Source organism: Nomia melanderi, chromosome 8 (assembly GCF_051020985.1).
Source record: "Nomia melanderi isolate GNS246 chromosome 8, iyNomMela1, whole genome shotgun sequence".
Classification (NCBI taxonomy): Eukaryota; Metazoa; Arthropoda; class Insecta; order Hymenoptera; family Halictidae; genus Nomia; species Nomia melanderi.
The window spans coordinates 14,764,874-14,836,962 of NC_135006.1; the positions used below are offsets into that span (position 1 = coordinate 14,764,874).

The following is a 72,089-nucleotide window of genomic DNA, read 5'->3' on the forward strand; positions in this document are numbered from 1 at the left end:
CGCCGGAATCTCCGACTGATCGCTGAGTTCAAGGCAGGGGCGAGGGGAAAGGGGAGAGGAGGATTTTTAACCCTTCGCCAAGGCTCTTCGGAATATACGAAAGCTTCGATGGATACAGCTGAATTATACATCGAATGCTTAATTAATGCTGTGGAATGACGATTGAGACTGATGAAGATTTCTAGAGTTTAACCCTTTGCACTCGAGGTGACCCTCAGTCAATTTGATTTGGAAAATTATAGTCTTTGATGTTAAGCTTTGTATGGTGCAGCGATATGTGGAATATTGAGAAATACCTTCCTAATTTATGCATGTTTTATTATTAATTAATTCCGAAGGAAAGGATATTGAATGTCTAATGAAAAACTTTCGTCTGCAAAGGGTTAACCCTTTGAACTGTTGGTTCCAATATTGCACCAGGAATAATATTAAATGTTTCAATGAATCTTAAAGAAACTACCCTAAAATTATTCGATTTTTCACACATCCAAAAATTTGCACTAAGGAAAATAAAAGATCTAAGAAATGTTTTAGCATTTTTCATTTTCGGTAGGGATAAAAATTAGTTGCAGTTGCTGATAGATTACAAAACAACCTGGAGTGCAAAGGGTTGATTCTTTTGAACGGGAACTGTCAGAGTATATCGTAATACATGATACACAGTAACACTATTGTTAGACTGAATATTCGTGTGTTCACAGTGTGCATTCTTCGTGAACAGTGTTTTCATAAAAGCTTAGCTTTAGACTAACTACGAGGAGTTTCTTGAAATTTCTTCGTACCTATCCTGGGGTGAACTAGGACATTCTGACACACATTTTTCTTGAACGATGTTTTCATAAAAGCTTAGCCTTGGAATAACTGCAAGGGGTCTCTTGAAATTTCTTCATACCTAACCTGGGGTGAACTAGGACACTCTGACGTAATTCTTTGTGAACAATATTTACATAGAAGTTTAGCCTTGGAATAACTGCAAGGGGTTTCTTGAAATTTCGTCATACCTAACTTGGGGTGAACTAGGACATTCTGACATAATTCTTCATGGTCACTGTTATAAAAGTTTACATTTGGAATAACTGCAAGGGGTTTCTTGAAATTTGTTCATATGCAACGTGGAGTGAACTAGGACAATGAGATCAGAGTTCATTGGAAACAAGGAGTATAATTATAGTAGGGATTAAAAGGGATTACACTTGAGTTATATGTGTCGCAGATTGATCAGCTCAATATTCTTGTATCTCAATAGAAATTCCTATGAACACAGTAAAAACGTCTGAGAGGCACACGCCATGGTACAGTGGTTTTGCGTTTAGCCTCTTCCTCCGCATCTATGATACCGAGATATCTCACTACCATAATTGCTTTCCAGCAACCGTTCAACACGTCGAATGCTATTCAATTTTACAAAGCAAAATACACGAAATAGAGAAAATCAAATATCGAATTATTTGATTGAATCACATTATTCTCATCACACCTTCATCTAGCCGAATCGCCCATCAACCATCATCACTCCCAAAACACAAAAATCTCCAAACAATCATTGAACTCAGCGAACCCACAGCAATTCGCTATATTCCAAGGTCAGCGGTCACCCAATTCACCGTCTCAAATTCACCCTTAGACCCTACGTTTCCCAGAAGCCTCGAAACTTCTCAAAGCAAGAATCACCGAAATCTCAATCATTTCATCGAATGACATTATTCTCATCACACCTTCATCTAGCCGAATCCTCCATCAACTACCATCACTCCCAAAACACAAAAATGTCCAAACAATCATTGAACCCAATGAACCACAGCAAATCTCTACATTCCAAGGTCACCGATGACCCTGTTCACCGTCTCGAATCCACCGTTGCCCGTTTCCCAGAAGCCACGAAACTTCCAAAGGAAAAATCACCGAGAAACAAACGAGGCCCACACTCCCACGGTTGAAAAGCAAAGCAAACATTTGCCAGCGCGTACAAAATGCAACACGCAAATGTAAACGCAGCGTTAATCTCGTTACACAGGGTCCTACCGTACACATTTCCCTCGATTACGAGCGCACACGTGCGCGCGCGCGCGAGCCCACGTGCGTGTGCACACTCGAGCAGGACGCGTGTGTACGAATTCAAGTGCGCGCGTGCAGCGGCGGCGGGCTAGGCAGCTCGAGGAGGGTTACAGAGAGGGAGAGTGCGCGGCGCTCGAGCAGAGGGGCGACGAAAGAAGAAAGAGAAACCCGTCTAAGCGTCGGCCGGGGAACGGGGCGGAGGAGGAAGGAAGAAGGAGGGCGTCGCGATTGGTCGGGCAGCGGCGTGTTTACGCGGTGCAGTGGGGGGGAATACTCTCCGCGGCTCACAGCTGAGCGGTGTATAGAGGCGGCCAGTCCGTGGACAGGGTGGACTAGTAGCGAGTGAGCGCTCGTCGAGCGAGCGTCGTTGCGTCGTTGCGTCGTCGAGCGATAATGACGTCTCGTGGTCGACGGTCAACCGCCGGATCTTTGAGTATCGTGTGTACAAGCGCGTGGTGAACCGACAGGACGCGGCGCGCGTCTATCGCGGCTCGGCACACAGTTCGCGTCCCGCTGGGAAAAAGTGAGTGTCGCCGCGCCGATCGTCGAGTCGTCGGACACGGTGGCAGCGTCTTGGGACCCGCAGTGGAGACCACAACGCTCGGATCCAGAGGGAGGATCGGTCAGCGTTTAGATCGGTTCGGAGGATCGTTGCTCGACGCTCGGAGCGTTCGATCGGAGTTTACCGGATCGATCGACGATAGGGGATCGGGCGTTCGAGAGTTTAGGGGATCGGCCAAGGTCGAGATCGATCGCTCAGAGGATTGATCAACAGTCACCGGAGCGTCAGCTGTTATCGCGATCGATGAGTTGTCACCACTGCCGCCCTCCTCGTCGCGTCTCGCGCTTCTGCCCGCTGTTTCCGGTCGTTCGTTCTTCAGGGGAAACTGAGGTGACCGAGGGAGGAAGAGGTTGGAGGAAGGGACAAGGAGAAGGAGCAAGGAGCGTCTCCTCGGTGTTCGCCAAGCGTCCCAGCTTCTTTGAGAGGGGGAGTCCGAGATCGAGATCGAAGCGCGCGCGCCCGTCCGCGCGAAATTCGCTCGGTACAAGGGACGTTGCTGGAAAGGACCTGGACAGGAGGATCCTCCGCTAAAGTGTGTAGTGTGAAAGTGAGGTGGCGGCGAGTTTACCTCGGGCCCAGGAGACGAAAATGGTGCCGCAACAGCAAGACAGCCCCTCCAGTTCGGGGATACCTATGTTCGGATCGTTGCTCGTGGATAAAAATTCGACGACACCCTATTCGGACGCTACGCAGGTATGTGACGCCTCGCTTGCTGATGTTAACCACTTTGCGCTCGAGGCTTCTTGCTGTATCGTCGGACCGTTTGGCTTAAGGGTGGGCTAGGTCTAGGGGAAATCAAACGTGGAAGGATCGTGTACAGTTGTAACTGTTGCGTTTCATTTTGAACATTGGATTTCAGTTATTTCAAAAATTATTTTCTAGGGGGAATTTTTTTTTAATATTAGGCTGTTGGCTCTGTTAACTGTTGCATTTGATTTTGCTGAACATTGGATTTCAGTTGTTTCAACAATTTTCTAGTGGGAATATTGTTTTTTTAAATATTAGACTGTTGGCTCTGTTAACTGTTGTAGTTAATTTGATTTTGTTGAAAATTTGATTTTAGCGACTTCAAAAAATGAATTATTTCCTAGTGGAAATGTTTTATTTTTTTCTTTGAATATTAAAGTATCGATACTGTTAACTGTTGTAGTTAATTTGATTTTGTTCAACATTGGGTTTTAGATATTCTCGAAAATAAATTATTTTCTACTGGCAATATTTTTTTTCGAATTTTAGACTGTTTTCGTTGAATGGCAGTAATACCCGAGTCAACAGAAGATATTTTATTGGAATATGTCGCGCGTGGTTAAATTATAGAAAATATGTCGAGTGTTGAGATTGCAAATCTCTCGAGTGCAAAAGGTTAACTGCGACTGTCCTCGGTTTGTCTACAAACTTGAAATATTATTGAAAAAGTAAGCGCGCGTAGCAATAATTTGTTTGGACTGTTTTCAAATTTGAAAGTATCCTTGGCGGTGTGAGAACGCGACCAGATCGCGGAAAAGTAAACGAACGGAATGGTGCCGCAAGGGAATCAGAATGCGATTGCGTCGGAGAAGTTTGCGTTTGTTCGAACTACGGTATTATAGAATTTCCGAGCCACACTTTTCATTTCTAAAACACAAAACAGAGTATTTAAAAAACTCAAATCCGAAGCAATCTCGTCAAACTTCCAGAATAACATGAATTATCTTCAAAAAATATATAACTAAAAATTCAAAAATTGTCACATTTAACTGCAATCGAATTAAATGGTAGTATTGCTCGTGACTCAGAGAGTGACGAGTATATACGTCGTACGCAGAACAACTGCACTTTGAATTTTAATGAAAAACGAAGAATAACACGTTCAATTGCCTCGCTACCTCAATTAACGCTGATTAGTTAACGTAGCTTTTCGATTCCTATACAACCCCTAACCCTATACACTCTTCCTAATTTCTTCTGATCGAGTAATCTAATTCTAATTCTAACCTCCACACCTTATGCTACAAATAAATTGCTCGTTTCCACTTGAACACTCATTAACAAAACAAAATTTCAAAATAACGTCCCAAATGCTACCCTCTAGAACCGACCTCATTCCACAATTTCATGACTAATCACCGAAAACTCGTTACCAACCCTTATTTCTCACCTATAATCGAAACTATCTCATTACCAATCCATCAAAACTAAAACCTGTATACTCCGGCAATATTTTCCAAACTACAGTAACCGATAACAAAAGAATATTCATTTCACAAGAATATTCATTAAACTCTAAAATCTTCGTCTCGCAAGGGTTAACGAGAGCAGCGAAGCTGAAACTTCGTTCGCATGTTCCATATCCCAGTGTGCGAAGATAACCTCATTTAACGCTGTCCAGTCGCAACGTTCGCGTCGCGCGAACGTATCTTCGACGTTAATCGAGGTATCGCGGCGGTAAACAAATTTCTTGCCTCCGAATGTCGTCGCCGACTAACGGCCGATCCGCGAAAAGAACCGTTTCCCCGCGGTATCTCGGTATCTCTGGGAATATCGACAGCGATCCCGCCGTTAACGATCGCGCGACGATGATCTCGATGACGATTACGGCCGCAAAACACGATTTCCTTTCGAACGGAGGAGACGAGAGCCCGGTTCCTCGTGGCCGCCGAGGAAGCGCGATAAAAGTGTGTCCAGTACCGTAGCAATACGCGCCGCGAAATCTGCGCCGGCCATGCGCGTTCGCTTACCTGTTTATTTTGGTAACGCTGGAACTTCCCCGAACGGAAGAACAGATTATTTTTGTCCTTGGTTCGTTGTTCCCTGCCGTTTCTGCGTTCGTTTACTCGTTATCTCCGGCGCGGTTGTATTGGTTTTTTTTTTCCGCGCCGGCCGCTCGAGTCGAAACCGGCGACGCGTGTTTTCCCGGAGGGAAACGTTGGCTTTGCCAATTGAAACGCGGCTGACGCGTCAGCGACGAGTGAACTCGTCGTAAGAATGTTTACCTGGTAAGACGAGATGATTGGAGTTTTGCTGTTAGACGAGAGGGATTGAGATTTTGATGGATATGTGCGTTCGTTGGGGATGTGACGAGTTAACTCGTGGATATCTGGGAATGTTTTTGGTAATTTAGTTAATGGAAGGTTAACGCGTTGAGTGTCAAGAGAATTTCGGTTCGTGAGATTTATTGCTTTGGAATTGGGGAATTGTATTGGGAATTTATTTGGTATTGTAATACTTGTACGCTATTGTATAGCTTCTTGTGTTGCTAAATACTGTGATTCAATATTGGTTTTCTTATTGTAATTTTCAAGCATTATTAATTTGGTATTACAATACTCGTACATAATTAGCTTCTCGTGCTGCTAAATACTCTGATTCAATATTAATTTTCCTGTTCTAATTTTCAAGCATTATTAATTTGGTATTACAATACTCGTACATAATTAACTTCTCGTCTTGCTAAATACTCTGATTCAGTACCAATTTTCTTACTCTAATTTTCAGATATTAATTTGGTATTGCAATACTCTCACATAATTATGTAGCTTCTCGTTCTGCTAAATACTCTGATGCAATATCAATTTTCTTATTCTAATTTTCAAGCATTATTAATTTGGTATTACAATACTCGTACATAATTAGCTTCTCGTGTTACTAAATACTCTGATTCAATATTAATTTTCAAGCATTATTAATTTGGTATTACAATACTCATACATAATTATCTTCTCGTGTTGCTAAATACTCTGATTCAATATCAATTTTCAAGCATTATTAATTTTGTATTACAATACTCGTACATAATTAGCTTCTCGTGCTGCTAAATACTCTGCAATATCAATTTTCTTGTAATTGTTCTCAACCAATTATTAATGTTTCGGTATTACAATACTCGTTTCATCATCTAGCTTCTCGTGTTGCTAAATGCTCTGATTCAATATTAACTTTGAAGCATTATTAATTTCTATTACAATACTCTTACATAATTAGCTTCTCGTGCTGCTAAATACTCTGCAATATCAATTCTCTTGTAATTGTTCTCAACCAATTATTAATGTTTTACAGTACTCGTTTCACGCTATCCTCCAGCTTCTCATGTTGCTAAGTACTCTAATTCAATATCAATTCTCGTATAATAATTATCTTCAAACAATTAAGAAGCTCCGATCACCGATGACCACCGCGGTAGTCAACGCGTTAAACACCTCGAGCAGTTTTAACCCCCGATCGCCGTTTAGTTCCGATTTCTCGCGTTGCGCAGCGCGAGGTTTCGCCTTTCGTTCGCGTTTTGAAACGTCCGATCGATTTCCAGCGATCCCAGGCGCCCTCGCGAGGTGTCGGACCGTTGGAATCGTAACGGCGAGCCGCTCTTTTGCTCGCCGAAGGTCGAGCGAAACGCGTTTTTCGCAACCGCCGCCGCCGCCGCCGCCGCGCCGTCCAATTTCAGCCGCGTTCGGGCGAGAGCACTTTCTATTCGGTGAATCGACGCGTCGCGTCGGTCCGTTGCACCTGTTGCGGGCCCGGGACGCGGGATAACGAACGCGGGAAGGTAAAACCTCGCGAGGAATTACGAAAAAAGAATTCGAGCGAGCGGCGTTACCGAGAAAGGAGTCGTTTCCCGATATTTCCAACGATCGTGAAAGGAACGACGCGTCTTCTCGCGTTCCCCGATCGAGAATTTCAATCGATCGCCAGCCGATCGGTACGCGACGAAGCTGGAGAAATGAAAAACGGGTCGAGATTCGGAGTACAGACGTTTGAATTCGAATTTCCACGTGAACTTCGACCTCTGAGAGTATCGGTTTAGTATATCTTACACTTTAATATTTCGTGTCTCGCATTGTTTCACGTATTTCGTGCAATGTAACTTCGAAGTGTTCCGAAGATGCGTGGTTTATTGTAGAATGTAACCTAGGGTCGGGTCACCGTAACCTACATCTGCCGATTTCTAGTCGAACACGTGTGTCGGGTAATCGTTCGGATCTAGAAGTCAAAGGAGAGCCGCCGGTCTGCTCGGTCACCGAAAAATAGTTTCTGGTGTCGCAACACCGCGTCGCGGTCGAGCGAGTTTCCTTCGAGGCCTCCGGTGAGAGGATCACCCCGTATAATCGAAAGCAATTGTTCGCCGACGCGGTATCACCTTTTAACGTTTCCCCGTTCGAAACCGCTGCATAGAAAACGTTTCAAGCGATAACGGTGGAATGGTACTCGCTTCGAGGAGAGAGGAAAGTAAAGGAGACGGAAGACAACGAAACGAGGCTGTGTCACTGATTCACGCGTTAAAAGCAGAGCACGGGCGCAAACAGTTTCTTTACTTTCCTTGCGGTCTATTTTTATCTTGTTATTCCGCTTCACCGTGGTTATTCATTTCGCGCTCAAGGGCTGCCGTCAATAAAGTAATCCGCTATAGTTCTGTCGCGCGTTGCTGTCTACGGCGCTCCTTTCCCACGTGTCTCGAGTAAATTATTGTCACCGTCGTGAGCGTCATTAATCCTTCGCACTCGAGAGGTGGCTCTCACTTGATTTCATACAGAACTAAAATTTGACGTTTAATACTATACATTGTGTAGCGCATTAATTTGAGAAATATTGAAACAAAGTAGCTTTGTTATTCGATGCACGTGTGTGATTTCTTCGTCATGAGCATCATTAATCCTTTGCATTTAAGAGATGACTCTCACTTGATTTCAGACAGTAAACCTAAAATTTGATATTTAATATTATACATAGTACAAAGCATCGCTTTGAGAAATATTGAAACAAAGTAGCTTTGGTTTCTTGATTTCAGAGATTTCTTGATTTCCAGCTTACTAATTAATATTGAAACAAAATAGCTTTGTTCCTCGATTTCTTCGCCATGAACATCATTAATCCTTTGCATTTAAGAGATGACTCTCACTCGATTCCATAGAGTAGAACTAAAATTTGATATTTAATGTTATACATAGAACAAAGCATCACTTTGAGAATTATTGAAATCAAATGCTTTGTTCCTGGATGCACGTGTGATTTCTTCGTGATGAGCATCATTAACCCTCTGCATTTAAGAGATAACTCTCACTAGATTCCACAGAGTAGAACTAAAATTTGATATTTAATAAAACTTTGAGAAACATTGAAACAAAGTAGCTTCGTTCCGCAATGCACGTCTGATTTCTCCTAGTTTCACAAAATGTCCCACACCAGAATGAAATATTCCTATAAACCTCGCGAGGGCAAAGGGTTGAAAGACAGATCAGAAACGGTGGTGGCCAGCAATTCGCCCAGTATGATCCGAGCGTGTGAATTCCTCTGTTTCAGACGAAGAAGAACAACCCGAACCACATAAAGAGGCCGATGAACGCGTTCATGGTGTGGTCGCAGATCGAGCGGCGGAAGATATGCGAGATCCAGCCGGACATGCACAACGCGGAGATCAGCAAGCGGCTGGGCAGGCGATGGAAAACGCTGGACGAGGCGGAGAGGCGGCCGTTCATCGAGGAGGCCGAGAGGCTGAGGCAGCTGCACATGATGGAGTACCCGGACTACAAGTACCGGCCCAGGAAGAAGACCTCGAAGCCGGCCGCCTCCGCGAGCCCGAAATCGAAGGAGGGCGGTACAAAGAAACCGAGGAAATCGTTGTCGTCCGCGTCGAGCGTGGCCCCGTCGTCGGCTCTCGGTCTATCCCCGACGAAAGGTCTGGGTCAGCCGCGCAACGACACCAACAACAATATGCAAACGAACGGTGCTGGTGGTGGTGGTGGTGGTGGTAGTGGTGGTACTGGTAGTGCTAGTGGTGGTGCTGCCGCCGCTGCCGGTGTCACCGGAGGCGGCGCGATGGTGGTCGGAGCGACGGTGAAGAGATTGCAGCCGCAATCGAACGGTGGCAAGCCAATCTCCCGGCTGAAGGTCAGATTGGCGCTGGACAAGAGACCTCCGCTCGATTACACCCCTACCCCTCCCATCGTCACCGCCAAGATACCGAGCAGTCCTTCCTGCGTCGCGCCCGACTCGCCGGAGTCGGCCAGCTTCTACGAAGACAGTTTCCTCGATTGCTCCGTGAGGCTGACCGCCGGCGCGTCCACCTCCAGCCGCGCCTCGTCCCGTTCGATCGCGAACGAGATCAGCGATATCAAGCGGGAGACCGACCTCGAGATGGAGTACGAGACGACCTTCGAGCCGAAAGACCGGCTGCTCTCGTCGGTGGGCCGGCCGATCGGGCCGGACGCCACAGCGACCGGCTCCGGCAGCATCGGCAGCAACGTCGCGTTCCCTTCCTCCGTCGAGGAGCTGATCTCGGAGAGGAGTTTTCGGGGCAGATGCCAGCTGGACCGTTGCTCGAGCTTCCTGGTCAAGGAGGAACCGGTCGAGCCCGAAGCGGACATGGACATGGGACCGGAACCGGACGATCCCGAGCAGGATTCCGAGGCTCTGACGCCGGTATCGTTGGCCGACCGGTCGAGGCCCTCGTCGAGCAACGCTTCCGGGATACCCTCGATGTCCAGGAGCTCGATGGACGACGGCTGCTCGATCGGCGCGACGACGACGGCCACCACCACCGTCGTCTCCGCCGCGTCGCTGGTGAAGCTGGAGGAGTCGCAGAACAATCCCAGTCTAGCCGATCTCTACTCGCTGACGGACCTGCTGCAGATACAGCCGTCCGACTTCAAGATCGACCTCGACATGGAGACGATCACCACCGACCTGGACACCTTCGAGACCGCCAGCTCGAGCAGCGGATCGCACTTCGAGTTCTCCTGCACGCCAGACGTAACGGACATGCTGTCGACGATCGGCGTCGGCAACGATTGGGTCACCTTCTGAGGAACGGGCGGCGAGGATCGGTTCGCGTGCGCCGGGACGCGACAGTTTTCTATACGCGTGGCGTCTCGATTAACCGGGTAACTCTACTAGATCTCGATCGTTCAGGGTCTTGGCTGGATTGGTGCTCGATCGATCGTTCGCGGTGGTTCGAGGAGGCGGTCGAGTCGGTTCGCTCCGCGGGATGCGACGCGTTCGATCGCGAATAACGGATTTTACTTGTATCGTTACGGGTGTAGCTTTAACCTACCGAACACGCGGAATCGTTGCGGTTGTTGTCGTATCGCGACGTCCGCGGAACCAATAGGATCATTCGTTATTCCCGGTCGCCTTTGACGATGGAAGTTCGAGGAATTCGGGAGCCGATCGAGCCGACGGGGATCATGTATTATAGAATCGAATTCGACGAACAGATTTTCCAGAATTATCATCTCGAGATCGACCTGGGCCAGTCGCCCGTGAACGGAGCCGGTTAATCGAGGCTCCACGATGCTCTGTTTAAAGTTTCGATCTCGATTCTGCCCTCTTTCTACTCGTTTTGTACCTAGATGAACCGTGACGAGGAGTATCGAGCTTCGGTAACGACGCGAGCCTCTTTGTACATCTACTGTAGCATATTAGGATTACTATTTTTTTCTACTCTATTAACTAGGCTTAAGGTTAACCCGATCGTGCAACGAACGATCGTCGCGAACGCGTCTCGCCTCGTTCCACGACCATTCGTTCTTCGATGTGTATATCCGTAGAAACATGTGTAGTAATATATACATTATACGTACATATATCCATGCATATACATGCTTACACACACATATACATACATACGTACACACAAACACACACGTACAGACACGTGGACGAACACATTCACGCGTATACGCACGCGTGCGTTCATAAATCGATAGAAGAGTTGGCGTTAAGCCGAGACATCAACGCAACGCCTCGTGGACCCGTGGGTTAAGGCTTGATTCACACCGACGGACAACCGTGCGGTCGGAGCAGGATCAAGGATTTCGTATTCAACGACCGAGAGTAATCTAATATTCGCGGTAAATGTTTCTTTCGGTTCTATACGATCGAGAAAGAAATGTCTTCTAATGCACTTACTCTAAACGAAACGGTTCGGTTTGGAACCGAGGATTTCATTTCAGGAAGACATCTTTCGTTCGAATGTCGTATTTTTCACTTGACTATCTCTTCATTTTCAAGGTTATCGATTCATGTGTTTCCAAGGTTACTCATTCATCTCTTTAACCGTTTCAGTGCCAAACATTTGTCGCGTTCAATCAAATGACTGAGAGTCGCCTCTCGAGTGCAAACGGTTCAACACTGTGACGAAGACGCGATCGCACTTGGCACTCGAACGGTTAAATAATCAGTCGGTCATCTGCTCGAAGTTATTCGTATCTTAACACTATGCCGTCCGCACGCGCTATGAGGATTCTTTAGTTTGCCTCCGGTAGGACTCGTTCAAATCTTTCCACCTTTTCGCGTGATAAAACGTCATGTTTCACTAATCTCAGTAGTTCTCAGTCTTGTCCCTTTTCACAGAATTTCAAACCATACAGTTTCTTGTAAAAAACACGAAACTTGATAATATGATCGTATTGCAGCCTGCAACTTGTTGCCTTGAACAGAACGTAAACAACAATGTTGCGTGATAGCTTTGCACGCGACATTAACGTGCTGCCACCGACGTTTGTCTGAAAATTTCTCATCAACGTGGTGCCACCGACATTTGTCTGAAAATTGTTCACCAACGCGAAGGCGCCACTTGTCTGAAAATTCCTCACCAACACAAAGGCACCACCGGACGGCATATCGTTAAGCCGATGATCATTCCCCCGACTCGACCGCACAGTTGACCGCCATTGTGAATCAGGCGTGAACTGTTTCGCCCCGAATTCGCGAGCATCTTTCTTCCGTGTGGGAAGCGGCACGGCGAAAGCACGAGCCACGCGACATCGGCCGCGGTTTCCGTGCCGATCGCGGCGATCTCTGTTTTTCTCACTCCTCTTTTCCCCTCCGGGACACACCGCGCGACGAACCATGGAACGAACGTCTTCGTATATATCAAACGTTTGATCTCATTTTTTTTTTTTTTATACATTTAACCTACTTACTTCGTAACGTTTAATGTAACGTTTGCCGCGCGCGAAGACGCGTTTTCGTTTCGCCTCTCACGGTTGCAACGACTTCCGGTCGTTCTCTTTCGGAAAGCCAAACACGCACGCCGGCGTCGGCGAGCCCGCGCCAGTACGCGCGAGCGTGTCGGGTCCATAGACAAGGTGAAATCCATGCGTTTGCACTGCCAGCCAGTTTTTTTTTAACGTTCCGAATGCAACTTTTCCTTTTCGGCGTGCTCACGACACGTCGCTGGGAAGTTGTCGTTAAAGAGGAACCGATGAACCCTTTGAAGTCTCGTCATATTAATCAGAAATTGCGAAATATTTCATTACGAGAATAATTACGGTATATGATTTCCTTCGTATCTCGAGTGCTCAATTTAACCCTTCGCGGACGAAGACTCCGAAATGTTAACCTTCAGAATTATGTATCAGCTTAATTGATGGAAAGACAGCTACGCGATCTCTTCGAGTAATCGAATTATTTCGAGACTTGGTCTTCCAAATGTGAACGTTTCATCCTGTCGAAACGTCGAGAATTCGCTCGTAAAGGGTTAACGTTTCATGGATAACACGTCCAACGCGTCTCGGAGTCCAAAGGGTTCATCGTCGCAAATGAAAAACAAACCGTTCTTACCAATGTGCTGTCCCAAGCACCGACTGTCAACGCGTAGCGAGCGAAGTGCACGCGCGTCCGCGTGCACAACTGCCAAGCACCGCGGCGTACCACTCTTCGGTCCACATGGAAACTCGTCACCGTGTCGTGATGCAACGTGACTTATCGTCCCTCCATTTCCGCGTAACTTTTCGCCTTAGTTTCCCCCCGTTTCCCTTGATCCGATCCATTTCGACTCGTCTCGCGTACGGCCGTCGTCTGGACACAGCTGGACGCTGAAATCAACGAAGACTTTGAATTAATATGTTTCTATACGCGTGTTGATGCTAGAACTACCGAGGATTTCACAGGATTAACCCTTTGCACTCGAGAGGTGAGAGGACATGATTCGATACAACAAAACTGAAATATTAAATGTTTAATATTTCAAATAGCAGTTTGCATTGCCACGTGAAGTATTCAAATGAAACACCTCTGTTGCTTAATTTGTCTATGAATTATTAAATTAGTTTCAGTGACCTATATCTCGTCAGGAAACTTGAATATTTCCATTGAAAATCTTTCGAGTGCAAAGGGTTAACATGTCTCTATAAAAATTGTAACAATCGATTGTTTCCAGTTCAGACATAGTATTCAAATGAGACTGTTTTCAAGATCATCTCAAAATAATTGCGAAACAAATCCTGAACCAGTCATTCTGACTGGCACGTAGTTGCAGTGCTAATCACTCTAAGATGAAAATCACCAACTCCTTTCTAATGTCCCGAGATTTTAGCGTCCGCGGCGACCGTACGCGATGCTAACGCTGCGTGTCCACTGGTAAGTAGCTTTTTCACGAGAGTCTACAGTTTTCGAATAGATAACCGTAAGTCTACCTAGTGGGCATGCAGCTTCACCGTCAACACGTTCCGTGCCACGTGTACCATGTATGGTAGCGACTTTTGTAAGAAAATATCTTTAACCCCTTGCCCTGGGATTTATCTCTCGACTATAATCGATACGACTGCTTCGTCTTTCATAATTCATCACGAAAAAGAACAGAATTATAGGGATATTCTACGTCAATCTTTGCTCTAAGCTATAACAATCGATAACAGAACATTTCATTCGAATTCAAAGACAGAGCAACGTTCACTCGATTCTCTGTAAAATCTGAAAGAAAACCGGAAACGAACAGTATCGAAATACACAGAAACTACCAAAAAGAATACGACTTCACTCTTATCGAACACTATCTTTCTATACACGATTCTCACTAGGTAATTCATTTCAGTAAACACACGAAAATTCCAGTGTTAATTACTCCGTTGCTGATGCTTCGCTGACAAAGCAATTACTTCCACATTCTACAGCGAGCTTCGACAGGATCCGTCACCTCCCGCGCGACTGTCGTCACGCGAGAGGTTACTCAACCGTTAAGGGTTAATATTTTCTCGAAAAAATCAGCGTAGCTCGCGAAAGCGAATTGCAATCGAAGTTTCCGTGGCACGGGACGCGTGAACACGCGGGAGCCGAGAGCGAAAGGAAAAGCGCGTGCGCTTTTCCGGCGAGTCGATCGAGCCCGTTCGAGCGGACAAGCACCGAGAACCAAAGTAGGAAACCATCCCACCCACCCCCGCCCCATCCCCTTACGATTAATAGGCTGTGAATACATTTTGGTCGATCGACGTGTCTCGCCCGATCGATCGTAATTTATCGACTTTTCGGAGACCGTTCGAAAGGGTTGTGCTCGAATCGCGGAGAACACGGGAAACGGGCGAATCACGTGGCCGACGAGGAAACGATCGCTTCGACGGTCGATTCGTCGGTGAGAGATCGATGATCGGTATCGGGCGCGCGAAGTCCTCGCCGGTACGAAGGAAACAGTCGGAATTTCTTGGATGCTCTGTGTTAATTGACGTTAACGCTTCGTCGTTGATATTAATTGGTACGAGTGTTAATTTAGAATTGGCTAATTTAGAATTAACCCTTTGCGAAGGAAGGTTCTTTGAAATGTACAGAATATTCAAGAGACGAAGCTGAATTATACATCAGTTGCTTAATTAATAGGAAAAGAGGAATCTACGTACTGATCTCTTACTATCTAAATAATTCAATGATTTATTCGCGACCTATCGATCCCTGCAGACAAAGATTCCCTGAGATATACGAAACCTTCAACGCATGAAGTTCAATTATACATCGATTACTAGAAAAATAGGAAACTACGTGCTCCCTTGCTGTTCGAGTAATTAAATCATTTGTTTGACTTGGTCTTCCAAATATGAAAATTTCATCTCGAAACGACATTCGTCCGCGAAGGGTTCCAGTATAGAGAACCTGCAGATTCTGCAAAATTGCATATCGAGTGATTCAATAATAGAGAATAAGGGAACTATGTACTGATTTCTTGCTGTCCGAGTAGTAGAATCATTTGTCACTTAGTATTCCAAAAAAAGTTCGATGTCAAAATGTCGTCGGCAAAGAGTGAATATTTCCCTGGAACAGAAATTTCTCCTATAGAAGCTTCGATTCTTCAGAATCGGTGAGAACTTCCGCACACCCGGTATATCGAGAAGATTCGGCGTTAAGTGTCCTATGACCGAAACGGAGACACGTTTGTCCTTAACCGTTCGAGTCCCAAGCGGCGCGATGGCGGCTCGTAGAACCAGGCGAAGCTCATATCTTTCTAATCATTCATTTCTACTATAATCATTACTCGCTCAGAACTGGAACGTAACGATTATTTAACCCTTTGCACTCGAGAGGTGACTCACCACTTGATTTCATACAATAAAACTATAAAATTTGATATTCAATATTACATTTCCCATAATGCATCATTTCGAGAAATATTCAAATAAAATACCTTCGTTCCTCAACGTACGCTTGATTTCTCGTCGACTTAGTTTCACGAAATATCGTTCTTACCTCGTCAGAAAATGTTCAAATATTTCCAGCGAGAAACTTCCGAGTGCAAAGGGTTAAGATTTCTTTCCGCAAAGACAGAAGAGCGATTCGGTTTCCGAATTGGAACGAAGAACTGCCGCTCGGCAGTTCGCAGATCGAGCTTTCGCAAATCCGCGGGACTGAAACGGTTAAGTTCGATCGAACTCGGCTCGGTGTCCGGTTCACCTCGAATCGGCCGGAAGGAAAAGTCGCGGATCAGTGGAACCGCCGTACATTCGCAGCTTCTTTTATAGATAGAAATAAAAACGAACACACCAAAGTGCAATACTTACACGGGTTACGCGTGTATCTGTGAATGCCAATCGCCGAGAAGGATATACGGCAGACTGGTCTCTGCCGAGAGCCGGCACGTCTGAAGTACCAAGGGACGCAGAACGAACGACAGTGGCTGCCTACACTGCCGGTCAAAAGTTCGGCACCGCTGCCTCGGTTGACCCTTTCGGGGCCAGAGTTTCGCCAAGTTTCTTTCAACCCTTTGCACTCGGAAGTTTCTCACTGGAAATATTCGGGATTGATGACATTGCTCGATAGTAATTTGACGATAATTCACAGATAAATTAAGCATGTTTTATTTAAATATTTCCTATAGCAATAGGATGTTCAATTTGAAATATTAAATATTCAACTTCACAACTCATTTGACGATAATTCACAGATAAATTAAGCATATTTTATTTAAATATTTTCTATCGTAATACGAAGTTCAATTTGAAATATTAAATATTCAACTTCACAACTCATTTGACGATAATTCACAGATAAATTAAGCATATTTTATTTAAATATTTTCTATTGTAATACGAAGTTCAATTTGAAATATTAAATATTCAACTTCATAGTTTCGCTGTGTCAAGTCAAGTGGTGAGAGTCACCCCGAGTGCAAAGGTTAGGCAAAGTGAACACATTGCGTGCGGGCCGTTTTGTTCGTTTCAACTTATACCAGTTGCATTCAGTTCATTTATTTATTAAACATACCTTCGAGAGTTGCAAATAGGGATAATTCCATACACAAGAAGCATTGACTACTTTTGTTTTTCGTACTAAGTCTGCGATGGAGTCTCTCGAGTGCAAAGGGTTGATAAATCATCATTGTTAATAACTTGAATCATACGATTGATTAATAATAAGAATCCGGTGAATGGTTAGATTGATTAACCCCTTGGCGTACTATTTACTTACTAAGCTCGTCTAATATTTTACCATCGACAATTTGTAAGAAATACAAAACCTTCCATTCTACTTCAGGTGGAAACTTCACTTGAAGATAATACATTGATAATAGCAAAATAGTTTCCCTTGATCCGTGGTGATGAACAACGTTGATTTTTAAATTACTCGTCATTGTACGGCAAGGGGTTGACAACGGGGAACGATGGAACGTTCAACTGAAATCTTTCACCGGCAGTGTACGCCCCCGCCGTGAAATAAATATTTTTTCAACAGCATTTTGGTATGTCTGAAGAGGGACCGATGTAGAGAACGTTAGATCATCCCACGAGTAACTTCATCCCCTCTTACGCTAGCTTCAAATTGAAACTCAATCGAGATTCACAAGGTGAGATGAGAAACGAGGTTACGCATGGGATGACCTAACGCCAATGAAGATCGAGTGAAATATTTTTCCACGAACATAGCTATACCGCGATGCCTTCGGACGATCGTTGATCAACATTCGAGATCTTCCAATTTCCTCCTCCTCTCCCCTCGTCTCTCGTATTCCCTCGAAACCTTTGCAAACTGGAACCAGTGGATCCACCGATTATAGTTAATTCAGAGTTCCTTCAAAAATCTATAAATTACATCTCTTAACCCTTTGTCTGCCCTTAATTCAATCTGAGGAAATGTCGTCCGTCTCATTTGAAAATATTGAATATTTCCGGTGAAAAACTTCTGGACTGCAAAGGGTTAATATTTTTGCGTACAGAATCGCTTCCGCGTTTTTGGTGAATATCCACAAAAGTTGTTTAGCATCGAAACGGTTGACACTTTGACTGCCACGTAAACACTCAGAACTACCATCTACTCGAAACAGTTTCTTTCAGTAACCAGAAACTGAGAAATTGAAATTCTTAATAATTGCTCCACTGTCTTATGTTTCATGTATCCAACAAAATTCGGTTTGTTCGGTACGTCATGAAAAAAATTGATGTCCACGTTTCTGTAAAAAATAATGTGACAGTCAAAGTGTTAACACTAGGTTTACGGAACGCGTCAATTTCACGCAGATTGAATTTTACAAACATTTGGTAGATGTTTCAATCGATTTCTACATCTACGATTTCCAAGATCTAAATGAACGAACATTAACACGTTGAACGATTTCATAGAGCAGAGAACATAAATTGGAAAAAAATATTAAATCATTCGACTGAATTGGATTATTATCATTGCACGTTCAAACTGAATGTCGCCGCAATGGATAGCATTATTTCTAATATAGAAATGTTTGCGAATAATCATGGTTTAATCGAGTGAATTATACTACTTCGATTTGGGGTCACCGGTGACCCCCATGGCATTCGACGTGTCAACTTCTCCAGGAACAATAGAATAAACCGCACAATAAACGCCCGTGAACCTAGTGTCAAAAGTTACCCTTTCACGGACGATAATTTGTGAAACCTTTCGCAGAGGAAACAACCCTTTACTCGAGAGGTCATTTGATTCGATCTAAAATTACAAAGCGTTATATATAATAAGTTTTGAATAATGCAATATATGAAACATTTATATAAAACAGCTTAACACTAGATTTACAACGTTTATTCTACTTTATTCCATTGTTCCTAGAAAACTGTGTTCGTTCACATAAATCGCGAAAATCGTAGCTTCAAAACTATTGCAGTGCGTATTCGCATAATTGCACGAACCAAAATCGACTTAAACTGTTACTATATGTTTAAAAAATTCAATGTCCGTCAAATTGACGGATTCCGTGAACCTAGTGTTAATTTACGTGTTTCCTCATTACTTCGTCCAAAGGGTTCGTACGAATGTCTAAACATCGAGAACTATTGACCTCTTATCTACGAAACAATTGTTCGTTCGCAACGTTACTATTCTAAATATAAAATCACCGAACATTCGTCCTGAAATGGTTGAAGTACTTTAACGTTGGTATCTCGTAATCGGTTGAATCGAAACGTCGAAGTTTCCAGGATCCCGATCGTCCAGGGTCTCGAGTTTCTCCGCGAACTCGATCTATTCTGATTCTTAGATCGCAGCTGAGAACGATCTTCGATTTATCTGTGATTAGAAACTGTAGGTTAAAAACGATTGAAAGTCGATCTACGATTAAAAAGGCACACGCCTCGAGGAGCCTCCATTTTTTTACCTGGACCGTCGAGCGACGAGCGATCTCGCGCGTTTCATCATTGTACTTCGCGCCGATTTTTCGCTCGTCGATTCTCCGCGTTCACCGACGATCGCCTGTTGTGAAAAAAGGGACGATTGTACGTTCACGAAGCACGAGCGTTCACGATTTTTTTTTTGTTCGATGGGGAACGGAGCGATCACGCGTCCGAGCTATGTATATCTCGTAGATTTAAGTTTTCTTTCTACACGATAGTGGAATTAATCGCGCTAACAACGATCACGAATCATCAACAGACTACAACAACAACAACAACAACAACAACAAACAACAAACAACAAACAAGTTTATACGCATAACGACTGTACATTTGTATTTAGCTCTTTGTTTATAATACTTATTACCTTGTTATCAAGTATTCAATTTATATAATTTTTTTATCGAACTTATTAAAAAATATTTAAAAAGTATGGAATGTGTGTTCGATTGAGACCCTCCTCCCTGGTACAATTTTATTGATGTTATTAATTTTGATGTTATTATCTAAGTCACCAAATGATTTGCCGCAGCAAAACAGTAAACTTTGATATTTAATATTAAACTTTGTATAATGCATCAATGTACGAAATATTGAAAGAGAATAGTTCCCTTCCTCGATGCATGTGAGATTTCTTAATTCAATCTGAGAAAATGTCGTCTGTATCTCATTAGAAAATATTGAATATTTCCGGTGAAAAACTTCTGGAGTGCAAAGGGTTAATGGTGGTTCGATATTCAATGTAAATTCAATATTGCAAACGGTGCTCCAATATTACAATATTATACATTAAATATAATATTTTTGTATTCCAATAGTGAAGTCTATAAACACCAAAGGGTTAAACCTAAGAAAAAAGGTATTAATGGCGGTTCGATATTCGATGTAAATTTAATATTGCAAACGGTGGTCCAATATTACAGTATTATACATTAAATATCATAATATTTTTATATCCCAATATTTCCAGTGAAAATTTGTGGAGCGCAAAGGGTTAACACAACAAAACTATGAAATTGAACATTTAGTATTTTAAATTAAAGTTTGCGTTGCTATGTGGAGTATTTAAATAAAATAGCTTCGTCCCTTAATTTCCTAATCTGCAGCTCATTAGGAAATATCGAGTATTTCCAGTGAAAATTTGTGGAGCGCAAAGGGCTAGACATCGAGTTAGCTCCCAGTGGCAACTGCTCCACGCTCGAAACCGGCCAAGACACCGAAAGCGCTGGCGGGAAAACTAATAAAGTTTAGCTGCGACCGCTAAACGCTGCTTATTTACTGCTGGATATTAATAGAGTTACTGCGCGTTATTATCGTTGCGCGAGTACCCGACCGATCTCGGTGCGTCGCAACGGGCCTCGACGGTTTTTCGGGGCTTCAACCCTTCGCGCTCGAAAGATTTTCACTGGGAGCATTTAACATTTTCCGACGAGACACGGACAACATTGTTTGAAACTAATTTCATTTAAATAAAGACACATGTCCAGTAACGATAAAAACACTGCTCATCCGCATAATTCGAGCAGTTATTCTATTTGCATTGATACCATCTCCATGCTACATTCCTAAGAGCGTCACATTACCAGTTACAGATCAGCGATCACATGAGAACGCTATTTACATTCATCATAATACGCACGCAACATCGTCCATTAATATTCAAAACCAGTTTCCCACTTCCCTTGAAAAATACTGACTACACTGAAGTCCTTTCGAATTGCCAGGTGAAGCTGAAGCTTCGTTCGAAGCGTTTAGCGAATATGCTTCATCATCGATCGCTGTTATCCACTATTAATCTTGTCTGCGAGTACGCGAAATTCGGTGACTTTAACGAATTCGTCTAGTTCATTACAGATTCTTAATAGACAACTCTCTAATCAGTACAAAATTTGGAAGAATTCTTTCGAATTGCCAGATGAAGCTGAAGCTTCGTTCGAAGCATTTAGCAAATACGCTTCATGATCGATCGCTGTTATCCGCCATTAATCTTGTCTGCGAATACGCGATGGAAATTCGATGACCATCACGAAACGAGTTCGTCTATTCAATTTCGTAGAGCAAAATACACAAAATGGAAGAAATACAATATTAAATTATTAGACTGAATTGGATTATTATCATTGCACGTTCATCAAACTGAATGTCACCGCAATGGATAGCATTATTTATAATATAGAAATGTTTGCGAATGATCATCGTTTAATCGAGTGAATTACAGTAATTCGATTTGCTTGGGGGTCACCGGTGACCCCCATGGCATTCAACGTGTTAACCCTTAGCACTCCAGATGGTTTTGTGATCTATCAGCAACTACAACTAATTTTTATAGTATTCCTATCGAAAATGAAAAATGCTATAACATTCCTTAGATCTTTTATTTTCCTTAGTGCAAAATTTTGATGTGTGAAAAATCGAATAAGTTTAGAGTAGTTTCTTTAAAATTCATTAAAATATCTAATATTATTCCTGGTGCAGGATTGGAGCCTACAGAGTTCAAAGGGTTAACCCTTAGCACTCTAGATGGTTTTGTGATCTATCAGCAACTGCAACTAATTTTTATAGTATTCCTATCGAAAATGAAAAATGCTATAACATTTCTTAGATCTATTATTTTTGTTCTTAATGCAAAATTTTGATGTGTGAAAAATCGAATAATTTTAGGGTAGCTTCTTTAAGATCCATTAAAATATCTAATATTATTCCTGGTACAATATTAAAGCCTACAGAGTTCAACGTATTAACCCTTAGCACTCGTAAGCTCTACTAGAATCATTCGACACTTCTCGATAAGGCATGGATACCAATTAAAACCAACAAGTTAAAAAAGCACACGTAATTTAAGAAACGAAGTCATTTCATACAAATATTCCACATATCGATTCCACAAAACATAATATTACAACACTTTGTAATTTCGTTATATCAAATCAAACGACTTCACCTCTCGAGTAAAGGGTTAATAAACAACTTCCCCTGCGACCAGTGTAAAATTCGGAGCTGCCAGTCCGTTCCAGCCAGGGGGACGGATGCGATCTCCGAACTTTCCACGCGAAAGCGGAGCTGCGTCCGCTCCGCGCTACAGGACAGAGCAACGGAGCCAAGTTCCGTCGTAAAATAATCGCTCAAGGTCCGCGGTGGCGTTGCACCCATCGGAGTACAGGGCTGCCAACAACCGTGCACTGTTTACATCGGCGGGCGAGCGTGTTCGCGGCCCCCGTGCCCGTTCCGCCTCCGCCACCGCCGCCGCCGCCCCCGCCCCCCCGTCGCCGCCATCCCGCCTTCCTCACGGACGACTCGAACCCGTCGCTCTCTCGCCTCCTCTTTCATTCTCCTCCGTGTCCTCGTTGTCTTAGGCCGCGGTTACGGTCGAGTCGTATTCGTATGAACCGATGTGCACGCTGCAACGCGTACGCGAGAACGAACAGTCCCGCCTGAACCCTTCGCAGTCGAAAGTCAACGCTGGCTCCCAACACATGTTCCTTAATGAGGGAAATACCTTTAGACGGATGACAACGAGCTTGTCTTTATGAATTTTTTTGTGGAGGAAAGGATTGCTTTACATTTTTGAAACTTTGGTTATCGTTTGTTATATTCTTTCTCTATTGCAACGCATTTTTTGTTTTTCAAAATATTTGAAAATGGAGTTATGTCCCTGTTTTTCGGGAAGGCTGTGGTGAGACTTATTAAATGTAAGCTCTGGCATTGGCTGCGTTGATTTGAAACAAACTAGCAAGGCATGTTTCGATAATTAGCGTTTACAGTTTGTAGGTGAATTTGAAAAAAGTGAAAAATATTGGAAATTGGAAAAATGGCACGCTTTTAAACAGAAACTTCGAATTTTAGATGAAATGTTCAATACTTTCGAATGAGATACAGACGACATTTTCTCAGATTGAATTGACACTAGGTTTACGGGCATTCGTTGTACACTTCGTTCTATTATTCCTAAAAGAATCGATGCTCGTTTATTTAGAGCATAAATTAAGATCTGAGTAAAAAAAGTTAGACATTCTGTGACACTAGCTAATGGGGAAATGTACGAAAATTGGGAAATTAAGAAGATGGAACTAAAAGAAATTAGACATTCTTTGAAACCAGCTAATTAGGAAATGTACGGAAACTAGGAAATTAAGAAGATCTGAGTAAAGCAAATTAGACATTCTTTGACACTAGTTAATTAGGAAATGTACGGAAATTGGGAAGTTCAAAAGATCTAACTAAAAGAAATTAGACATTCTTTGAAACTAGCTAACGAGGAAATCTACGGAACTTAGGAAACAAAGAATATCTAATTAAAAGTAATTATACATTCTGTGACACCAGCAAACGAGAAACTACACGGAAACCAGGGAACAAAGCTGTTTCATTTGAATATTTCCCATATCGACGAATCACAAAGCATAACGTGACACATCAGACTACAATCTTACTACATCAAATCTAGTAGTAACCGTGAGTCACCTCTCGAGCGCAAAGGGTTAACGCTATCATCGAAAAAACCAGTGCACTCTATAAGCGAGCTGCAACCGTAGTTTCCGTTGGAAAGTTAACAGGTTCTCAATACATAAACCAAACGCATTGCGATCGAATTTGCATCAACAAGAACATCGAAATGCGCATGTACACGGAATTCCAGCGTGACCGTAGCTTCAGCGGGAATCGTTCGGTGTTTTTCGCTTCGATCTGCGACGCGTTCGCGCGTCGGCTGATGCTCTTCCGTCTGCGACGCGGAGAGGAAACGCGATGCAGAAGAGGAGGACGGGGAGGGAGAAGGGCAGGTCGGTGGGAAAGGAGGAAGGTCGCGGCGGCGGCGAAATTCTAGCGTGTCAAGTTTTCGAGCAGCTGGTCACGCTTCGCGAGTTTCAGTTCGGATTAGGTTCTCGGCCATTTTCGCAGTTACAGCCTGACCCGGCTCTGATCCCGCGCCCGTTGCCGCGTGAAACGCGGACCGGGAGGATCCGCGGCAGTCAGCCGTGAAACGTTCCTGCAGTTTTCGTGGCCGTAACGATCGCGGCTCGGAATCGGCGGATCCGTTTCCGAACGAGTAAACGGCGAATCGGAGGTACCGAGAAACGGAGGAACGCGGGGCCTGAGAAACTGAGAAATGGAAGGGGGAATGGGAGTTCGAGAATCGAGGAACTAGGAAGCTGAAGAACTGAGGAATCGGGGAGTCGGGGAGGTAAGATGATGGGGAACTAGGCGAGTAGGGGAGTAGAATTAGGGGACTGAGTAGAGCTGTAGAGTTAGGGAAGCGAGCGACTAAGGGACTAGGGCGTAGGAATTAAGGAATTAAGGAATCTGGGAAGCAGGTAGTTGAATTGAAAGCGAGAAATTGAGGGACTGAGGGAGTAACTGAGACGTTGAGAGACTATGGAACTGAGGAACTGAGGGACTGAGTAAGTAAGGAAGGAAGTAAGTAGTTAAGGAACTAAGTAAGTAAGTAAGTAAGTAAGTAAGGAACTAAGTAATTAAGGAACTAAGTAAGTAAGTAAGTAAGTAAGTAAGTGAGTAAGTAAGTAAGGAACTAAGAAACTAGGTAATTAAGGAACTAAGTAACTAATTATGTAAGTAAGTAAATAAGTAAGTAACTAAGGAACTAAGTAATTAAGGAACTAACTAACTAAGTAAGTAAGTAAGCAAGTAACTAAGGAACTAAGAAACTAGGTAATTAAGGAAGTAAGTAACTAACTAAGTAAGTAAATAAGTAAGTAACTAAGGAACTAGGTAATTAAGGAACTAAGTAACTAACTAAGTAAGTAAATAAGTAAGTAACTAAGTAACTAAGTAAGTAAGTAAGTAAGTAACTAAGGAACTAAGAAACTAGGTAATTAAGGAACTAAGTAACTAACTAAGTAAGTAAATAAGTAAGTAACTAAGGAACTAAGTAAGTAAGTAAGCAAGTAAGGAACTAAGAAACTAGGCAATTAAGGAACTAAGTAACTAACTAAGTAAGTAAGTAAATAAGTAAGTAACTAAGTAACTAAAAAACTGAGTAACTGAGTAACTGAGTAACTGAGTAACCAAGACACTAAGAAACTGAGAAACTAAGAGACGGCAGATCGCAGGGCCCAAGAGCCGGCGGAACAGAGAAACCAAGAAACGGCGAGCCCGGTGAAATTAAGAAACGGAGAAACTGAGGACGAACGGCGATCGTTCGAGCGAAGAGTACGCGCAGCGTGGGTAGGGGATGCTGGTGGCTGCATACCGCGAGGTAGCGTATAGCTATCGAGGTCAATGGTTAGTCCAAGGTCCCGAGTTCGAATCTCGCGGCAGGGTTCAACGCGACTCGGCATTTCCTCTCGCGAACAACGATCCCCGTTCGTGGAACGCTCGAGGCCAAGACTCGCGCGGTCTCTGCGAACGAGAACCGCGGCTCCTCGTTTTTTCCGTGGCCGGAGCAGCCGTTGCGGTGCACGTTGCACCGTGCACGATACCGACGGACGATAGCGTACGCCGCGATAAGCGCTACCTGCCAACAGTAAAACGTGCTTCTTCGATCCGCCTTTAACAACCAACGCGAAGACTCAACTCCTAATCGTAATCGAACACTGGTTCGACGTTACATCTACGTTCGGAGCATGTTGTAAACGTACGATGTTTCATACAAGTTGGGAAAATGTTCGATCGATCGAAAATTCAAGGCTACATCAAAGTGAACCGAACGTACGAATTAAAGATCGAAGTAGAATCGAAGCTGATCTCGCTCGAACGATACTTTAACTTATATTCGTAACGTTCGCACGGTAGAGATTCCCATGTTGAAGTCGATCTTGAAGTTATAATTAAAGTTGAAATTGAAATCGAACGTACGCGGCGTTCAGATCGAGATCGTCGGTGAACAGTTTTAACAGTCGATGCCAGCGTTGCGTTTCGACGCATGCAAACATCGTAATCTCGCGATAAGGTCGCGGCTGATTTACTCGTCAATAAAAGCATATTGGAAACACGTGTATCGCGCAAGCTGCTGCCAAAACCGGTCGCCCCGGAGAGAGAGAACGATCCCGCTCGACCGGCGGTGCGCGACGAACGCTATGAATCACGCGGACGGTTTTAAGTTGGACGTCGTAAACCCGACTCGTTCCTTCGTATATACGCGTTCCCATCCTCGTTCGGTCTTTTCTTTGTTTCCGCCTGACGTCGGCTCGCACGTTGTCGCGTTGTCGCGTCGTCGCCGCCGCCACCGCCGCCGCCGCCACCACCGCCGCCGCCGCCGCCGCCGCCGCCGCCGCTGCGTTTTCTCGTTTCTACGCGCGACACGCGTTCCTTCGATGACCGATCCATAAGCTCACGGCTACATTCGACGCGTACTTCAACGTACTGATGAAGAAAATGACAAGAAAAAACACATTTCTTAGTTTCTTAGTGTCTAAGTTACTTAGTTACTCAGTTAGTTTCCTAATTACTTAGTTATTTAGTTACTCAGTTACTCGGTTATTCAGTTTCTTAGTTACTTGGTTACTCAGTTACTTAGTTACTTAGTTACTTAGTTACTTAGTTACTCAGTTTCTTAGTGTCTAAGTTACTTAGTTACTTAGTTACTCAGTTACTCAGTTACTCAGTTTCTTAATTACTTAGTTACTTAGTTACTTAGTTACTTAGTTACTTAGTTACTTAGTTACTCGGTTATTCAGTTTCTTAGTTACTTGGTTACTCAGTTACTTAGTTAAATTTGAAATTTGAACGGTACGCCATTATAATAGTCACATTCTCTAGATATCATGATTTTCGACTGTATTATACGTTTAACCCTTAGCACTTCAGATGGAAAATGGACTTAAGCCACTTTCAAAACGATTCATAAATACACTCGAAAATTCATAAATGAAGACAAAGCTGCTTTATTTAAATATCGCACATGGAAACACAAAGCTTCATTTAGAATACTAAATATTCAACTTCGTAGCTTCGCTGTATCAAATCAAGTGATGACTGAGTCATCTCTCGACTGCGAAGGCTTAATACCGTTAGATGCTTAATATTATAATAACATTAAGTCTGTTACCAGTTGTTAATATTAGTAATTGTATTAAGATTCCATTAATTCGAAAACATTTGACAGAAGCTTTTATAGACCACTGTTCAGTATCCACTGCTAACTTAGATATTTAGACGCTAGTTACACGTGACTAATAGAGCAACAGCAAAACGAGTAAACAAAATTTGCACCGTAACCTCACGCGATCCGAGATCCGTGATCTGCAATCGTTTAGATCCAGTTTATCGATCGACGTTATCGAGCAACCGATAAAACAAGTCCACCCAGTCGAATAACTAAGAGGAAACTATAAGAAACAAACAATTGCTGATAACTAAACAAGGTGATAAGATAGTAACTAATAATACAACTGAATAAGGTAAGACCAATTTTCTATAGACACAACCAAAGTGCCACCCTCTTAACCCTTTGCACTCACAGTCGCCAGGTGATTCGATACAGGAAAATTGAAAATAAATAAAAATAAAATAAAAATAAATATTGAAAGGAAATAGCTCCCTCATTTGTGTGATTTCCTGACAAATGAATTTGAAAAATTCTTGTCCACATCTAACTGGAAAGTATTGAATATTTCAACCCCTTGCAACTACTTGCACTCTCGCCCTTGCAACCCTCTTAACCCTTTGCACTCACAGTCGCCAGGTGATTTGATACAGGAAAATTAGAAACTTTATTGAAAATAAAATAAAAATAAATATTGAAAGGAAATAGCTCCCTCATTTGTGATTTCCTGACAAATGAATTTGAGAAAATCTTGTCCACATCTAACTGGAAAGTATTGAATATTTCAACGCAATTTTCATTAGTTTTATCGAGTGCAAAGGGTTAAGAGGGTCGCACTCTAGTTGTGTCTATAGAAAATTGGTCTCATCTTATTCAGTTATATTATTACTTATCACCATTGAAAATAATAATATATATACTAATTATCATTGAAATCCCAAATCGGTCAGATTTCAAATAGCTCGGCCTGCCGAAAACAAAGAGCGACGCGAGAACAATCCCCGAATTCCCGTGGTTCCCTCGAGTTTCCGGTCCGCCGTTGCATCGGATCGAATCGAATCGAAGTCTGTCGCGCGGCGTATCGACGCGGAGCGTGGGTGTGCGCGATGTCGAAACGAATAGCCTCGATAGCCGTGTCTCGATAGAGCAACTAGTCTCGCGAGGAAAAATTGCGTCCGTTAGTCAGAGCTTGCGACATTAACGCGGAGCGGCGCAGCTCGGCGTGCCGCACGAGCGACTCGAGCGCGGAGTTTGCACGCGCGACCTACTTACTCGCGATTCCGCGAAGAAAACATCGAGCGGTCGAGAGCGGTCGGCGGGAGCGGTCGAGCGGCTGGCTGCGCGCGTACCCTCGCGATTTCGCGCGAGATTTTCTGATTCGAGCGCGATCGCGAGGGTCGCCAGCGATTCTTGCGTCGATCCGGATCGATATCAATCGTAACAGTGACTCGCGCCGCTCGCTTCTTCCCTTTAACCCTTTGCGCACGAATCTCGACGTTTCGGCGAGATGAAGTCTCCACGTTTCGAAGACTAAGTCGTAAACGAATAATTTAATTACTCGAATAACAGGAGATTAGTACGTAGTTTCTGTTTTTCTTGTCATTTGTGTAATTGATGTATAATTTAGCTTCATCTGCTGAATTTTGTAGATTTCAAAGCTTCTTCCCTTTAACCCTTTGCGCACGAATCTCGACGTTTCGGCGAGATGAAGTTTCCACGTTTCGAAGATTGAGTCGTGAACGAATAATTTAATTACTCGAATAACAGGAGATCGGCACGTAGTTTCTGTTTTCCCTAGCATTTGAGTAATTCATGTATAATTTAGCTTCATCTGCTGAATTTCGTATGTTTCAAAGAATCTTCGTCCGCGAAGGGTTAAAGGCAACTGAAACGGTTAACCCTTCGCGGACGAATGTCGACGTTTCGGCGAGATGAAGTTTCCACGTTTCGAAGATTGAGTCGTGAACGAATAATTTAATTACTCGAATAACAAGAGTTGACTGCCACGAAAACCTTCGGAGCTTTGCTTATTCTTTCGTAGCAAAGATAAAGAGAAACGTATTGTTTGCTTACGTCACACTATTATCTAGTAATATTATATTAAAAATATTTCCATTCGACATTAGTTATCCGACGAATCGTAATTATTGTCAAGTAATTTAGAAGCTCCGGTCATCGGTGTGCCACGTGGCGTCCAACGTGTTAACATAGATTAAAGCAAGCACTATCGCGCTGCTTGGCTTTCCTCGAAGAATAAATGGAGCGCTATCGCTCCGCTTCGAGAAAAAGGGCAATTTTCTTGAATTTCTTCCAAGTGGCTTCTAAATGGTGTTCTCAACTATGTTCGACACAAACATCTTGTCATTAATAATCCATTGAACAAAGAGAAAAATTCTCATCCTATATTTATATTTACTATAGACTGTAGCAATCGATACCGAATGAATGTCATTTGAATGATTCAACAGAATCGAGTAACATTTCTATTTCACGCTTGACATCTTCGTCAGAATCGAATTCGGTACGCTCGAACGTTGTCGCTCCGCTGTAGTTATCGTTCGTTACACGTGTAGCTTGTAATTGACACGTGGATCGGATCGTTAACTTAAGTATCCAATGAATAGGTTCACCGCACAAGGTTCCCTTAATGCCGGTTGCAGTCGGGGCGACGGAGTCATCGAAGAAGTTCGAGTTACCGGAATCACTCTAATTACTCGGCGGTCGCAGCGCTAACCGAAGCCGACTCGCGCGACACGCCGTTATCGAGCGATCGCCGATCTCGCCGCGAGAAAGCGGCGTAAACATTACCGCGGATTTATATGCGCCCGAGCTTGCTGCTCTGCGGCGTTCAGCAGTGAGGCTGGTATAGCAGCACCGCGATCCAGCGAGTCGCTATTTTCCCATGATACAGATCGTCGGGAGGTTCGGTTCAAAGTTAAAGGGAATTACGTATTTGTCTCTTCTATCTTGTGCGAGATTTATATAGTTCGATCATCGGTGTTAACTGGTTTAGCTTCTATCGTGAGACACCATAATTAGGAATGATATTGCAGCATTGCTAATAGGATTAGCTACCTTTTTATTGGAAAGTAGTGGTATTAAACCTTTGCACTTGAGGGGTGACTACTCAGCTGATTTTATGCAGGAAAACTATTATTGTACTATTATATTATAGCTCGTATGGTTAATATTATTTGATATTATCTAATATTATATTTTTACTATTTAATATCATCTAATACTATTTAATATTATTTAATATTATCTAATATTATACTTTTACTATTTAATATTATCTAATATTATACTTTTACTATTTAATATTATCTAATACTATATTTCTACTATTTAATATTATCTAATATTATATTTTTACTATTTAATATTATCTAATACTATTTAATACTATTTAATATTATCTAATATTATCTAATACTATTTAATATTATCTAATATTATCTAATACTATTTAATACTATTTAATATTATCTAATATTATCTAATACTATTTAATATTATCTAATATTATCTAATACTATCTAATACTATTTAATATTATCTAATATTATCCAATATCATCTAATATCATATCATTCGACATTAAATATAACACCTCCTACAACCAATTCCAAAAATATCAAAATAAACCAGCTTCGTCCCGACGTACTTAGTTCCACAATCGTGATCTCATCAAACGTTAATCTCTCTCGCGAAAGACTTTCGAGCGCAGAGGGTTAACAATATTCTACATCAAGTTGAAACTGTCCCGTTCCGCGGCTACCAGTTCCTATAATCTTCGCCGCGGAGCCGGTCCGACAATCATCCAGTAACCGCGTACCCCTTATCCGAATAGGGTATCGCAGGCAGATTCGTCGCCACTACACCTCGTACGAAACTCAACAGAGAATTACGACCACACGCGTCGGGAACGGTCGAAAGCGTCCGCGAGACCGAGCGCTCTGCCTTTGAACGGAAACGCGTCGAAGGTCCCTGAGGAGGGAAGTCGAGGCCATACCACCCGGCTAGCCTCAAGGTTTTTCGCTCTCCTCTCTCCTCTCTTCGCTCTCTCTGCCCCTTCGCTCCTCGCGCGCGGTTCACCGTTCCCTTCCAACGATCTCTCTCTCTCCCTCTCTCTCCCTCTCTCGCGCTATGCTCTCCGCGTTCGTACAACTCCGGTCTCTCCATCCCTTTCTTTCTCCTGCGCGGTCCTCGTCCCCTCCACCCCCACCAGCCTCGACGGTTCCCTCTCTCAGAAGCGGTTTCCCTTTTGCATGCGAAAATACGTAACCGTACGCGCGGCCTGCCGCCTTATCTCCGGATCCCGAGATCCTCGCGCGATTCCGATCCTCTCGATCGTTACGATCGATGCTTCCAGTGTAGGTTCAATGTTTCCCTGGTGGATTGTCGGTTGATCCGTTGATTCGACTAAACGATGAGGATCCTGTTGTTTGTTTATTTATCTGTGATCGGTGGTTAGCCTTCTATGTCGCAGGACGAAATTCGAGCTGCTAACTCTTGATCCTGGGATCCTTGTGTGATTCTGGTCCCTTCGATCGTTACGATCGATGCTTCTGGTGTAGGTTCAATGTTTCCCTGGGAAATTGTTGGTTGATCCGTTGATTCAACTAAACGATGAGGATTCTGTTTGTTTATTTATCTGTGATCGGTGCACAGGAGGAAATTCGGGCTTCTAACTCTTGGTCCTGGGATCCTTGTGCGATTCCGATCCTTTCGATCGTTACGATCGATGCCTCCAGTGTAGGTTCAATGTTTCCCTGGTGGACTGTCGGTTGATCCGTTGATTCAACTAAACGATGAGGATTCTGTTTGTTTATTTATTTATCTGTGATCGGTGCACAAGAGGAAATTCAGGCTTCTAACTCTTGGACCTGGGATCCTTGTGCGATTCCGATCCTTTCGATCGTTACGATCGATGCTTCCAGTGTAGGTTCATTGTTTCCCTGGTGGATTGTCGGTTGATTCCCCGATTCAACGCGACTCAACGACGAGGATTGTGTTGTTTGTCGATTATCGCAGGAGAACGAATTTCTTCGAGCTTCCAACTCTTGGTCCCGGGTTCCCCGCGCGATTCTGGTCCTTTTGATCGTTACGATCGATCGTTCCAGTATAGATTCAACGTTTCCCCGTTGAATCATCGATTTAACATGACTCAACGATTAAGATTCTGTTGCTGGTCCATTTATCTATACACCAGCGATCGGTGGACAAGCTCCATTGGCCTACATCTCGGGACGAAGTTCGAGCGTCTAACTCTGCAATCGATGAATCCAGTGTAGGTTCAACGTTTCCCCGTTGATTCTGTTGCTCATTGATCATCTGTGTGCCAGCGATCGGTGGACAAGCTCCATTGGCCTACATCTCGGGAGAACTTCGTTCTCCGAGTTTCCACCTCGTTGGTCGCAGGATCCGTGGCATCGAACGGGCCGCGCCGAGTCGAGGACGAGGCGGTCGCGAGAGAAAGGCTGGATAGAAAGTCGATAGGGGTGTGGGTGCGAATGCGAGCGCGAGCGTAGGCGCGGGAGTGCGAGGGTGGTGCGCTGCCAGCCGGCAGCCGGCAGCCGGTAAGCGGTGGACGGCAGACGGCAGCCGATACCTTTTTTCGACGTTCGAGCTATCGTTCGGCATCGTTCGGCGTCGTTCGGTGGGTCGTCGATCGACAGCCGGTGCTCGTCGGCTCGATCTTCCTTCTCCTGTTGCTTCTTCTTCTCCCTTTCCTTCCGCGGCGACCATTGCTTTCCCTTTTGATTTTCCTTTTCCTGCTTCCTAACCTTCGTTCTTCCTTTTCCTGCTTCCCAACCTTCGGTTCTCGTATTTTCCTTTCGCCGTTCCCTTAGTTCCTGCTTCTGATTTCCCCGTTTTTCCTTAAGCTGTTGCATCGCACGGACAAGTGGAAAATTGCCTCTTACCGCTACCAGTGTTTCAATTGCGTCGACTAGAAATGAAAGCTTGAAATTTGTAATTGTTCTTTTCCTTCCGCGACGACCATTGCTTTCCCTTTTGATTTTCCTTTTCCTGCTTCCTAACCTTCGATTCTCGTATTTTCCTTTCGCCGTTCCATTAGTTCCTGCTTCTCCCGGTTTTTCCTTAACACTTTAACACTAGGTTTACCATTTATTGTACACTTCAGTCTATTCCTAAAAGAATCGACGCTCGTTTATTTAGATTGTGGAAACTGGAGATTTGATAGTAGGTAATTGAGGTACACGTCAGTGTGATCGCATCGATCAAAATCGGCGTAAACATTTACGAAATAATATTTCTAACGTCCAATATGCGTCAATATGGCGCGTTCTGTAAACCTAGTGTTAATATTTTAATAGCGTTGCACGGGATTCTACTGTATCGTCTTGGGTCAACTCTTACTGTTTAAGTATTCCAATGATCCGTTCATAACCTGGTCTTCCAAACGTGAACATCTGATCTCGCCGAAACGTCGACGTGGAATCCCAACGACATTAATATTTGAACGCATCGAACGCCGGCTAAATTTCAGCTACTAAAAACGCGAGCGTCGCTGATTATATTGATACATTTTCAACCCTTTGAACTCCGTAGGCTCCGATATTGCACCAGTTATAACATTAAATATCTTATTCAATCTCAAAGAAACCACCCTAAAATTATTCGATTTTCACATCCAAATTTTCTACTAGGAAGGAGAATAAAAGATCAAAGGAATGTTACAGCATTTCTCATTTTCGCTTTGAATACTATAAAAATTAACCGCAGTTGCTGACAGATTACAAAACAACCTGGAGTGCCAAGGGTTAAACATCGGTCGAACCAAAATTTCTAACTTGCGGAAGAGAATAACGAATTCGATTTTGTAAATTTCACTTTGGATTCGTGTTGTACGTATCTAAAGTGTTACATGAACGTAGGATTAGCGATTAACCGGCAGACTAAATATCCCGCATTATCGCGGGGCCGGCGCTCGACGTGTTCCTTCCCCTTTCCTTTCCTCTTTCCCTTAACTTGTTGCGACCGAAGCTCTCGATACGATAGAACGGAAGAAGAGGACAGCAGGAACGCGTTTCGCCTGTGATCAACCGGTGGACTCATCGGTGAGGCTCTCCAACAGGTCCCTCCATAGGCGTAATTACAGCCTGACGAAGAGCTACGGTGTATACCCCTGGTAGCACAGAATATTGTACACACATGTATCTAATATTAAACAGACATTGAACCTCCTTTTAATATTTAAACATACATCAAACATTCACTGTTCCAATGTTTATCAACTATTCATTTCATACGTATACGTATCTGATGTAAAAAAGACATTGCATCTCCTTTTAATATTTAAACATATGTCAAACCTTTATTTCAGATTTTGACAGAAATATTTTTTTTCAAACGTTTATTAACACTGTAACTACCAGACGGGGCAAAATGACCCATTCTTGATTCCTTGTTTTTGCGATTATTAAAAACAACAGATGTTTCTCTGAGAAATTATTAAAGACACTGATTTAGCAGTAACAAAGTTGGATTCTAAATTAATAAAGGTCTCAATAGATGCATTCTTTGAGTTTGTATAGAGGAATTTCAAAATGTCAAGTTACTCGATAGTTTTAGTGTTAAACATCTATCTCAGATTTTGAAAGAAATATTTTTTTTCAAATATTCATGAAACATCTATTTCATATAATAGAGAAATATATTTTCCAGGGTATAAAATAGATATCGCTTTAATATTGAATAAAATATTCTTTCTCCTAAATGATTTTTCTTTCTCGTTGCATTAAGAACAGATACTTTTGCATCGATGTGTCATATCGAGACAAAAGCTGGCCCATTCTTCTTCGAGGCACTGACCTGCCTAACATAATTAACCCCTTAACGAACGCAAAAAAATCAATTTTGATATACTGCGCTTTTGTTCCACGGGAAATATATTCTCGAATAAATAAGTGTTAGCTTACAATCCCATGTAAATGATAAATATCCATAAAACGATTTTTTTCTTCGCTTTCGCATTGTTATTTTCACAGTTCGTCCTGTTTAGCGCGCTCGAATTAACTCGAGCGTGCAAGTTAACACATTGCGCACCGGCAAATTCTCAGAAAACTGAATTGTTCGGACGGCAATTTTCACTGAGGTCAACTTACTGTTCTGCAATATATTCTAAATAGATAATCAATTCGAATTAAATTTTATATTTCTTCAATGCCGCGGTAATCAGCAAAGTTACAGCTGTCTTCATATAAAAACGAGATTTCTCGTTACCAGTACGCAACGTGTCAGTACGACTAACATCTAAGAAAAGTAGACCTTAGCCCTCCAGCAACAGTAAAAGCGTCGCAACTTTCGTGTCTTTTCCTTCGACTTCTCGCTTTCGTTTCGAAGCGTCGAAAACGTTCGATCCGCGAGCGACGTGAACAGGTCGAGCCGTGGAAGGGCAAGGTCCGAGGATCGCTCGGAAAAAGAGTCGCTCCGTCAGCATATCCAGCGCGGTGGCTCGCACCTTTGTCGAGCCGCGGTGACTCACGGGGAGAGTGATTCACGATCGCGCTGCGTGGCATCGTCTCGCGCCGCGCCGCGTCGCGGACAACCGAAACCCATATACACGACGGCCGAGAGAGATCACGACGAGAACGACGAGGAGGAAGTTGCGCGCGCACCGCGGAAGCCCCTCGAGCCCGCGAAGAATCTCGGTGACCCTGTACTCGAGATCGACGCGATCGAGAGTTCTCGGATCCTCGATCGTCGGAATCCCGCCGCGAGGTCGACGATACAATCCGCCAACGGAAACGCGCGCTCGGTCGACGCTCTTTTAGATACAACGTATGTATCGGCGCGCGTCGAGCCGATACGACCGCGCTATGGATCGGCTGCGATTGGCACCCTGTCTTGTGATTTCAGTCGCAACTGCGCTCGTTTCGATAGTTTCGTCGTAGATTATTCGATGGAGAAAGAGAAGTCGATGGTTGTTGTATGTTTGCGTTTGCTCTGATGATTGATCCCGTTGGAAGTCATTTTTAAAGGGATGCTTTGATACGAAAGCTGTTAGACAGGTGAAAATCAGCTGTTTCTAGTGTCTTCTTTTCGTAATTATTTAAAATGTAACAGATAGCACCCTGTCTTGTGATTTCAGTCGCAACTGCGCTCGTTTCGATAGTTTCGTCGTAGATTATTCGATGGAGAAAGAGAAGTCGATGGTTGTTGTATGTTTGCGTTTGCTCTGATGATTGATCCCGTTGGAAGTCATTTTTAAAGGGATGCTTTGAGACGAAAGCTGTTAGACAGGTGAGAATGAGTTGTTCCTAGTTTCTTCTTTTCCTAATTGTTGAATATTTATTTGTAGAAATAAACAACACAGTTTGAAAATCTAAGTATATATTTATTAACCCTTAGCACTCCATGTTGTTTTGTAATCTATCAGCAACTGCAACTAATTTTTATAGTATTCCTATCGAAAATGAAAAATGCTATAACATTTCTTAGATCTTTTATATTCCTTAGTACAAAATTTGGATGTGCGAAAAATCGAATAATTTTAGGGTAGTTTCTTTAAGATTCATTAAAATATTTAGTATCATAACTAGTGCAATATTGGAGCCTACAGAGTTCAAAGGGTTAAAATATGTAGTACCGTGCTTTACAAACGTTGAAAAACTGAACGCTGTTCAACGGTAGAACGTTTGCTACGAACTGTACGGAGAAAAACAGAAAAACGCTCGGCGCGTGCAACAGGAAGATGACTGCATCGATGGATACCTAGCAGTCATTAAAAATATACTTCATGCTCATTCTCAACAAATAGTTCGAATTCGGATGAATGTGAGATTGGCGAAACGCGAAAGCCACGTTTGAAGCGGAAGGAAGAGGAAGAGCAGGAAGCGAAGGGGGAAAGTAAATAAATAGTTACCGTAAAAGAACGGGGAAAAGGCTCGCAGTCGTGAAAAACGGGACGAAACGAGGCGGAAAGAGCGAGAGGTAGGAGAAAAAGGAGCGGATCGGCGGTGGGCGAGATACGGCGCGATCGTTTCATCGGGAATGACGCTCGGCCGCTGCAGCAAGGGCAAAGTACGAGGCGCAGTTACGGTGTATCCGTCTTTATCGGTCACCATGAATCACCGCGATCGTTATTGTCCCGCGAGCGAACGTTGTACGCTTTATCGGGGTTTTTAGGTCTTTCGACTCCGCTCTCGGCGTTCTTTCTTTCTCTCCTCTCACGGGGGAACCGTCGCGTTCGGCGCCACCGCGGACCAGCCGGCGCTGCGGCGCGAGCTCACCCTTCGCGCGTCGACCGCCGCGGTGGTCGCCTATCACGGAAAAATTGAATTTCAATTGCTTAACTCTTTGCGCTCCAGAGGCTCCTGGAGATGTGAAACGTTGGGCTGAGATAACTTTGTTTCTCGATTTACTTGTGATTTCCTTTCGAGTCGATTGGAACAAATATCGTCTTTGTCTAGTTAGAAAATGCGAAGTATTCGGAAATACTTCTCGGTGCAAAGGGTTAATGGCGGTTCAATATTCGATGTAAATTCAACGTTGCAAACGGTGCTCCAATATTACAATATTATACATTAAATATCATAATATTTTTATGTCCCAATAGTGGAATGCATAAACACCGAAGGGTTAAACCCAAGAAAAAAGGTATTAATGGCGGTTCAATATTCGATGTAAATTCAATATTGCAAACGGTGCTCCAATATTACAATATTATACATTAAATATCATATTATTTTTATATCTCAATAGTGAAGTCTAGAAACATCAAAGGGTTAAACATAAGAAAAGAGGTATTAACCCTTTGCACTCCAGAGGCGCCTCTAAATCGCCACTTGATTTGACACAGTAAAACTATAGAATGTGATATTTAATGTTGAACTTTCTATAATGCCTCGATACGTGAAACATTGGAATAAACCAGCTTTGTTTTTAAATGTGCTGGTGACTGCTCTTCGAGTTGGTCTCAAAGAACGTCTTCTCGTAAAGAAATGGTAAATCTTTCTAGTAAGAAATATCCGAGTGCAAAGGGTTAACATCATATATGACCTTATAATTTAACTACGTTAAATCGATCGGTGACCGAGAGTCACCTCTCGAGTGCAAAGGGTTAATATTTTCGCGTACAGAACCCAATCGCTTCCGCGTTTTCGGTGAATATTCGCAAAAGTTGTTCAGCATCGAAACGGTTAAGGAACATTTCGCTCCGTACGAAGGAATAAAACGATCGATAAGATGTTCGGGAGTCGCGCACGCCCGAGCGCGACCGATAATCTTCTCGGAACGAGTTATCTGCGGCTCGCGTGGATCGCGTTACGAACGGCCACCGATAAGAGGTGAGGGAACTCGCCGGGAACCAGCAGAAACGATCGACGCGCGAAACGCGAGTATGTAGTTTCGCGATATCGCCGGCCGAACGGCCGGACGAGCACGATCCACCGTTGAAAATCGCAACGCAGTTCGACGCCGATCGAAGAACGCCGGCAGCCTGTTGCGGAACCTCGTGCCCCTCGACCCGCTCCGGGAACGTTCGGTTTCTGTGTCAAAACCGGAGGACTCCTTCGGTGGAAACGACTTTTAGTCGATTGAATGTAGCAAAATCGAATGTTGCTATTGAATTTTGTATGTAGAATGTATGAACCCTTTGCAGACGACACTTTGGAGAGACGGAGTGCTCGTATTTGGAAGACTAAACCGCAGATTTAGATTCTTAGTGTCTTAGTTACTTAATTACTTAGTTACTTAGTTATTTAGTTACTTAGTTACTTAGTTACTCAGTTACTCAGTTATTCAGTTTCTTAGTTACTTGGTTACTCAGTTACTCAGTTACTTAGTTACTTAGTTACTTAGTTACTTAGTTACTTAGTTACTTAGTTACTTAGTTACTTAGTTACTTAGTTACTTAGTTACTTAGTTACTTAGTTACTTAGTTACTCAGTTACTTAGTTACTTAGTTGCTTAGTTACTTAGTTACTTAGTTACTTAGTTACTTAGTTACTTAAACATTTCGTCCGAAAATGAAGGTGTACACGAATAATCTGCAGCAAGGTTTACCAAAACTTCCGGCAATTTTCTATTTATCGATCATCGATGATCGACGATTGATCCGTCCGATACGGCGTCTTCAAGATAACAGCGCTTGAAAATTTCTTGTCTGATGCATTAGATACGAATCGACTGTTGTGTCTGCTTGTGGCTCACCGTTTCTACTTCTTGAGTGTGCAGCTTTATGACTTTCACGAATTTTCAACTATTTGGAGGTATCGATACTCCAAGTCGCCATTATGGTGATACTGGATAGACTCTCAGTCGCCACTCGATTCAAGGCAGAGAAATTAGGAAATTTTCAGTTCAATATATGACCAAAAACTTCACAATGTTGCTATATAAAATATCTGATTGTCGCCTTTCGAATAAATCTACTGTCGAGCAATATAAAGAACAAAGCTATTTCAATATTTCACATATTAATCACTGAAATCATGCAATATTACATATAAAACTTCACAATATTGCTATATAGAATATCTAACAGTCGTCTCTCGAATAAATCTACTGTCGAGCAATACAAAGAACAAAGCTGTTTCAATATTTCACTTATCGATCATTGAAAATTCAGTGTTACACATAAAACCTGACAATGTTGCCATAGAAGATATCTGACAATCGTCTCTCGAATGTGAAGGGTTAAGTAACGAAGACCGTGGTACTATAATATGTTCGTAGTTTTTTTTTCCAGAGCAGCAGCGAACGGAGAGCAACGCGGATACGAGCCGCGACGAAAGCAAGTCCGATCTTCCGCTACGGCACAATCAAGGCCGTACCACTGACTCAGCGCGACCAGCTGTTCGCTGCGAAGAAAGAGCGCGAGCGATATCGGGCTCTCGCAACCGCGTGTGCCTTAGATAGCGGCTTCCTGGTGACCTCGGTGCATTAGCACTGGCAATGCCGCGTGTATCGCGACGCAGTCGCCAGCTGCGATTCCCTCGTTTGTTTGCACGTTTTATCGGAAAAATACCTCGAATAACGTTGTCGGGCCGAGAGCGTGCTCGATCCGATGGTCCTCGGATCGTGAACGCTGCGAACGCTGCCGCGACCGCTGCTCACGGGTTATCGGGATACGTCGAATCGCCACGCACACGCACGTGCCGTCACGACTTCGGATTAATTACGAATAGAGTAAATTTTCATCGTTTCACCGATGAAATGTCGATGACACTTTGTAGAATTATAGAATTTAATTATGTGTATTTGTATTGGTTAGAACTGTGATAAGTTTGGTTTAATTACGAGTAGAGTAAATTTTCGTCGTTTACCGATGAAATGTCGATGACACTGTAGAATTGGTACAGAATTAAATCACGTGTATTTATATTGGTTAGAACTGTGATACATTTGGATTAATTACGAATAAAGTAAATTTTTGGCGTTTATCGATGAAATGTCGATGACACTTTGTAGAATTGGTATAGAGTGGAATCAGGTGTAGCTAGAATAAGGTACAAAATTGTTTTATTTCGTTCTTTCGTGTATTAACCCTTTGAGGACGACGATTCTAGGAAATATTCTTTTAGTTATAACTAAATCGAATCCAATTCGAATCGATTCGGATTTCTTTCTTAATTCACACACGTGTCTCATTAATTCCTCTCAATCATCGTCCACGTCTCATCATAAACCGTGCAAAATTTCTAAAAATCTTCCAAATGCAAAAAGAATGAACCACATTCTTTCCAAATCCAAAACTTCTAAAGTTAGTTACAAGTAGATCAAATCCAATTCAAAGCGATTCGGATTTCTTACTTAATTGTCATATGTGTCTCAAAATTTCTAAAAATCTTCCAAATGCAAAAATGATGAACCGCATTCTTCCCAAATCCAAAACTTCCAAACTAGTTATAATACAAGTAGATCAAATCCAACTCGAATCGATTCGCATTTCTTTCCTAATTCACATGCGTGTCTCAAAATTTCTGAAAACCTTCCAAACCCAAAAATGATGAACCGCATTCTTCCCAAATCCAAAACTTCCAAACTAGTTATAATACAAGTAGATCAAATCCAATTCGAATCGATTCGGATTCCTTTCCTAATTCACATGCGTGTCTCAAAATTTCTGAAAACCTTCCAAACCCAAAAATGATGAACCGCATTCTTCCGAAATCCAAAACTCCCAAGCTAGTTATAATACAAGTACGCTAAATCCAATCCGAGGCGATTCGAATCGGCGGCGCGATTCGTCTCGATTCGGAGGTGGGATTCAAATTGCCGGCGACCGCGAGTCCTCCTTTCTCGGGTTGCGCCGGCTGGCTCCTCGGTCGATCGGCTGCGCATTTTCCACGAAGGCCTCGAGGTGAGAAGAAGGGAGAAAACGAGACCGACGGAGCATCGACGGGAACAAATAGACGAGAAAAACTCGCCGGCGGTTTCGGGTTACTCGCACGGTGGCCCCGGAGAGCCGATTCGCTCGGGGTCCGATGGGCCGCGAGGAAATCCGACCGGGTCCGACCGCTCCGCGCGCCGTGGCGCTCACCGAAATTCCTACAGCTCCTGTTCCGACCCGTCCCGTCCCGTCCCGTCCCGTTCCCGTTCCGTTTTATCCTTTCGTTCGTCTCGCGGCGAGTTTCGCCTCGCCGCGCAACGCAGACACCGATGCAACGGTTCGTCGACCGTTCGAAATGATCGAACCGAGTTTCATGGTCGCCAGCCGACGAAGACGACGACGACGACGACGACGGACAACGGACGACGCGTGTTTGTGTGGCGGCGGGCCCACGAGCGTTTCGACACGCTTCGAATCTATGACGAAACGACCGCACCGTTCGAGTAACATTCGATTCCGTGAACTTATTGGAAGTCTCGCGAACGATCGGCGTCTTGGAAGTCTTCGACGATTCGATAGGTCTTGGGAATTCTTTGAAAGGTTACCGGTCTTGAGAGCGTTTCAGATGATTCGTGGGCCTTGCGAGTCTTCGAAAGATTAGAGACCTTTGAAGTGAGAATGATCCTATAGGTCCGTGGATCTTTGGAAATTCTTTGATAGGATATCGGAAACTGAGGGTTAATTTAACCCTTTGCACTCGAGAGGTGACTCTCAGTCGCCCATTGATTTGACACAGCAAAATTATAGAGTTTGACATTTAATATTAAACTTTGTAACATGCACCGACGTGTAACATTAAAATAAAACAGCCTCTTTCTTTATGTGCGACTTCTCGTTAAGTCAATAGTTAATAGAATGGGTCACTTTAAATGGTACAACTGTGATGCTACAAATAAATATAGAAAAAATTGTTAAAGCTGGTAGAGGTTGTAATAAAATAGAATGTCATTGTCAATAGAATGGAAGTCTCTCTAACACTAAAACTACCGAGCACTTCAATCGACTTTTGAAAATTTCGCTATAGAAACTTCAGGAGTGCATCTGTTCAGACTTTAATTGAATTACAATTCAATTTGCGTAGTGCTAAATGAATTTCTTTAATAATTTCTCACAGAAACATTTGTTACCTTTCTAATAATTGCGAAATGAAGACATCAGGCATGGGTCATTTGACCCCTCTGGTAGTTTTAGTGTTAAATGGTACAATTATGATACTACAAATAAATATCGAAAAAATTGTTAAAACAGGTAGAGGTTGCAATAAAATAGAATCTCATTGTCACTAGAATAGTAGTCATTGAAATGTTACCTTTAAATGGTACAATTATGATACTACAAATAAATATCGAAAAAATTGTTAAAACAGGTAGAGGTTGCAATAAAATAGAATGTCATTGTCAATAGAATGGGAGTCACTTTAAACGGTACAATTTTGATACTACAAATAAATACAGAAAAAATCGTTAAAGCAGGTAGAGGTTGCAATAAATCGAGTCTGACTGGACATAGGACTGGCTAGGGTTAAATCCATCATCTATACATCTACCGATCGCGTCTTCTCTTTGTCGACGCGAATTCCCATCCGATCCGGGCCCCGGCTCGGCCCGCGGTTGATTTCCATAAGGAAACAACTTTTCTCGGAATCGAACAGTCACACGATTTGTTCCGAGCCAAGGTTGAAGCGCGGTCGTTCCGTCGTCAAGGTTGGAGCGCGTATCTCGATCTCACCGGAGGTGTATCGACCGATATCTATCGCCCGCGGCGATAACATTGATCTCTTTCGTCTGGATCGCGAGCGCGCGACCGCGAACCGCGAGCATTCCGGTATTACGCAGTTGCGAACGGCTGTCGATGAATCAGCGACGAGCCTTCGCGGGCTTCGTTTTTATCTTATCGGGCTCGTCGTCGAACGCGCACGAGCAGACGCGTCGTCTGCGAACCGTTCGCCACGGTTTCACGAAAGTTCAACTGCGCCGTAGGAATTGCTTCGGTCGATCCGCGGCGAGCTCACCCTTCGAGCCCGCTGGGAACGATGTCAACCCCTCGCACACCAGAAGCTCTTCATTAGAAATACTCAACATTTTTTAAACTCTTTCCGTGCGATGACGAGTGAGACTCGTGATGAAGATTAAGCTAATTTAACAAGAATCAATGTTGTTTATTGCCCATGGATAAAAAAACAACTATTTTGCTGTTATCAATGTATTATCTTCAAATGAAATTTCCACATGAAGTGGAATGGAAAATTTTGTATTTCTTACGAATCGTCGATAGTAAAATATTACGCGAGATTAGTAATGAAAGTAATTAATCCAACCATTCACAGGATTCTTAATACTAATCAATCGTATGATTCAAGTTATTAACAGATCAGATGATTTACCTCTATCAACCCTCTGCACTCGAGAAACTCTCGCATTCTCGCAGAATCGCAGATTTAGTACGAAAAACTACGAAGTTGAATATTTAGAATTTTAGATTCAAATATTAAAATAAAACACCTTTGATTGATTTATCTATTTGCACTCGAGGGCCTTACAGTCGCCACCTGATTCGACGCAGCAAACTTATAAAATTTTCAATTCAATATTAAACCTTGTGTAACGTATCAACACATAAAACATCAAAGTAAAATAGTTCTGTCTCTTAATTTATAGAAGACAATCAATTGTGTTAGTTGCGGGAAATATCGTTAATATTCAGTCAGAAAGTAATGAGTATTTTTAATGAAAAATATTGTCGAGTGCAAAGGGTTAATTTATAAATTTTTCTGATAATCCGCAATGATTGTTAGATGTTGGATGCTGGCAATCAAGGAATAGATCTTCGAACTGCGACCGCGAGAGGATCGATAGATCGATGATCGATACATCTTGTCATTAGTAATTTATCGAAGAAAGAGAAACATTTGAGCAAGATATTAACTCTCTAAATTTTTCTAACAATCCGCAATGATTGTTAGATGTTGGATGCTGACAATCAAGAAAATGATTTTCGAACTGCGACCGCGAGAGGAGGTCACCTGCCATCCGGCCGGAAACTCGGAGGAAGAAAAGAATGGTAGCAGCGAATAATGGCTTTCGAAGGGCCAGAGATCAAGCTGGCCGATGCACCGTAACACGCATAAATTACGATGTAATTACAAGCCAGGCGATCGCGCGGCCCGGTTAGCAGGCTGGACCGGGATATCGAATCACTCGGTCCTCGCAGGGCTCTTCCGAAAGGAAGGAAGAAGCGATCGAATGGCGAACGGTTCGTTGTGTCGCCTTTCGAAACTTCGGAAATTCGAATGATTTTCAAGTATTTCGATTCCTTCGATCGTAACAGATATTAAACAGATAGACAGATAGCTACTGTATGCTTGAAATCCTAATTAATCCATGCATCCAGCAATTCCCAGGGAAAAATGATCACTAAGATTCGAATAAATTTCAAATATTTCAATTCCTTCCATGATAAACACGAATAAATTTCAAATATATCAATTCCTTCGATTATAAACAAGAATAAATTTCAAATATTTCAATTTCTTCGGTGATAAACACAAATAAATTTCAAATATATCAATTCCTTCGATTGCAAACACGAATAAATTTCAAATATTTCAATTCCCTCGGTGATAAACACGAATAAATTTCAAATATTTCAATTCCCTCGGTTGCAAACACGAATAAATTTCAAATATTTCAATTGCTTCGTTGATAAACAAGATTAATCAGAAAGCAGAGTAATAGCTGTATGTACCAGAGCTTAACCAATCGAATGGCGCAACAGTTTGCAACGTACGAAGCGTTGCTTTTTCCCGTATTTTCGTCCGATTTCGCCTGAAAACCGACCACAGGGCGGCGCTCGCGATCGAAAGGTAATCGAATCGATCGAATCCACCGGATCCAACGAAGCGGATCTCCGCTCGGTAACCGCGGCCCGGGAGCAGCCGAGCGTGCGCTCGTTGACCCGCCACGAACGATCGCGAAATATCCTCGGCCGTGCGGCGGGTCGCTCGTTTTATCCGCGAAAAGATGAACGAGCTCGTCGAGTCAACGAACGCCGGCGAATCGATAAACAACGAGCGGCTCGAGGATGCGTCGCGTCCGACGGCGTTCGCGGGTCGTCGAGGTGTCGCGTGACATTACCGAAATGACGCGCCCGCGCGCGCGCGCGGCCGACTGCATCGTTCGTCGCAAAACCTGATCACGCGAAGCGTGATATCGCGACGGATAAAAAAGTGTCAGGGAAAATATTGTCTGTAAACTTTCTGACCCTTGCCCCTTTGAAATAGAGAGGCGAGGTGAATCTTAACCCTTTGCACTCGGATGTTTCTTACTAGATATATTTAACTCTTAGCACTCCGGATGGTTTCGTAATCTATTAGACACTGCAACTAATTTTTATAGTATCTCTAAGGAAAATGAAAAATGCTATAACATTCCTTAGATCTATTATTTTCCTTAGTGCAAAATTTTGTGTGCGGAAAATCGAATAATTGTACAGTAATTTCTTTAAGATCCATTAAAGTATTTAATATTACAACTGGTGCAGTATTGGAGCCTACAGAGTTCAAAGGGTTAACCCTTAGCACTCCAGGTCGTTTCGTAATCTATCAGCAACTGCAACTAATTTTTATAGTATTCCTATCGGAAATGAAAGATGCTATAACATTTCTTAGATCTTTTATTTTCCTTAGTGCAAAATTTGGATGTGTGAGAAATCTAATAATTTTAGGGTAGTTCCTTTGATTCATTAAAATATTCAGTGTTACTACTGGTGCAATGTTGGAGCCTACAGAGTTCAAAGGGTCAACATTTCTTTACGAGAAGACGATGTTCTTTGAGACTGATTCGAAGATAATTCACTGGTACATTGAGGAAAGCTGTTTTATTCCAATGTTTCACGTGTCGAGGCATTATACAAAGTTTAACATTAAATGTCACGTTCTATAGTTTCACTGTGTCGAATCAAGTGGTGACTTAGAGTCATCTCTCGAGTGCAAACGGTTAAAAGTAGTGAATACTTGAGTTGCTACAGTGAAATTGTGAAATTGAATATTTAATATTAAACTTTGTATAATGTAGAAGGAAGATATTTGACTTAGTCTTAATGGGCGGGCCGAAGGTGCGCAGTGTCGAAAATTTTCATTCTGATCCTTGCTCCTTTAAGTAGAGAGGTCAATCTTAGAATTAGCGAATACTTGAGTTGCTACAGAGAAATTCTAAAATTCAATATTTAATATTAAACTCTGCATAAAACAGAAGGAAGAATACTCGAGTTAATCTTAGTGGCCGAGTGAAAGGTGCGCGATATTAAAACCTTTCATTCCAATCCTCTCCGAACGTAAATTAAAATTTACACAAAGATCAGCAGCTAAGTAATCAGCTTAACCTTACGCAACGCCGCTTGCTCCAAAAGAAAACAGAGAAACCTCGTTAAACGGGCTTCCCCGATTTTGTCGTGTTTACAATAATCATTCCCGTGTAATCGTAGAAAAGTGGTTAACTGGTAAATATTGATACTAAAAATCTGGGGAGGGTCGAAATCGCGGGGATTTCGATAAGCGGTCTCGCAATCGTAGCGGCGATAATGATATCGCAATAATAACTTCTTTCTCGCATTTTTCTTATCTTTATCATTGGCGTTCTCATTGTATTCCTAATGAGCGCTGCAGTAAACCTTAATCGAGCAAGTAAATAAGTAATCGCGCTGTAAAACTTCCTTTAATCTTATCGGCTCGATTTGCCTTACATTCGATTTAGAACGTAGAAAACTATCGAACGGCGCGCGGGAGAGCAGCGCGATGATCGATGGAACTTATGTTCGAATCTTTCGCCGGTGATCGGATAATCTAGACCGCGCGACACGTTCCTCGCGGGGACAATAGATTTTCCCCGAGCCGAACACGCGCGCAGACCTAACCCAGGCTGTCGGGAGCACGCTCCACTGGGCCAGACCAGACACACCTGGGTCGCCGGAAAAACTCTCGAGCCGTGAAACTTAACCGTAACACCGGATCCCTCCGCGTCGTAGAGAGTGAGTAGCGAAACGACAGAAGTTCTACTCGGATTTTCAGATTACTTCCCTGTAAACTTCTCCGGATTTGTAAAACAGCTGCGGACCGCCGGAGCGCGTCGAATTGAAGCGCCGACTCACTATGCGCGTCGCAATAAACTTTTTCCTCTTCCCGTTCAAGGATCTTCCAAAAATTCGATCGATTCGAACGTAATATCGAATTATTCCATTGAACCGTGGTATTCTTGTCACATGCGCATTCTTCTTAACTTCTTAAATTCGATTTAGTCTAATGACACCCACGGCATTCTTAACCCCTACAGTATCGAGTCGGACTCGTGAAGAATTCTATTTAAATGTCATTTCTCACTAGAAATGTTTGACATTTTTTGACGAGGAGACATTCCTTGGAACTAATAGTAGCAGAGCTATTTTATTCCAATTCACGTATCAAGGTATTATACAAAGTTCAACGATAAATATCACATTTTATAGTTTTATCAAAGTCAAATCAAAAATGAACATAGTCTACTAATGACACCCACGGCATTCTTAACCCCTTCTACGATATCGAGTCGGACTAGTGAAGAATTCTATTTAATCATTTCGTTTTTTGACCAGATGACATTCCTTGAAACTAACATTGAGTAACAGAGCTATTTTATTGCAATTCACGTATCAAGCCATTATACAAAGTTCAACGATAAATATCAGATTTTATAGTTTTATCAAAGTCAAATCAAAAATGAACATAGTCTACTAATGACACCCACGGCATTCTTAACCCCTTCTACGATATCGAGTCAGACTAGTGAAGAATTCTATTTAATCATTTCGTTTTTTGGCGAGAATTACTTGAACAATAGAAAAATAGGAACGCGCTGATCTCTTGCTATTCGAGTAATTAAATCGTCTGTTTACCATAGTCTTCCAAATATGAAAATTTCATCTCGTCGAAATGTCGAGGGTTAACCCTTTGCACTCGGAAGTTTCTCAGTAGAAACATTTAAACATTTTCTGATGAGATAAAGACGACATTCCTTGAAACTAACATTGAGTAACAAATAAATATCAGATTCTATAGTTTTCCAAAGTCAAATCAAATGGTGAGTCATCTTCCGAGTGCAAAGGGATAAAATGACCAATCCCTAATTGCTTCTACAATTGCTACAAACGTACAGATACTTCTTTGGAAAATGATTAACGAAGCTGATTCATTAATACATAAACTGAAACGTGAGCCAATTGAAATCATAAGAAATCCACGTTTGTACTTTTCATAAAATGTTCAGAATGTTCTAGTGTTAAGCTCTCGTAAACGATACTTCAGGCTGTCTTAAATCGTCATTGACTTTGACGTTCACTTTTATCAACCCCCAATCGCTCGGTTCCAAACATTCTCCCCTCGCAACTCTCCGGTCACTCGAGATCATCCTGTCTGCAGCCATACTTTCCCTAAACACACCGGCGCCACTCCGTTGCAAGACGACACCGGCCACACGCCCTAACAGTCGTTCATTCATACCTTAACACTCAGCCAACCGAACGATCTCCCACTTTTCGCTTGTCAACGTACTTTCTTTCATTCTGTTTATCGCCTCTGTTGTTATTAATTCATCAGATACGGTTGTTGTTTTCACAGAACAGTTTCTAACCGAATCAACTGAACGAGTTCAATTAAAGATAATGGAGGAGGTTGTAATTATAATTCTTTTTAGTCGTCGCCTAAGTGTTAAGAAGAATCTTCTCTATTTCGAGTACATAGGAGTTCCGATGAACGTTCAAACATCAAAGTGTTAAACTATAATCGAATGGAACGTCGACGCGAACCTCGAAGTGTCGCAATCTCTCTGTAAACGCATTCTTTTATTTGACGCCGCTCAACTAACTACCTCTCGTTTTCTCCTGGCACTCGTATTTATCCTCACATTCTTTCATTCTTCATACAACCAATCTTTCGCATCTTTCACCTGTCGCTCTACGCCACTCGTTCTCGCTCATTCGGTGCGCATCTCGTACTCGTTTAACACTAGGGTTACGGAACGCGTCAATCTGACGCAGATCGAATGTTACAAACATTACTTGGTAAATGTCTCAATCGGTTATCGTCGATCCAATTACAATATGAATCCTGATTGTCTATTTCTACATCTACAATATCCAAAATCGAAATGAACGAATATCAACTTCCCCGGGAACAATATAAACTGTACAATAAATGCCCGTAAACCCAGTGTTAAACGTTCACTCGCTACAGAAGTGAGAAGCCGACAGCACTTCCACCCCCAAAGGGATGAAACAACCATAGACCCCTCCGTTCCGCAAGAAATACACTTCCGTCTCCTAAGCAACAGTTCCAATATCGAGAATCTCGATTCGAGGAGTCGGCGACGGCCCGGGTACGCGTTGCAGCCCGGTGGCCTTGCCCTCTCGAGCGCAAGGCCAAAGTTCACGAGCGGTCTCTCCTGTTTGCGTCGCGTTTCGTCCCGTCCCGTCCCGTCCCGTCTCGCGTCGTTCCACCCGCTTTTGACGCCGCGCTCGCCCCCCCCCCCCCCCTCCGCCGCCGCGGCGGCCTCCCGCGAGCAGAACGATCGCGTCGTTCCGCCTCTTTTCGTCATTCGGCTCGATCACGGCGATATTCCACGGATAAATCACTTTTTGCCCGGTCGCCGGGCCCGGCCCGGACGTATCCGTGCCCGCGAATAACGAGCATCGGCACCGCCACGCGCGACGGCTCGACAAAATAGGATACACGCTCGGCGTGTTTGCGAAAAACCGGTTTTCCCTCGTTCTTCCTTGTTTCGTTCTCCTTCCTCCTTGTCTGCCGTATTGTCTGCAACTTTGCTCGCTAACTGGCCTTTCCGTGACGGTCCGCTTTTAGCCTTACCCTTTCCCCACGCCCCCGTCCGCCAGCCGCGACTTTTTCCATCCTCCCGCCCGCGAACACGCGATTCCATTTAGCTTCCCCACGGAATCCTTCGATTCGGAGGAATCACCGGATAACTGGATTCGGTTCGGTGGAAATTTCGGAGAAATTCGAATCTTCTGTGGGAGACTCGTCAACTTATGATATATAATAGCTCAACGACTAATAATATTGAAAATAATGTAATATAATCTACTTTAAATGTATCCTGACAAAGAGGCACACCTGTGGATGAAACTGACAACTGGATCCAGCGTTCGGTTCGGTGGAAATTTCGGAGAAACTGGAATCTTCTATGGGAGACTCGTCGACTAATAATATTGAAAATAACGTAATATAATCTATTTTAAATGTATCATGACAAAGAGGCACACCTGTGGATGAAACTGACAACTGGATCCAGCGTTCGGTATGGTGGAAATTTCGGTGTAATTCGAATCTTCTATGGGAGACTCGTCAACTTGTAATATATAATAGCTCATCGACTAATAATATTGAAAATAGCGTAATATAATTTATTTCAAATGCATCCTGACAAAGAGGCACATCTGTGAATGAAACTGACATCAAGTTACGCTCGATATAGGAGCGCGAAGGGTTGATCCTTTGAATCTATAAAACATTCAACAGATGAAGCTCAATTATACATCGATTGCTTAATTAATAGGAAAAACCGACTGTACGTGCGGATCTCTTGCTGTCTAATTAATCCGATGATCCGTTCACGACCTAGTCTTTCAAACGTGATCTCTCCGAAACGTCGACGTGGAATCCCGACATTAATATTTTAACGCATCGAACGCCGGCTAAATTTCAGCTACTAAACGCGAGCGTCGGTGATTATACCGATGCGTTTTTAAACATCGATAATCCAGTTAATTGTGGAATTTAGTTGGAGAAGCCTCCCCTGCGCGCAATAAAATCGAAAAATAGAGCGCGTACTCGTCGATCGCAGGACGAATGCACGTAGAGTACATTTTAATGAAAGATCAAAGCGAAACAAAGAAGAATTGAATGTTTACGTGAAAGAATAAAGAATTCATCGCTGAAAGAGTTAGTGTCGCGTCAAGCTTCACGATGACGTGTATACTCGTCAAACGCAGTTAACTGGTTAAACCAACATTTCTAACTTACGGAAGAGAATAAGGGATTCGATTTTGTAAATTTTACTCTAGATTCGTTATACCTATCTAAAATGTTACATGAACGTAGGATTAGCAGTTGAACGAACTAAAAAGTGTCAATGAACGCATCACTGTCGCTAGATTCAACCCTCCGCGAAGGTTCTTCGAAACATAGAGCCTTCAGCAGATCGAGCTAATTACCTATCAATTACTAGATCAATAGAAGAAAGGAAACCACGTGCTGACTAATCGAATCACCAGTGACTCAGTCTTCCAAGAACAAAAATGTCATCTCGAAAGTCGACATTCGTCCGCAAAGGGTGAATAACCAACGGATAAAATCTCTAATTATTCAGTGAAAGTTCTAATCTCCACAACGGAGTCCTAGGGTTTACAATATAATATGTATAAAATTCAATATGCCTCATTCGAGCCTAACGTCGAATCTATTACTGCGAAAGCTACGTGAATCCGGTCGAACCATAAAATTAGCCCGACAAGATGGAGCGCGGGATGCAGAATGGAGCCGAGAGAGAATGAAATTTCGCTGCTGCGACGGTGGAAAAGCAGAAAAACGGGGATACGGGATGACGCGCGCGGGTAGAGCACAAGGACCACGGCCGGCGACGCTCGATCACCGTGAAAGATTGCGCGAGGGTATGGGGGCTGACCTTGGCGTCGCGCGATCGGGAGAGTTCGGCGCGCGTTTGATGTTTTCCGCGGATAGCATTCGCCGGGCGGGAGAGATTGCATTTTGCTCGGCGAAACGCTTCGACTAATACGCACGGATGATAGAATAATCGCGGATCGGAGCACTCGCCTCGGCCGGCGCAGCTTCCCTCGAATCCGTCGGCGACCTCGGTTCGCCTTGTTCCTCCGCTCCCCCCGCGCGCCGCGTCGTACACTCATACGACCGGCCGCCGCGCATCGCCTAACCTCGCGTCTGCCCGCTTCCTCCTCCCTCGTTTCCTCACTCTCTCTCCTTCTATCTCTCTCGGCTACGCTCCGCCGGGGGAACTCCGTTTCGCTTCGGACCGTCCCGGACCGACCCGATCATTTCGGTCCCATCTCGCGACGTCTCGAAGCGTGCACGATGGCCCGTCTGACGCTACACCCTAATTAACCCTTTGCACTCGAAAGTTTTTCTATGGAAATTGTCGACGTTTCCCGATGATACTGTTTGAAAGTAGTCTGACGATAGTTTGTACAAAGTTTCTTTTAAAATATTAAAGATTCTACGTTATAGCTTTGTTGGGTAGTTCAAGGTGACCGAGGGTCACGTCTCGGATTAACCCTTTGCACTCGAACGTTTTTCACTGGAAATAGTCGACATTTCCCGATGAGAGGTTGATAATACTGTTTGAAACTAATTTAACGATAGTTTATAGATAAATCAAGCAACAAAGCTATTTTATTTAAGTGTTAGCGATATAAAGTTTCTTTTAAAACATTAACCTTTTGCACTCTAGAGACGCCCCTCAATCGCCAAATGATTTGACACAGCAAAACTGTAAAGTTTGTAAAAAGCTTCTGGAGTGCAAAGGGTTAAATATTCTAATTCATAGTTTTGCTGTGTCAGATCAAAGTACTGAGGGTCACGTCTCGGATTAACCCTCTGCACTCGAATGTTTTTCACTGGAAATAGTCGACATTTCCCGATGAGATATAGATGATTCTCTCTGAAAGTAATCTAATAATAGTTTATAGATAGATCAAGCAACGAAGCTAATTTATTTAAATATTAACCACACAAAGTTTCTTTTAAAATATTAAATATTCTACTTCCTAGTTTTTCTGTGCCAAATCAAGGTGACTGATGGTCACCTCTCGAGTGCAAAGGGTTAACCCTTACCGAAGCTTTCTATGCATGATTCTCACTATGTTGCAGTCGATTTCGGTAAATATGCAAGAATTGCGACGTTAATTGCTCCGTTGCTGATGCTTCACTGACAAGGCAATCGCGCCCACATTTTACAGACGAGTTTCGACAGGATCAGTCTCGTCACCTCCCACGTGACACACGACCGTTAAGGTCTAATCACTTGACGTGCGACGGTTATCCTCGTTTCCTCAAGACTTCGAGAAGCCTTCGCTGGAGGATTAAAAAGGTACTAAGTCACTGATAACCGACACTAGCATGAAAACAATTACAATACGCGAGATAACTGACGTCGAATAAAAATGCTTAACACCGCAAGCAAGCTGATAGTACTGTATCGCAAGGGTTGTAATATCAAGCACCCAATGACTACTCCTAATTACTTTCGATACAAAAGAACTGTCACCTAAACCGTCAAGATTTTCCTGACTTTTTCCTAATCCCACAATCCCATCGACACGAAAATCCCGCCGAATATCAACTGTACCAATCTCCCACTGCATCGTCCCAAGACCGTCTAACTTCATCATCCCGCAGGATCCAGCTCTCAAGCGAAATCGTCCGTGCGTTCCGTGGAAACGGTCGCGGCGTTAGCGTTTTTCGTCGCGGGAGGAATAATAAGCCTCGCCAGACTGTGGGAAATCATCGAGCGGAGACGAGACGCTGGGTCGCGAGCAGATGGGAAGAATCATCGGCGAGAAGGTGGTCGATCGGATCGTGGAAGTGAAAGGGGAATAGCGGGGCCGGCGGGGGAGGAGGAGGAGGTGGAGGAGGTGGAGGAGGAGGAGGAGAGGCCAGCGGTCGGAAGGGCAGAGGCGAGGAGCGGGTAGGACGAGGGAAGAGGAGAGACGGGCCGAGAGAAGGAGCAGAAACGGGAGACGCGCAGGAGAGGGTGGTGGTCACGGTGGTAATGGTAGGGTCGACGGTTGATAGGGTAGTGGCGCGGAAGGCAGGGACGGCGAAGGGGCGTGCGGCGATATAGAACGCTGGCGGAGGTTAATGCCGCGATCCGGTTCAGGGGGCAGCCTCGATGCTTGCCTGAAAACGAGGCACGGCCAGCTAGCCGACTATACAGCTGTAAAGCCGCGCAGCAATATAGCTGGAGACTGACTGGCTGGCTCTATATCTATGTAGTCGTACTATATAGCTGCTGACTGACTGACTGGCCGGCTGGCTGGCCGGCTGGCTGGCTGGCTGGCTGGCTGGCTGGATGGCTGGATGGCTGGATGGCTGGCTGGATGGCAGACTGCTCGTTTGACCGGTTGACTCGTCTACCACGCGCTTCTTCGCTTTCTGGTCCGCCCCCGCGATCGTTCGCTCGATCGACCAACTGACCGATCGACCGGCCACGATTTAGATCGGGATCGCGCGTAGAAGCCGATAACGATGCTAGCCACGTTTCTGGGAGACTGAAGGACGCGCCGCTGTTTGGGAATTCGCGGGCGGAATCGATTACTCGCTACCGTCGCGTTGTCGTGACTATTCTATGTTTTATGCAGTGGACGTGGAATACTATGGATATTGCTGGTAGGAATTGGGAACTATGAGGTTGTTTAGGAACTTAATGGCTTGTTGTTGTTTCAGTTTTCTAGGGTTTTGTTTGGATTTGTTGGATTGAAGGATGTATAGTTGAACGGGAAATTAGTCCTGTGGATATTGTTAGTAGGAATTGTGAACTATGAGGTTATTTAGGAACTCGATGACTCACTGTTTCAGTTTTCTAAGGTTTTGTTTAGACTTGTTGGATTGAAGGATGTATAGTTGAACGTGAAATTAATTCTAGGGGTATTGTTAGTAGGAATTGTAAACTATATTATATTTAGGAACTTAATGACTTGTTGTTGCTTCAGTTTTCTAAGGTTTCGTTTAGATTTGTTGGATTGAAGGATGTATAGTTGAACGTGAAATTAATCCTAGAGGTATTGTTATTAGGAATTGTGAACTGCATTGTATTTAGGAACTCAATGACTCCTCGCTATTTCAGTTTTCTAATATCTCGTTTAGATTTGTCGAATCGAACGAAATATAATCGAGACCATCACCGAAACGACCACTAGTACCGAACCTGTTAACGTTGAATGCTGATCAAAGCTTCCGAGTTGAATACGTCTAAGCCGTTGACAGGGAACATTTAATAACCGGTAGCGCAACAATAGGATTACGACGGAATGTAATTAGCAACAAGGTGTTCTAGGTCGAAGAGCTTCCCGAGCTCCGGGGATTTTATTCGTAAGCCGCTCGAGCAGAGAGTTGACTTCGCCACTTGTTTATGCCTGTGTTCGGCACGAAAGGATAAGAGATAAACGGAGGTTCGGAAGTATCGCGAATTCGCGGTCGATAGGTTGCAGTTTGGTTCGCTGTTTATGCGACATGTCGACGCGCTCGAGATTGCGTGTATATCGTCGATACGTTCGTATTAGCCGGCGGACTCGCGGAAAAGGAGGACAAGCGGCGAGCAGAGAAAGCGCGACATTCGGGAAAGACGCGAGAACCGCCGCCGCGCGCGGCGGAATCTGCGGGCCGACTCGCGAGGTGGAGCGCGGACGGGGATCGCGCGTTCGCAGGCAACGGGTCCGTTTGTCGTTGACCTCGCAGCGACGGCCCTGGCGCGAGTCAGAGTCTGCGAGTCGCGAGCCGCGGGCCGCGAGCCATCGGAGGACAGGCAGCAACGGGAAGACGGGTTAAACGATGTCAATTCGGATATTTAACGACATACGTGGACGGACGAGGACTGGTGGCCCGCGGCGAGAAATTTGAATCGATCGGGAGAAACCGACCGACCGACCGGACGCCGCGAAAATCCTCTGGATCCTCGCGATTTCTTCCTAAACGCCGTGTCAGTGAAACATTGTCAACCCCTCGACGAAGATTCATCGAAACACGCGAAACTTCCGACATGTAAAGCTAAATTACGTATCAATTGATTAATTAACACGTTGACTGCCACGTCACTCGGGTACAGGTGACGCCATTTTTAACGTGATCTTGAACATTCATGTTTTTGGTGGCGTATCGAACGAAGTTTCATTGGATGTATGAGATACATCTTGACTCTTTGGTTTCTGGTTTATTGAGAAAACTGTTTCGATTGCATGGAAGTTTTGACGAGTAGTTGGCAGTCAAAGTGTTAAGCTGTAATTGAATGAACTAACGTCGACCTGAATCTCGAAGCGAGAAACCAAGAGCACTTCGGACCGCAAAGGGTTAACGTTAGATTCGTGGAACCCGTCGATTCGACGGATATTGACCCTTTGCGGACGGAGATTCTCTGAAATATACAAAATCTTGGTGTTTGAATAATTAAATTATTTGTTTACTTAATCTTCAAAACGTGAAAACTTCATCTGTTTAGTTGGCAGTCAGAGTGTTAATAGAAGAAAAGAAAACTGCGGTCCGATCTCTCGCTATTCGAGTAATTAACGCGTTGAGTGCCACGGGGCTCACCGGTGAACACCAAGCGAATCTAATTACTATAGTTCACTCGATTAAACCATGATTGTTTGAAAACATTTCTGTACTGTAAATAATGCTAACTAATGTGGTGACATTCAGCTAGATGAACCTGCAATGATAACGATGCAATTCAAGCGAATGATTTAATATCGTATTTTTTCCATTTCAAGTATTTTGCACCATGGAATCGTGCGGCATTCAACGTGTTAAATCATTTGTTCGCGAGTTAGTCTTCCTAATATGAATATTTCATTTTATTGAAATGTCGAAAGGGTTGACCTTTTGCACTCGGGAGGTGACTCTCACCACTTGATTTCATACAGTGAAGCTGTAAAGTTTGATATTTAATATTATACCTTGTATAACACATCAATTTGGGAAATATTGAAATCAAATAGCTTTGTTTCTCAATGTACATGCGATTTCTATTTCAGTTTCACAGTTTCAGTTTCAGTTTATAAAATGTAAAATTCAATATTAAATTTTCTATAATCTACCAACAGATGGAACATCGAAATAAAATCTCTTCGTCACTTAATCCATGCAAGGTATTGTTTTAATAGTAAAAAGTACCATTGATATTTCATCAGAAAATAAGGAATATTTGTTGCGAAAAATATCTCGAGTCACATATCAGTATATTGCCATCTTGTCGATTTATTTCATTCTGCACTCAAAGTGGTGAATAAAATTAAGTAATCAGTTAACTTCAACTTTTACACACTCTAACACTCTCTCACATTATAACTTGAAAGTTACAGAACATATTGATGAAATTATTGACAGTATCGAACACATTGTTAATTTCTATTCATATGTGGATATTTATTAATGTCGCACCGCATAGATTTTGTCATAATCACAAACAAAAATTCGGCCCATAGAGGGTTAATATAGAAATCTCCACGAGCACCGGCCATTATTACACAGCAAATCGGTGTGGAAGATGTTTCCTTTAGGCGCGGAGAGGCAGCAAGGAAACAGCGACGCCGAAGGTCGATCACGAAGAAAATTTCATTGGCGCGGCATCGTCGCGGCCGAGCGAATCGAGTTTCCCGATGCCCGCGCTTGAAATTCCGCGTGGCAGCCCGCCAAGGGCGCGAACGTTAAAGAGATTCGTTAACCTTCCTCGCTGCGAATAAACGAGGTCCTCGGCAACGTCATTACGGTTCGTCGAGCGATTCGGGGAGCTCGGTTATTAATAGGTGCACCCATCTGTAGGACGGGAAACGCGAGAATTGGCAATGACGCGGGCGCGTTCGTCGACTCGACGTTCACGAGCACGCCGCTAAATACACGCCGCAACCCGCCGCGGACGAGCTCAGAATAATTTCTAATCGAGGAAGAAGAAGAGACCGGTTGGCGATCGATCAACGCGTTCTGCGTAAAAATCGGGCCGACTTTTACGGCCGATCGCGCCCCTTCGAGGACACCGAAATCTTCGAGACTTTTCTTTTCTCCTTAGAGTTACCATAAGTCTCTAATAATTTCGATTTTCCGATCATTAACTGTACATCTTGTATCTGTTGTATATTATTTTATAATTATAATAGTTAGTATTGTTATGGGATTGATTATTAATATCAGTTGCTGATAATGGTACCCGCGTCTCTGAACGATTAGTCGTTTAAAATCTTTCAACTATACACTTTGCAGCTGTTATATATTATTTTATAATTGTAATAGTAATTATTACTATTATACAATTAATTATCAATATCAGTTGCTGATAATGATACCCGAGTTTCTGAACGATTAATAACTTTGTCTCTCAGTGTACGAGTTGACGACAGTTCGCATAGCAAAAAGAAACTTGAAGATTCTACACGCCATGAACGGAAAGTTCAGCGTAGGGCGTATGCGACCCACGTGGCACGGTACGTGTCGAAGAGCATCTCCGGCTAGGACTTGTCTTCCTCCGAGTTTCATCGCCGGCCTCTTTCCACCGCGGTTGTTGTTCTCCGGACCGTGGTTCCAAGCCGCTCACGCTCTCTTTCCGACAATGATCGCGTGCCGCGACCAGAAAGAAGGTAGCCGATAGACAGATTCGCGAAAACAAGGAAGAGAAAGGACGGACGTATCGGATTGTCCGAAAAGATTCTTTTACTCCGTTAGTACACAATGGATTCCCAATGTTTCATGCTTCACGCCGTGCTGCTTATTCTATCGTAGCAAAGGTAAATGGAACTAGGAACAACCATTAACAATTTGATACCACTGGTAAATATCCCAGTTTTACCTAAGTTTACAGAGTTACTTAGGTATCACGTCGAGTGCCCAAGTAATTTGGCTCTAGTCGAGTACCATATAGATACTTAGGTACCCAGGTACTTAGCTATCGCGCTGGGTACCCGCATATTTTACTATCCCGAGTATCTCGCGAGGTACCCGAGTAACTCCTGTATCCGTCTATTTCAAAGATACCTTGATATCTCACGAGATACCTGAGTAACCTTCCTGTACCCGCCTATTTCAAAGATACCTTGATGTCTCACGAGATACCTAAGTAACCTTCCTGTACCCGCCTATTTCAAAGATACCTTGATATCTCACGAGATACCTGAGTAATCTCCCTGTACCTATTTCAAAGATACCTTGATATCTCGCGAAGTACCCGAGTAACCTTCCTGTACACGCCTATTTCATGACTACCTAGGTATCTCACGAGGTACCCGAGTAACTTTCCTATGTCCGCGTACTTCAAGGATACTTTGATGTTTCGCGAGGTACCCAAGTAGCTATCCTGTACACGCCTATTTCATGAGTACCTAGGTATCTCACGAAGTACCCGAGTAACTTTCCTATGTCCGCGTATTTCATGGTTATCTCACGAGGTACCCAAGTAACTTCCTGTACCCGCCTATTTTACGGATACCCGAGTATATCACGAGGTACCCGAATAACTTTCCTATGTCCGCGTATTTCACAGGTATCTCACGAAGTACTCGAGTGACTTTCCTGTACCCGCCTATTTTATAGCTACCCGAGTATCTCACGAGGTACCCGAATAACTTTCCAACGCCTGCACATTTCGCGAGTACCCGAGCAACTTCCCTATGCCCGCGTATTTCGCGGGTACCCAGGCTAAAATTCGAGCCGCGCCATAAAGATCGGCGAGCGCAGAACGGAAGCGACGGGAATTAACGCGGAGACTTTTCGCGGGAACTCGGAGGTGCGGCCGGAGAGCGGCCACTGGGCCGAGTTCCCGGTATCGAGGGACCCGAGGGGCACGGGCACGAACGCGAACGCGACGTAGAGTTATTCGAGAGGGCTCCGAGACAGGCGTCACCGACCGAAAAAACTCATTCCCTCTCGCGGCAAAGCGAGTGGAAAGCAAAAAGTAAAAAGCGACGAGTGGAAAGCTGCGCCGAGAGCGTGGTCGTTCCGTGGCCGCAGCGCGGCCGCGACCGCGACTCCCTCGTAAAAATATTATTTGCGTCTTCCGCGGGCCCCCGCGCCTCCCCGACTCGCCGAGCCCCGCGGAACCCGACGGCGAAAAAGTCCGCTCGAGATCCCGTCGGCCGAACGCGCAGACGTTTCCGCCGAAAGCGGCGCGAGACCGGAGCGACGAGTCGCCGGGACACGCGGATCCTCGGAACGGAGGAGCGTTTTCCCTCGTCCCCGAACGAGTCTCGATTGCTCGCCGCTTTCGGGACGGCCCGGCCGTAGGTTACAGTCGCCGGTCAGATACGGCGAGGTCGTAAAATCGGTCGGACGTTGGAGTAAACACGTTACAAGCGATAGAACGAACGAATCGACAGAAATTGGGACCTGGAACCGTGTTCGGCGGCTTTGACACGGTCGCCGGGCACCGCTACATTAATTGCTACCAATTCTGAAGGGTTTAGTCCCTACCTGGAAGTCTAATTTACGGTTCAACTGTTCCATCGATCCCGGAGAGAGTAGGCTCTACCTGAAAGTCGACTTTACGATTTAATCGTCGTCGGTCGCGCGGTCGCGGCTCGATTTTCAGCAAATTTTCCGTCTCGCGTCCTCCGGTTTTCTCAGAACTTTCGTACAGATCGGGGACGACGATGGCTCTGTTCGGTTTCTGGTCGGGCGCAGGGGCGCGGACGAGCATCGAGCAATTATGGGAACCAGGTCGTAGAGTTTGCTGGTTGCGCAACCGTGAACGGGCGAGGCTCGCGTTCGAAAGAGCCTCGGTGAAAGCGAAGGATTCTACTCGCGAGCGATACGAATGCTCGCAGGTATAGGGGCGGCACGGATATACCTGCGGTCTACGAAATCGAAAACACGGCTGAAGCGCGAATAAAGCGAAGGACGGCTGACGCGGCCGAGCCTCGAGGACGGGGCTGCTCCTAGCAAACTCGTCAGCGAACGCTCGTGTCATCCGCTTCTTTTTGTTCATGCTTATCCTTCGTTACTTCCGATACATCCATACACGTCATTTTACGCTTTCGATGAGTATACTGGTCATCTCGAGACTCGAAACGCTGGTTTCTTCAATTAACCCCTTGCTCTGTGATTTATTTCTTTTAGTTAGATCTTCTGAATTTCCTAATTTCCGTACATTTCCTCATTAACTTCCCAACTTCCATACACTTCTCCATCAGCTAGTGTCAAAGAATGCCTAATTTCTTTTAGTTCGATCTCAATTTCCCAATTCCCGTGCATTCCCTCATTAACCAGTTTCAAAGACGTTCATATCTCCCTCAATGTCGAATGTTTCCAGTGTTAACACTAGGTTTACGGAACGCGTCAAATTGACGCATACTGGATTTTAGAAATATTATTTCATAAATGTTCCGATTTTGATCGATACGATCACACTGACACGTACCCCAATTACTATCAAATCTCCAGTTTCCACAATCTATATAAACGAGCATCGATTCTTCTAGGAATAGAATGAAGTGTACAATAAATGGTAAACCTAGTGTTAACTATAACCGATACAACTACTTTATCGTTCATCATTCACGAGGAACAAATGTTAATACTTCTATACCAACGTTCACTTCAGAAGTTAACGATTGACAATAGATTATGATTTTAAACGTAAATAAATTTATTACGACTCGTTATATTTCATCGCGATACCTTCGATTTCCCTTCCCGCGTCGCTCGTTGCGCCATTGCCGCCTCTCCGTCGCCGATTCCGGTGAAATCGATCGAATATTCTGTTACGTTTCCAAACCATAAAATATGGTACGCGAGGAAAGCCGAAAGAAACGGACATGCAGGTAAACGGGCACACCGAGGGGCAGGTAACTCGCTTGGTTCGGCTGGCTGGTAGATAGGTAGGTAGGTAGCTAGCTAGGTAGGTAGGTAGGTAGGTAGGTTGGTAGGTAGGTAGGTAGGTAGGTAGATAGGTGGAAAGGTAAGTAAGTAGGTAGGTAGGTAGGTAGGTAGGCAGGCGAGCAGGCAGGCAGGCAGGCAGGCAGGCAGGCAGGCAGGCAGGCAGGCAGGCAGGTAAACAGGGAGGTAGTAGACGGACAGGATAGCGAACAAGCGGTACCGGACAACCGACCGACCGAATAAACGGCTAGATAAATCTTATTAATTTTCGAACGGTGTGTAAGAACTGGACACCAGAAAACTGGCGGCCAGGAACGAAGCAAAGTGGAAATGGAAAGCGGAAGATTGAAATGTGCCTCGCATTTCTCGCGACTCGAAACGATCGCGTTTCGGATACGGTCGTGGTAGACTGACCTTGAACGCATTTGCCTCGAACACGGTGATCAGATATTGCGAGCGATTGGAATCGGTTCCCTTGATTTAGATATAATTAATACACATTAAGTTAATTGTTTGACGAGTGTACACATCTTGAAACTCTTAATGGTGGTTTTTCAATGGATTATTTATTTTTTGAGACATATAATTCTTCGTTTTCCTTTAATTTTTCGTTTGGATATATTTCAGGTGCATTTGGTCTGCATTTGAGTATACTTCATTATTTGATTTTATTGCGCGTAATGAGAGATTTTTCAAAGTAGATTCCACAGTTAACTGGTTAATAATTAACATAGTATTCCAATTGAAATTGTTAAGTGTTTACATAGGAACTCTAAGCTGTTGATATTGCGATTGACTTACGAATTTGCGCATTAAGAAATCATTTATTGTACGGTTTATTCTATTGTTCCCGGAAAGATTGATATTGTTTAGATGTGGGAAATGAAATGTTTAAAAATTTATTATTAGTAACCGTAATCGAGTCAAAGTCGAGACAAACATTCATCAAATATTCATAGAATTCAATGTGAGTCACGTTGGCTCGTTAATAACTGGGGAAGGATTTAGGAATGAGTCAGTTTGACCTATTTGGTAGTTCTAGTAATTAAGGGCTTCATACATACGATGGAAAGATCTTTTCACGGTAGCTAATTATCAATATTAAGTACGATACACGTTTCAACGTGTACATTGGTGAATCACTCGTAGCTTGTATCCTGGTGAATCAGACGCTTAACGTCCTTTTAATTTCCGATTTCTTAGTTTCATCAACGATGATACTAAACAGGTTGTACGTAATCCAATCTAGTCTACTATTTACCTATAATATTGATCTATATCGCACTGCTGGTTTTACCAGTCAAGTAAAGAAATTTCGTGACTCCAGTGGTCAGAGATGACGGTGTTCAACGTCCCGTCAATTACCGATTTCTTAGTTTCATCAACGATACTAAACAGGTTGTAATCCAATCTAGTCCACTATTTACCTATGATATTGATCTATATCGCACTGCTGGTTTTACCAGTCTAACGCAAGTAAAGAAATTTCGTCTGGACTCTTTCCAGTGGTCAGAGATGACGGTGTCCGAGTATCGCGATCGATCGGCTGAAAATCGAGCAAGAGTCCCTGCAAAATCGAATCGAACAGAGTCGGAGACAGGCATGGGGCCGGGGCCCGAGCCGGGGCCGGGCACGATTCGAAAGGGGGCCCGAACGGTCGTAAATCTCCAAGCTTCTCCGACGGAACTGGTTCTACGAAATAGGTTTCGTCCTCGGCAGTTATACCTGCCCCTCCGTCGAATGCAAAATTGTTGGCGAGCGGCGGCGGCGGCGGCGGCGGCGGCGAGCTATAGGCTGCGGATGACGAAACCGCAATGGATAACGCGCGAGCGCTTCTCTCGGTGCACTCGTACGACTTTTGTCGAGCGCGTACCGTCTAATCGGGAAACACGGAACCGTGAAGCAGCAGGTGGAAGACGCAAGACGGTACAATGGAACCCCAATGCTATCAACACATTGAAAGTTTTTCATTTGAAATACTCTATACCTTCTAATTGGACGTAGACAAGATTCTTTGAAATGTATGTGACAAGAAATCACACGTAAATTAGGGGACAAAGCTATTTCCTTTCAATACTTCACGCATTGATGCAGTGTACAAAGGTTAAGTAAACACCGAAGTTTATAATTTTCCTGTATCAGATCATCTGGCGACTGGTTGTCGCCTCTCGAGTGCAAAGGGTTACGTTGAGCGCCGGCCCCGCGATAATGCGGGATATTTAGTCTGTCGGTTAATTGCTAATCCTACGTTCATGTAACATTTTAGATACGTACAACGCAAATCCAAAGTGAAATTTACAAAATCGAATTCGTCATTCTCTTCCGCGAGTTAGAAACTTTGGTTCGACCGATGTTTAACCCTTGGCACTCCAGGTTGTTTTGTAATCTGTCAGCAACCGCTGCTAATTTTTATAGTATTCAAAGCGAAAATGAGGAATGCTGTAACATTCCTTTGATCTTTTATTCTCCTTCCTGGTAGAAAATTTGGATGCGCGGAAAATCGAATAATTTTAGGGTGGTTTCTTTGAGATTGATTAGGATATTTAATATTATAACTGCTGCAATATCGGAGCCTACAGAGTTCAAAGGGTTAAGAATGTATCGATATAATCAGCGACGCTCGCGTTTTTAGTAGCTGAAATTTAGCCGGCGTTCAATGCGTTCAAATATTAGTGTCGTTGGGATTCCACGTCGACGTTTCGGCGAGATCAGATGTTCACGTTTGGAAGACCAGGTTGTGAACGGATCATTGGAATACTTAAACAGTAAGAGTTGACCCAAGACGATAAGTAGAATCCCACGCAGCGATATTAAAATATTAAAACCAGGTTTACGGAACGCGCCAAATCGACGCATATTGGACTTTAGAAATATTATTTTGTAAATGTTTACGTCGATTTTGATCGCTGCGATCACACTGACATGTACCTTAATTACCTACTATCGAATCTCCAGTTTCAATCTAAATAAACGAGCATCGATTTTTTTAGGAATAATAGAAGTATACAACAAATTCCCGTAAACCTAGTGTTAACATCATTGAGATTCCACGTTTACGAACATCGTTGAATTTCCCTTTTGGACACTGGTTCTTCCTCTGCTCGTATTATTCCCTTACGGAGAGTCCCACTTTTGTTCTATCGGACTTCAATATCGTTATAGGGGGACAATCAATCTATTTCCGTTCTCCATAACTGTTTCCTGAACCGAAGCCGATATAATTGTTCGAATCCCCTGCGTTAGGGATTCGAGAGCCTACAGCGAAGCCACAGTAGGCCCCGTAATAAACGTGGGGAAATGATTTGGCAGGTAGGTGAATCATTATACCTGCTGTATGAAATGAACAACTGAAGCTATGCGATCGTTGCAGCTTAGCTGCGAGGCTAAGTACGTGCGTACGAACGGTTTGTGGTGGAATATAGGGAAAGTGGCGATTCGAGAGAATAGAGGTGAAGTTTTTGAGACGAAGATTAGAGGCGAATTTTGTTTGTTTCTCGGAAAAGGTAAAGACGTGCACTCGTTCTGCGTTGGATGACACGCTCCATTTTATTTAGAACGAGAGGTTTTTCCAACTGTCGCAATCTCTTTGTAAACGTATTATTTTGACGCCGCTCACCTAACACTATCAACACTCACTCACATTCTTTCATTCATACAACCGATCTTTCGCATCTTTCACCTGTCGCTCTACCTCATTCGTTCTCTCATTCGGCGCGCATCTCGCACTCGTTCAAACATTCACTCGCTACACAACTAAATTCCACAGTTAAATTCCACACTAAACTAGATTTTAAAAATAAATAGTTTCACGATTTCGAAAGCGATGAGTATTTCCAGTGAAAAACTTTCGAGTGCAAAGGGTTAATACTAGATTCACTTCATTCACGGGACATGTCGGTTCGACGGGTACTGAATGTTTTAAACATTATTTCAGTAGTTTGTTCAGGATTACGTTAAAAATGGTGAAGATTTCGTGATTAGTTCAATCCGTTGGCATAATATTCACTCTACCGAGCTCGTGTAAGATTCACTATTGTACGTTTCGTTTCAGTACTACAATGAATGTCCGAAGAAACTGAAAATAATTTATCGTTACGATTTCTATAGGAATTGCGTCTTAATCGTATCAAATGCTCGGTAGTTCCAGCGTTAACTGGTTGATAGTAAAAACGATGAAACCGTAAACTGGAAGGACACCTCTCGCCCCTGTGCGTCGCGCTGTACATCGAGAGTCATCTCCGAACCGTACCGGTGCTGAGTTTCGTGGCGTGTCGCTTTAGGGGAAACGCTCGGGACAGGGGTCGCATGCAAATCCGCGGGCGCATCGAGACGGGAGGAAGAAGCGCGGGGTGCCAGAAGGATCGCTCGCGAAAAGGGTCGTGCGCGAACGAGAACCGGGAACGGTGGTCGCGGCTTTCGGTTTACCTTCTAAAAATATAACGGGGTGCGGTCGAGGTGTGTAACTGGTAAGGTCGCGAGTTCGATTCCCTCCGAGGGAAAATACACCGCTATTTCTAGAATCTTCGGGAGGGGTGGGGGAAAGAGAGAGAGAAAGAGGGGGAGAAAGGGGAATACATCCCAAATATTCTCGAATAAATGATTAAAGCGTCACAATAAAATATCACTGAATTTCTTTGGGGACGAATGTCGTTTCGACGAGATGAAATTTTCATATTTGGAATACTGACAAATGATTCAACTACTCGAACAGCAAGAAACCAGTACATAGTTCTATTCTTTATTATTTAATCATTCTATATGTAATTTTGCAGAATCTGCAGGTTTTCTATACTTTAACCCTTTGCGGACGAATGTCGACAGTTCGACGAGATGAAATTTTCATATTTGGAATACTAAGTGACAAATGATTCAACTACTCGAACAGCAAGAAACCAGTACATACTTCCCCTATTCTTTATTATTTAATCATTCGATCTGTAATTTTACAGAACCTGCAGGTTTTCTATACTTTAACCCTTTGCGGACGAATTTCGACATTTACGAGATGAAATTTTCATATTTGGAAGACTAAGTCGTAAACAGATGATTTAATGACTCTAATAGCAAGAGATCAGCACGTAGTTTCCTATTTTTCTATTGTTCAAGTAACTAGTATATAATTTAGCTTCATCTGTTGAAGGTTTTGTATATTTCAGAGAATCTTCATCCGCAAAGGGTTAACTAACCTTGACGCTAGCTTCGCAGTAGAAACCAACCCTTCGCCTGAAGGGTTGACACGTTGTCTCGCAATAATATTTGAGACTCGTAGTAAAGGTTTCAAATAGAATTTAATAAATATAGATATTAGTCAATTACTTTGAACTGTGATTAGATATTATTCTTCTGTTATCAATGATTACACTGCGGGGCAAATGTAGAGAGAATATGCATAGAATTTTTCCCTTTTTCAATGATTATTGAGTTGTATCGATCACAGGTGGAATCATAGGGGTTAATACGTTGACTGTTATGGGAATTTATTACCTTTCTAAGCGGGATCAAATGGAAATGATTATTATTGCTAGATATTTCTACGAATGAATCATTTTCCACAGTGCAATCGTTATCGAGTAATCTTCAAGTAATTTTAAAGTAATCAGTGGCCACCAGTTCGCAGTGAAGATAATTAATTAGTTTCCACCAAAGCGTGGGAGTGTCTTTGCTTGTAAAGCTTTGAAACTTCGAAATCGAAGTATAATCTCGTTGCGTCAGTCTCGATTCTTTCGCCCCGGAGCAACGTAATCTCAATGGGTTATCGGTTAATAAGCATTTGCAATCGACAAGCCGATTAATAGTCCTACGGTGGATGAAGTGTTGGGCAAGCCGTGTTCGATCGGATCGGTGAAGCGGACGCGAGCGGCGTCGCCGAGTGTTTTGGGCGACGAAACCGAGAGCGAGAGGGAGGTCGCGAAAGAACGAAGAAGACGTAGGCGGTGGTGGGAAAAGCGTCGTTGGGAACAGATGGCGTACATCGGGCCGCGAGGGGGCGAAGGATGCGCGAGCCGCGAGCTACGTTTTCACCCGGGTTCCCGCTCCAGGTTACGCCGCTCCGAAAAACAACACACCGTGTCATCGCAGACGAAGACGAAGACTATTCTCAGAAGGAACTGAAAGGACTGGAGGCGCTGTTTCTGCCTGGTCCCGGATTAGGGCCAATCCGCGAGGGAGGATCAACGGGAGGCCTTTGAAATTGAACAAATCGTGAACGCTGCGTCCGCAGGCCGTGCGTCGCACAGTGCCGAGAGCTTTAGGTCGCCTGCGCACATCGAAACATGCGAACGCAGCGATTCTTAGATTTCATTGTATAGGTTGCGATACATGTAGATCGGTAACAAGCAACTAGTGTACTAGTACAAACTAAAAATCGATGATCTTCCACAAGTTCCTTCTTTTAGGTCTCCTGCGCACGTCGAAACATGCGAACGCAGCGATTATTAGGTTTCATTGTATAGGTTGCGATATATGTAGATCGGTAACAAGCAACTAGTGTACTAGTGCAAACTAAGAATCGATAATCTAGAATCTAAGCAAACTGGCAGGTTTCACGAAACCTACAGGTCGATGCGAGCATCGCAACATGTGTCAACATGTGCAGGGACTTCAGTTTCCCCAGTTGTCGCCCTAGCATCTTGAAGCAAACGCGTTCGATATTCACTTGACTCGAGTCACCGTCTGAATGGTTTACAGGTTGAAAGACACTGGACGCAACGGAAATTGAATCGCGATTGAGAAACTAGTCGGCACGTGGCGATTGCGCTCCGTTGCCCGAATATTCCGCGTTTCGATCGCCACGCGCGGCGGACCGCGCCAATATCGCCTCGCGTCGAAGAGCCCGAAAACGCGTCGCTCCGAAATACGCTCGGGCCAAAACAGCGAAAGAAGGAACAAGCGGGAAGGAGGCTTATCGTGAAAACCGCGACGCGACGCGACGCCGCCGGCGGCGGCAGCGTTCTACGGGACCGCTAAATAAAGCGGCGTCGGCGTTTAAATGGTCGCGACGCAGCTGTCGTCCTGGTACAATGGTATCCCTGTTCGGGAATCGTTCGGGACCCGCTCCGGGCTCTTTGAGAGGCATCGTGGCACACGTTTTTTCGGCCGGGTAGCGACGATCGTAAAGCGACACGTGTTTCGAAAGTAGGTCAGCCATCCGGGATCGTCGAACAGTCGCGAGAAGAAATTTTACGTCGGGAACGCGTGGCCTAGCGGCCATCTTTTCGGGGATTTCGCGGATCTGGAGATCGCCGAGTTTCAGCGAGTCGAGTCGAGTTTCCTTCGAATTCCCTTAGAATTTCTACGCAAAGCGAATTCGATCGGATCTACGAGACACAAGGGGTTGGATAATTACCATGAAGATTCTTGGCTATTCAGCTTCCTAGCCTGGCGGCCATGTTTACGCAATCTTCGCGAATCTAGTATCTAAGTTCCGCGAGACGGTTTAATCGAATTTCCGTAGAATTTATTTGTAAATAAAAGTTCCTTGAATCTGAGGTGTAAGGGGGTTGAGAGAATTATTGCGAAGATTCTTGCTCGTTTAGTTTTCATTTCGTTAGGAAACTCCCGTCGACGACGCGTGGCCTGGCGGCCATGTTTCCGCGGATTCGGCGGGTCTGAAAGTCGGCGAGTCCCGCGAGAGACTCGAATTGAATTCGGGGTACCTCGCTCCCCTTTGCTTTCCCTCGTATCGATTCGCCGTTGCCCTCGACGAAGCCCTCGACGAAACCCTCGACGAAACCCTCGACGAAGCCCTCGCGCTCTCCTCGCCGTCCCTCGATCAGCCGAGCTAAAGGTTCGCGTCCGTTTGCGAATAAAACTATCGCGAGTCGCTGTCGAGTGAATTTTTCCCGAGTGGACGTTAAGTAGTTTGCATCATTAACGCGCGTGTACGCTCTTAGAGCACGCTGTCGACGAGTTTTTGATTGATATTATTGTATTATTAAATCGCTGTTCCCGCTATTATTATTATTTACTATATCACAACCTTCCCACGTGACAATACATTTCGCTTCTACACCTCGATCGTTCGAATACATTAAAAAACCTAAACGCTCGAGGTACTTCTCGACAAGTTCCAGCGTTACCGAATGAATTTCTCCGGTAACAGTATAGGAACAAATCAAATTTCAGGCATTATGACTAATCAGATAATTCCAGCGTTAAAGTAGACGTTGACTCGATAAGAAGGAACACGTGTTCCTCGAACGGCCGAGTCTCACGCGAGTTTCACCGGGATCGGCTCGCGCCGGTTCGAGAGGTATCCCGCCGGCAAGCCGGAAAAATCATCTCGATCGCGATACGTTTCCAGCGGTAAAGGATCGGTCGTGAATCGCGCGCCGACACGGTCCGAGCCGACGTTTCCCTCGTTTCCACGCTGTCGTCCAAGTTTATGCGCGCTGTTTACGAGCGTTCGAACGAAACGCTCGCCTACGGCGCAGTTACCGAGCATCGGGACAAGAGGAACGGCGCGGGGGGAGGGGCGGGAATTCACGCGGGGTTATATTTAACCGATCCGCGGCGCGGCGCGGCGCGGCACGGCGCGGGCTTTTCACGGTACTTGAAATCGGGGTTCGCCGCGTCCGCGAGAAAAAAGTCGCGACCAAGGAGAGGAGCGAGAGTTTTCCCATGCGTCATCGGTTCCGCTCGCTCGTTGAACCGCAGCGGCCCGGGCCTCGCGAAACGTAAATGTCGGGCTTTGGCCCGCGAAAAGGATGAGCTGTCTCGCCGAGTATCACGCTCGCCGTCTGCCGACGTTCTCCCTCGTTGCCTCTCTTCCTTTCTCCAGCCTACAACTCGCGCGTACGCGGTGAAGGCTCCGAACAGCGCAGCTGTCGCGCACCGATCGCGCGAATGAGTTGGCTTTTGGATTCTTTAGATTTCAATTCGAGATTCCGATTTTGCCACGATTTCGTCCCATCGTTCTTCCCCTTCCTCCCCCCGTTCGAGAAGAGTCCGTCGCGAAACGAAAGCTCCGCGGGGACGGTTCGCGCGACGTTTTCGATAATCCGCTCCGTTTCGAATCGAGCGCGTCCGCCGCTAGATCTCTCGTTTTCCCACGAGAGAGGCGAAAGGGAAAAGAAGCGGTTCGCCGAGATTTACGAGCGGGTCCGCCGCGGGCCTCGCATTCTCGACGTTTCATCGCCGAACGAATTCAGAGATTGGCCGAGCGCCCGTCCTCGACGATGCGTCTCGATATCGCGCGGCGGACAGAGCAGATCGTAATCGCTCCGAAGGATTCTCGATCGCTGATCCAGGAAAGGAAACGCGAAGGATATCTTTAAAAATTCATTACTTCATGTACAGATTTATAATACCGAGCAAATGGAACTTCATTCCCATGGGACGCGAGAATGTCGAGGGAGTAATCGCTGTAAGAATTTTACTTTTCAAGCGGCGCGATGGCGCTTCACATTGTCTCAAAGTGCCAGTTTCTCTCCTAATTATTCATTCCTATTCTTGTCATTGCCCGTCTAAGACTGGAAAGATGCAAGGATCGCACTATTCAACCCTTTGCGGACGAAGGTTTCCAGAAACGTATAAAATCTTCAATAGACGAAGCTAGATTATCCATCAATCGCTTAATCAAGAGAATAAAAGGAAACTACGTGCCGATCTCTAACTGTCGAGTAACTAAATCACTCGTATGCGACTTCTTCCAAATA

The 72,089-nt window shown here is 44.0% G+C and overlaps 1 protein-coding gene across 1 annotated transcript; it reads left to right on the top strand.

Moving 5' to 3' along the window:
• Positions 1–2,104: 2,104 nt before the first annotated feature.
• LOC116435276 (uncharacterized) lies at positions 2,105–19,861 on the top strand. Its single transcript, XM_031994724.2, has 2 exons — positions 2,105–3,310; positions 8,888–19,861. Exons 1-2 carry the CDS (start codon positions 3,206–3,208, stop codon positions 10,388–10,390), a joined length of 1,608 nt encoding a protein of 535 aa, XP_031850584.1. The 5' UTR covers positions 2,105–3,205; the 3' UTR covers positions 10,391–19,861.
• The last annotated feature ends 52,228 nt before the right edge of the window (positions 19,862–72,089 follow it).

Coding starts and splice junctions, on each gene's coding strand:
- LOC116435276 (XM_031994724.2), top strand. CDS start 3,206: ATGGTGCCGCAACAGCAAGACAGCCCCTCCAGTTCGGGGATACCTATG. Junction 3,311..8,887: donor CCTATTCGGACGCTACGCAG/GTATGTGACGCC, acceptor CCTCTGTTTCAG/ACGAAGAAGAACAACCCGAA.